We start from the raw sequence: 72089 nt of genomic DNA, 5'->3' as shown, positions 1-72089 counted from the left end.
GTTACATGCAGAAAGTGCAAGAGCTCATCCAACAGCTCGAGCACTTCTCCATACAGTAGATTCCCAGAGTCAAGAACATCTAGGCTGATGCACTGCCAAAGCTTGCCCACTCACCGTGTGCCGACATCAGCACGATAGTTAGAATGGACACTAGTGCAGCCCAACATTTTAGAAGTAGCTTTGATATTCCTCCTAGTCCAGCAAGAGCCATCGTGGATGGATCCCATCATATTATACCCCCAGGATGGCACCCTTTCAAAGGACCGAACTGAAGCAAGAAGGTGTTAGATAGTTTTTGTATGCCCTTAGCTTCAATCAATTAAATATGTACTTTATGAGTTTATTGTAAATGAATAAAAGTGCATATTTGATTCATGTTCCCTTGGTATGTTTCTGTGTAATACCCTTAAACTGGACACTTAATGAGACTCGTGTTAGTTTAGAATGTTCACAGCCAGTGGGTCGGTCTGGGGAGACCTACCCTGACAAGGCTGACACTGTGGTGCCACCAAGTCGGTTAGGGTGGCTTGTCTCAGCTACCAGGGTGAGACCTTAGGCACATATAGTGTCGGATTATTTGAATCTTTGAACTAGACCAGATTTCCAGTATTGCCCTGGACCTGGGAGATTGATGGGAAAAACTGGAAAGTTACACCCGACCCCTAGACTCGATTATGATACTGCACTAGGTGTCGGATTGGGCTGTCTTTGATGTACCAATCAGTGAGATCCTTAGCGAGGGTCAAAACCTGGGTATGTTGGGATAGTCTGAGAATTCATCTGAGTGGGTGATCATAGTGACAGGATCAACCCCTTTGTCGGGCAAAGGTAATGATCGGGGATTGCACTCTCACTGATGGAAACCAAGACTGCCGGTAGCCGATTTCAATCGTTGAAATTTGTTTTGCAAAATATATTTTATATGAGATATAAAAGTATATATATTATGGTTTCGAAATGTCTGCAAATAGGTTTTAATTCCCGGGATCCATACTTGAGAGAGTGCAACACTGTTCCTTGCAGCCAAGGGAGAGGTCCTCTCTTGTCAGGCAGTGTATGATCATTATGGGCTGAGAGATTAAGTGTAAGGTCATTGAGGATAATATCTGATGGGCTAATCTTGCATCTACCCACAGTCCCTGGGTGTTACAAGGTGGTTTGGCCCAGGGACCACTTAGGGTAAGTGTTGGGTCCATAGAGCCCATCTGATGGGTTTCAGGGGGTGCACTGTCCATAACAATGTATTCGGCCAGGCCTTGTAACAAAGGCTGGGCTGAACCCATGTGGCTGATGTGTAGATCAATGTTTGGGTCCCAGCCATACAAGGAAGCCCAACTGGGCAGCAGTTTGGAAGGCTTAATGAATACATAACCCTAAATGGACCTTAAGCCCATTTCGAACTGGGGCTAATTTGATTAGTCTTTAAGGGGCGAATTCTGAGATAAGATCAGCTGATAGGATTGGGCCCACACCCTATCCACTCAGAAAGTCCATGATCAAAATGAGATTTAGATTTGGAATCTTCCTAATTAGATTAGGAGCTGGCTGATCTAATCCACAGATAAGATAAGGATTATCCCTTATCTTAAAGGGATTTCTAATCTAGATATGATTTGGGTTAGCAACTCCTAATGGGATTAGGAGCTGATCCCTTTAAGTCTTTAAAAGGAAGAGGGGGCGGCAGCCTTTAGACATCCAACAATCACTAGCAGCAGTCTTGTCTTCAGAGCTGAGATCATAGAAGAGAGAATTCTACACCCTAAAAATTCTCTTTAGCCGCCTCCTTCCTGCAGCCGCCGCCTATAGCAGTTCGATCTCCATTCCTTGGGAGAAATCAAGATTGGATCTTGATTCCAATCTTTTGGAGAAAAGATTGGTAGGAGTTGTATTCACAAGCCGTCCAGGTGATTCTTGGAAAGAATCAGGTTCTTAGGAAGGACACTGTTGATTTTGCTCCACTTGCACTGCGCCATCTTCAGTGGGAGTAGATTTTGGTTTCTACCTTGGGCGTGAACACCTCCATTGAGAGATATTGTTTCTCTGTATTAGGTATTATCTCTCTCCTCCTTTTGGTTCAGATCTGGTTCAGTTTATGGTTCAAAGAATGATCCTTGAAAATATGATTTTCTAAATAGGGAATTCGATTCCCAGTTGAAGGGAAAGAAAAATTTTTGAAATTTGCCCCCTTTATTCTACAATCTTGGGCATCCATGTGATGGATTTCCTATCCCTTCAGAAGGCTCGCCTATAGGTTGGCCCGATATTGCCTCATCCAAGGCCATCTCTACTGTCGGTCACACACTCTCCCCTACTTAAGGTGTCTCCCTCCAACAGAGGCCAACTACGTCCTTAGGGAGATACATGAGGGTATTTGCAGAGACCATAGCGCATGGACCCTGGCTTACAAGGCACTCCAACAGGGCTGCTTTTGGCCCACCATGAAGCAAGATGCAACCTAGCTCATCTGAAGGCGTGACTACTATTAGAGGCACTCAAATCTCCCCCACCAGCCAACAGCTCCCTTTACACCCATTCCTAGTCCATGGCCTTTTGCCCAATAGGGAGCAGACATGTTCAGAGCATCGCCCACTGCGACCGAACAAAAAAAATACCTCCTCATCGTGGTAGACTATCTCACAAGATGTGTATAGGCCAAGCTCCTAGCATGCATCACTACGTAGAACACCCAGGGGTTCCTATGAAGGAACACATCATCTATCATTTTGGCATCCCTCGAGTCCTCATCACCAACAATGGCTATCAGTTCATCGACCAGAAATTCAACACCTTCTACATGGAACTGAAGATGGATCACCAAACCACGACCGTTCATCGATAACAGAGCAATGGACAGACCAAGGTGACCAACCAAAACCTGCTCCACAGCCTAAAGACTAGACTTGACAAAGCCAAGGTAGGTGGGTCATAGAACTACTGAGCATCCTTTAGGCCTATAGAACCACACCATGCATGGCTACTATAGAGACCACATTTAGCCTAGCATAAAACTGAGGCCACGAAGTCGAAGACCTCGATGCGCCCTATTGGACCCTAAAGACCAACCTCACTCGAAAGCGAAACAACATAAAAAAAAGGAGAGAAGGGAAAAACAAGATAAAACATGCTTGGCAAAAAGGTCAAGCTTCCATTAATTAAAAGGTTGATACAGTGATTATAAGCTTGGAATACCGAGTTGTGTACAACAAAGAAAAGAAAAAGAAAATCAATCCAGGCTGGCCGTGCTATCTGCAAGGTTCACCTCCTTGAGGGTGGCCACACTGTCATTAGGGGAAGACTACTCAGCTAGCGGTGCCTTGGCATCAAAGGGCCCATACCACTCCACAACCACGACAATTTTAGGGTGATCGCGCATGACCCTCCTCTAGAAGCGAGCAAAGGAGGTCTACTAGTAGTCTATAGAAAAGTTGTCGAGGGCAATCTAGAACTCCTTGAACTCCTTGTACCTAGAGACCACTTCCTTCTCGGTCGCCTTCCTCACCTTGTTGCAATCCTCCTTGAGCTCACGAGCACAACTCTTCAGAAGCTATAACTCATCATCCTTGGCGGCCTCCACTTGTCTTAGCTTAGCCATCTCTACTTACAGATGGGAGAACTTGACCTCCTGAGCCTTGGCCATTTGATGATGGGTGTGCATCCTATCGACCAATGTCGTCACCGCATAGGTAGCATGAGAAACACAAAGTCAATTAGCATGACCAAATAAACCAAAGAATAGAGGAGACAATATAGAAATCTTACTGCAATGGACTTCTGAATGGATGTGCACTCCAGCACCCCACTCGTGCAATCATTGGCCTCTCTATGGATGTCAGGCAATAGAATGCCTGCCCCTAGACAATTGCCCAAGCAAGCCCTCAGTCTCTAGAGTGTCCTCCAGTCAAACACTCCAGCTTGCCCTATACACCTCAACCGCCAGCTCTACTAGACCTGGAGATAGGACTTCAAAACCTCTCCATTGCACGTACCTTGGTGGAGACCCATTGGATCCAACGTCCACCATGCCTCCCTCATACATCATCGATCTCTTGCATGGCCGAGGGTTTGCAACCTCAAGACTGTGTTGCTACTAAGCCGCCACCCTTCTCTACATGGCAACCTACATATGTCTTGTTCTCTCCTCCTTGTCAATGACATCCATATCTACCAAAGAAAATGAGTCAATCAAATCTAAGGAAATGAAACAAAAAGAATGATGTGTACTCTTGCATGTTGACCCACTCTATCTGCCTATTGGCTGCAAACTCCTCCCTAGATAGCTCGGTCTCAACCAGTACCTTTTCCTTGGTCCTCGGGATTGATAGCTCGGTAGGAAACAACCTGACCCTCGGGTGGTGCACAAAGAAGAACCCTTCCTTCTAGTGTTTATTTGAGGAGGGGGCTCCGAATAGCACCTTATTATGTTGTCAAGTCAAGAAGTAATAATAGCCCTATAGGTGCTTCTTTAGGTGCAGAAAGCATGCGAACATCGGTAGGGTGATGTCCACATCATGAACTGAGCAATAGCAGAGGAGGCTAACCAAGTACCTAAAGGAATTAGGCATTAGCTGGATTGGCTAGATGTAGTAGCACCTCAGCACCATTGTGATACCTCACTCCCTGGGAACCTTAGCCCGACTATTAGGCTATGCTCATATATGCAAAGCCCTCTTGACCGAGCCGAGGCACCTCAACTTATACTCCTCGGGAATACAATAAAGGGCCTTGATTTGGGCCAGGTCCCTAGGATTCAATCTACAAGGTGAAGACATGAAGTGGCTACTGAACCACACAAGAGCGTTGGACCCCTCTTTTAACACAATCTCTACTTTGGCCTCATCGGTTTCCCTGACCTTGGCCTCTTAAAAGGCCATGACCTCATCCGCCACGACACCCTCACCCTTAGGTCCATAAACCTCGGCCCCCTGGGCATTGGTCTCATGGATCATGAGCACAACGGCCTTGGGATGAGACCCCGGCTTGGATTCACTACTCGACATACAAGAGCTAGATGAAGAGGAGGAACAAGAAGACGAGGAAGATGAACACATCTTATTGAAGAGATTACACCATAGAACACCTAAAGCACCAGCTAATGACTATTTCATGATGAGCTAATAAGATCACTTACTCAAAATGACAAAGTAAAATGGCTCGTTGCCTCCAATTTTATAAAGGGAACCAACGGTCCAGATCAGCCCAAATCAATGACACCAATTCGATGCCACCCTTCACACACATGTGACCTGGGGAAAACAAAATGATACATCTGATGACCCATATTGGAAACAACAAGAGCATTAAACTAACAAGTCCACTTGAAAAAATGACCTTACTCTGGGCCAGTCAATTCGAAGAAATTAAAGTTTCTCAATCAAGGACTATAGAACTCTTCCACGTCTAGTCACGGACGTGCACAACACTCCTTGACTTCGGAACTGGGGGAGTGGTGTTAAAGTGATGGTTGAGCTGGCCAAGGATGCCACATGGCAATCTCTGCGGCCACTCTCTCTCTTAAGCCATGTTCACACCATGTGTAACGAAGAGCACGAGTAAGAAGGAGTGTCCAGCACAAACAAGGAAGCGAACTCCATCAGGGAAGAGGAAACCTCCCGAAGACCTCGGTGGACGCCCTCATCTCGACAACTCTGGATGCCCTATCAACTTTGTTCTTGGTTAGTACAATGGGTCAACTCTGATAAATCATCAATTTTATTCAGTCGTAATGTTCGATCATTACTAATTTTTTGGGTGCTATAATGATTATAGGACATGAAATATATTTGGATTGTCATTTCCATGAATTAAGGGGTTGCAAAGATGGTGATAGATAAATACAAAGGGAGACTAGAGAATTGGAAAAGTTGATTTTTATCCCATGAAGGCAGATTGTTGTTGATCCAAAGTACTATGAAGTCTCTCCCAACTTATGCAAATGTTATCTAAATTGTTCTCACAATCCAACTGTAATCAATTAGCAATACTCACTCACAAATTTTGGTGGGGCTATTTAGATGATCAACACTACATTTCTTACCCATTTATAAAAATGAAAAAGGGATGAATCATCAACACACCCTGATTTTTTATTTCTAGGATTACCCTTTTAAAACACCCCTGATTCCTTTTTAACATGTCCTCGTTATTTGTCTGTTCCTTTTAAATAGACATTCCAGCATATGGTAGGAAAAGATCTGAACTGCATGAACATGTTAGCACTTTTTTGACACTTGGTAAAAATGAAATGCAAAATGTTATTTGCTTTGAATTCGATTGCAGTGAGCATTTGAGAGGTTGAGCCATGGCAAGAGGAGTCAAACAATTTTGGTTTTCTACATCATAGTCTTGTTTTGTACTACATTGGTGGTTGATTAACACAAATCAAAAGCCATTAACATTGTCACAGCACACTTCAACAATTGTTGGTTGGGTAAGATGAGCCAAACCCATTGGCTTCAAGCATTACCTAGTAAGTTCACATTTTATTTATCATGTATATTCTTATAAAGCTTCTCAAACATTGATGCAAATCTATTATAAGAGAATATCATCCAATAATTTATTTGATCAATGATGTGTGCACAATTTACATATAAACTTTGGTGTTTATGCATGGTTTTGATACTGATTTGTGTGAATTTTTACCCCAATTTAGCTTGATTTCAGGAAATTGTCAAAGGGGACAAGTCTAGGGAAAAAGAGCATAAAATCATGCTAAAGGAGGCCAAATAGAAGGTGATACAACTCAGTTGGGAGCAAGGCCCATCCAAGAGGTCAAAGGAGGGCCATTCGGCCCATGCAGCCCATGTTGCACTGTTTGGGAAAGCCCAAAGAGAGAGCACAACCGAAGATCTCCAATGGAGCCTATTCGGCCCAGCAATGAGGAGGCCCATTTGTAGATCAAGAGCAGCTCAAAAGTAACCCAAAGTGCAGCCCAAGGAGCCTAAAGGCGGGAAACTTTCTAGAAGAGAGAAAGGAGGCGTCAAGTGAAAAACAAGGCTAATTGGGTAATTCTGGATAATTTCGGCACTAAATAGTAATTTGGGCATAACTCTCTCATCCAGACTCCGATTGAACTGATTCAAAGTAAGTTGGAAAGATAAAGAAAAGTTCTAGAACTTTTATGTTTTAAGTTTTAATAGAAACAGAGTGAATTGGGGTCAAAATCGAGCCCAAATTATTTGGAACCGCATTGTAGAACTTTCTAGATGAGAGAACTTCTAGAGGAGAGAACTTTCTAGATGGGAGAACTTTCTAAAGGAGGAAAGGGGCTGAGGAGAAGGCTATAAAAGGGGAAGAGAGTCAGGGGAAAAGGGGTCTAACATCTGATTTCAAACTCTCCTTGAGCTCTTGTTCTAAGAGAGAAGAAGAGAGGGAAATAGGCGCAAGAGCGGAGAAGGGAGGAGAAACAAGCAGCTTCAAGAGAAGAAGAAGTTGAATTCGAAGGGGGAGAAAGCAATTGGAGATCAAGGTTTCATCCTCACTTGATTTTTGCACAATTTGGTAATCGAATTCAGTTAAGATTTATGTAATTTCTCCATCAAATTTTCCTTTCTTGCTGTAATCAAAGCTTATTTTATGTAAATTCAATTCTGTAATTTGTTTCCTAAGTTCATTCGAGTAAAGTAGATTCAATTTTGAAGTTTCTTGTTTGGAATTTTAATTGTGGATTGTTGGCTGAACTGCTAGTCTGAAATCTCAGATCTGAAATTTCAGATCATGAATTTACAAGGTCTGAATTGCTATTTTCCAATCTCAGATCTGTAAATTCAGATCATGAAATAGTGAGATCTGAACTGCTATTCTATAAAATCAGATCTGTGATTTCAGATTTTGAACTTGTAATACCTGAATTAATTGAGAAAGAATTCTGGTAGCTTTAATTCAGTTTGGCCGAATTGCTCATCTTTCTTGGAATTCCTAGAGTGCTTGAGAAAGACTCTAAAACTTCAAATCTGCCAATCAAGAGCCGAATTGAGTGCAAGGTTAGAGATAACTTGCACAATTTGGTTGGTGTTCCTTCATCTGAGTTGATGATCATCCAGTTGAAATGAAGCCCTAGAATTGCTAAAATTTGAATGCATGCATGGTGATTAGATCCTTGATAGAGATATAAGGACCATCACTCATGCATAGATTGAATTGCCTAGAAAACTAGTTGCTGAATTTATTTTTCTATGCATCTTTAGCTTGTCTCCTTACTTGCATACAAGGTGTTTGGTCCAATGTGTTAAAAATAACTTTGTAGTTAGAATTTCAGTTTTTCATTAGTTTTACATTTTGGCTGATCAGATAACAGTAAACTGATTTATTACTAGTAGTTGTACATAAGTCCTTGTGGGAATGATACTCTACTCACTGCTCTATTACTTGAACGGCTAGTGCACTTGCTAGTGTCGCAATGAGCCACACATCAAATTTTTGGCACTGTTGCCAGGTATTTATTGTAGCAATATTAGAAACCATTGGCCACTGTTAATCTGATTTGTTGCTTTGCATTCATTGCTGGTTTCCAATTGTGCATCTTAGATTTTAGATTTGAATGCAATAGCTTTCATTGATGGAACCGGTTTTCTTTCTTAATGCTTGATTGCTTCATCTTTGAGTTCAGTTTCAGTTTAGATAATGTAGTAAAATTCTAGTTCTATTATCTAAAAAAAAAATGTATAAACATCAAAAGAGTGCAGATCTGATTACTTATATTTGACATTTCTCAATTCAGCAAACAGATCTGAACTCACACACAAAAAAAAAAGATTTTGTTATAGTTTAGTAGTATAGTTGCATTACTTCTTTGTGTTCTAGTTTTATTTCATCTCAAAAAAAATATATATATTTTATCAATATATGGCTGAATGATGCATAGATGGTTAGTATAGTTCCATTGCAGTGACTGTGATTTATAGAATTCAGACCAGAACTTATTGCTATTATTGCTTGCATATTTTGTGGTTCAGATCTGATCACACTGCTTATCAATTTTGCAATCCGATCTGAACTCATAATGAAGCATTTTTGTTCTAACTCGGTGCTTTCAATTCTGAGTTTCAAATCTGAAATCAGACCTATATTCACCATGATTTCATATCTGAAACCCACATCAATTCGGAGATCTAGCAGGTCTTATGGAAAGCAAGTTAGAACAGACCTAAAACTTTGCTACCATACATAACCACTGATTTCAGATCTGTATACACTTGCACTCCTTGCTGATTTCAGATTTGTATGCCCTTAGCTTCAATCCGATTTGATGTACTTTGGACATTTAGTGTAAATAAATAAAGTGCATGTTTGATTCATGTTGATTGGTATAATTCTGTGTAAGACCCTAAAACTGGACACTTATAGAGACTCGTGTTAGTTTTAAATGTTTACAGCCATTGGATAAGTCTGGGGAGATTTATCCTGCCAAGGCTAATACTGGTGTGCCACTAAGTGTTGGGATGGCCTGTCTCGGCCACCAGGGTAACACCCAAGGCACATGCAGTATGAGATTACTTGAATCCTTAAACCGGACCACTTTTTTAGTATTGCCGTGGATCTTCAAGATAGATGGGCAAAACTGAAAAGTTACACCTGACCCCTAGACTCGATTATGACACTTCACTAGGTGTCGGATCAGGCTGCCTTTGATATGCCAATCAGTGAGATCCTTAGATGGGGATCAAAACCTGGGTATGTTGGGACAGTCTGAGAACTCATCTGAGTGGGTGATCATAGTGATAGGATCAGCCCCTTTCTCAGACAAAGGGTAACGATCGTGAATGCACTCTCTCTGATGGAAACCAAACTATCGGCAGTTGATTTCAATCGTTGGAATTTTTGTTCTTGCAAAATTAGTATATACATATATATATTTGTACGATTTTGAAATGTTTGCAAATGGTTTTAATTCCCGGGATCCATGTGAGTGGAGAGTGCGGCACTGTTCCTTGCAACCGAGGGAGAGGTCTTCTCTTGTCGGGCAGTGCTTGATCATTAAGGGCTAAGAGGTTAAGTGTAAGACCATTTAGGATAATACCTGATGGGCTAATCTTGCATCTACCCACAGTCCTTGGGTTTTTATAAGATGGCTTGGCCCAGGGACCACTTAATGTAAGTGTTGGGCCCATAGGGTCTGATGAAGGAAGATTTGGCCTGACCTCATAATTATGCAACATGTGGCAAAGGCAACAACTCAGCACAACAACGCGCCCAAGGCGCGAGCACAAAAGAGAGGAACCAGCAGACCGAAATCCCTACCAGCAGTCCTAACTCCCTACTAGGAGCCCGAACACCCTACAAGGAGTCCGAACTCTCCCTTAGGCCCCGAGCCTCACACAAGGCAATGACCCAAATTGGCCTACCCCACGACAATTCAGGACACTCCCTTATCCGAACTCAAGACTTCACCTCGCCCACCACTCCAGTACTTCGCCTCCAGGATGCCAAACTGAACAACTATACCTCGCATGACACAGAGGAAGTCTGGACCTAGGGGTGGCGCACCTGACTGACCTGGGATCTGACGCTTGACAGCCGCACTCAAACGGCCACCTGCCACCGCCACCTGCTACTGCCATTGAAGGGATAGGAAATCCATCACATGGACACCCAAAGATTGCGGAATAAGAGGGCGAATTTCAAAATTTTTTTTCTCCCTTCAACTGGGAATTGAATTCCCTATTTAGAAAATCATATTTTCAAGAATCATTCTTGAACCATAAACTGAACCAGATCTGAACCAAAAAGAGTAGGGAGAGATAATACCTGATACAGAGAAGTAGTATCTCCCAGTGGAGGTGTTCACGCCCAAGGAAGGATACAAAATCTGCTCCCACTGAAGGTGGCGCAGTGCAGGGTGGAGCAGAATCAGCAGTGTTCTTCCAAAAGAACTTGACCCTCCTCAAGAATCACTTGGACGGCTTGTGAATACAACTCCCAACAATCTTTTCTCCAAAAGATTGGAATCAAGATCCAATCTTGATTTCTCCCAAGAATTGGAGATCGAACTGCTGTAGGCGGTGGCTGCAGGAAGGAGGCGGCAAGAGAGTATTTGCAGGGAGCAAATTCTCCCTTCTGTGATTTCAGCTATGAAGACAAGACTATGTATTGCTTGCTTGTGATGTCTAAAGGCTGCCGCTCCCACTTCCTTTTATAGAATCAAAAAGGGATTAGCTCCTAATCTCATTAGGAGTTGCTAACCCAAATCAAATTTGGATTAGAAGTCCCTTTAAGTGATAAGGGATAATCCTTATCTTATCTGCAAATTAGATCAGCCATCTCCTAATCTAATTAGGAGATTTCCAAATCTAAATCTTCTTTAGATCTTGGACTCTCTAAGTGGATAGGGTATGGGCCCAATCCTATCAGTTGATCCATCTCAGAATTCGCCCCTTAAGTGACTAATCAAATTAGCCTAATTCAAAATGGACTTAAGGCCCATTTAAGGTTATGTATTCTTTTAGCCTTCCAAACTACTGCCCAATTGGGCTTCCTTGTATGGCGTGGGAACCAAACATTGATATACACATCAGCCACATGGGTTCAGCCCAGCCTTTGTTACAAGGCCTGGCCGAATACACTGTTATGGACAGTGCACCCCCTAAAACCCATCAGATGGGCTCTATGGGCCCAACAATTACCCTAAGTGGTCCCTGGGCCAAGCCACCATGTAACACCTAGGGACTATGGGCAGATGCAAGATTAGCCCATCAGGTATTATCCTCAATGGTCTTACACTTAACCTCTCAGCCCATAATGATCATACACTGCTCGACAAGAGAGGACCTCTCCCTCGGCTACAAGGAACAGTGTTGCACTCTCAACTTATATGGATCCCGGGAATTAAAACCTTTTGCAAATCATTTCGAAACCATAATGTATATACTTTTATATCTCACATAAAATATATTTTGCAAAACAAATCTCAATGATTGAAATCGGATGCCGGTAGTCTTGGTTTCCATCAGTGAGAGTGCACCCCCGATCATTACCTTTGTCCGACAAAGGGGCTGATCCTGTCACTATGATCACCAACTTAGATGAATTCTCAAACTGTCCCAACATACCCAGGTTTTGACCCCCGCTAAGCATCTCAGTAATTGGTACATCAAAGACAGCCCAATCCGACACCTACTGCAGTATCATAATCAAGTCTAGGGGTCGGGTGTAATTTTCCAGTTTTGCCCATCGATCTCCAAGGTCCAGGGCAATACTGGAAATCTAGTCTAGTTCAAAGATTCAATTAATCCTACACTATATGTGCCTAGGGTCTCACCCCGTTAGCTGAGACAAGCCACCCCAACCGACTTGGTGGCTCCATAGTGTTAGCCTTGTTAGGATAGGTCTCCCCAGACCGACCCACTAGCTGCGAACATTCTAAACTAACACGAGTCTCATTAAGTGTCCAGTTTAAGTGTATTACACAGAAACATACCAAGGGAAAATGAATCAAATATGCACTTTTATTCATTTACAATAAACTCATAAAGTACATCATTTTGATTGAAGCTAAGGGCATAAAAAACTGTCTAACAACTCCCACTTGCACTTAGGTCCAATCAGGTACTAGCCAGAGTCTCATGCTTTCCACGTGTTTCTCAAACACTTTCTATGATAGTGGCTTTGTCAATGGGTCTGCTACATTTTCCGTTGATGCTACCTTTAGAATCAGGACATCCCCTCTACCAACAATCTCCCTTAGTACATGGTACTTCCTCTCGATGTGCTTCGAATTCGAGTGGGCTTGTGGCTCCTTAGCCTGAGCAATAGCTCCATTGTTGTTACACAACAATGGGATGGGTGATGTGCTGGACGGAACTACTCCCAACTCATGAATGAACTTCTTCATCCACACGGCTTCTTCGGCAGCCTCACTTGTGGCAATGTACTCGGCCTCGGTCGTGGAGTCTGTAGTGGACCCCTGTTTGCGGCTTTTCCAGCAAACAGCATACGATCCTATCGTGAAAACGAATCCAGATGTAGACTTTCTATCATCTGGATCCGACTGGAAATTGGTATCTGTATACCCGGATCTATAGTGAGCTACCATCGAATACTAGACAAAACTCTTTTGTCCTTCGAAGGTACTTAAGTATGTTTTTCACAGCAGTCCAGCGTTCCTGCCCTGGGTTGGCCTGAAATTTGCTTACTACGCTCACTGCCTGAGCAACGTTAGGACGAGTGCACAGCATGGCATACATGATGCTCCCTTTGGCAGAGGCATAGGGAACATCTTTCATGCCATCAATCTCCTCAGAATTCATGGGAGACATCTTGGAGAGAGTGACTCCGTGCCTAAAAGGAACATTTTCTTTCTTGGAGTTTTCCATGCTGTATCTTTTGACTATTTTGTCAATGTAAGCAGATTGGGATAATCCTATTATCCACTTTGATCTATCTCTATAGAGTCGAAGACCCAGTATATAGGAGGCTTCTCCAAGATCTTTCATGGAGAATTGCTGTGAAAGCCATCTTTCACCGTAGTCAACATTCCTACATCATTCCCAATGAGTAGAACATTATCGACATACAGAACCAAGAAGGTAACCTTATCTCCACTGTACTTCCTGTAAACATAGGGTTCATTCGGATTCTGCTCAAAGTCAAATGAGTTGACAACAGAGTCAAAACGGATGTTCCAACTTCTAGAAGCTTACTTAAGTCCATAAATGGATCTATTTAGTTTACATACCATGTTTTCCTAACCTGCAACTATGAAGCCTTGCGGCTACTACATATAGATATCTTTAGTAAGATCTCCATTCAGGAATGCAGTTTTGACATCCCTCTGCTAAATCTCATAATCATGGTATGCTGCTACAGCTAGCATGATCCTAATGGATTTAAGCATGGCCATAGGCGAAAAGGTTTCCTCATAATCGATGCCCTCTTTCTGAGTGTACCCTTTTGCCACCAAACGAGCTTTGAAGGTCTCAACCCTACCATCGGGGCCCTTCTTCCTCTTGTAAATCCATTTTCAACCAATTTCTTTTACCCCGGATGGTGGATCTACGAGAGTCTAGACTCCATTGGTCTCCATTGAGTCCATCTCTACTCTCATGGCCTCCACCCACTTCTAGGAATCTATGTCCAACATAGCTTCCGCTTAAGTCACGGGATCCTAATCACTAGTCAAGGTTTCCACCAGGTAACTATCCTGGTCATAACCGTAACGGACTGGTAGCCTGGATACCCGAGTGGATCTTCTAGGTTGGTCACTTCCTGGAACTTGTGGGACATCTCCCACTGCTCCTGAGCTCTCTTCATCAAGAACAATTTCTTGACGATGGATGTCCAGGATGTAATCAGTCTCTAAGAATTGGGCATTTCGACTGTAGAACACTTTCTGCTCACTTGGGTCATAGAATAGGTAACCTACAGAGCCTTTGGGGTAGACTACAAATAGGCAACAACTGGTCTTGGATTCCAACTTGTCTGCACTCATTTTTTTAACGTGTGCTGGACAACCCCAAATCTTCAAGTGTCTGACACTTGGTTTCTTTCCTGTCCAAAGTTCATATGGAGTGCTCAGAACCGATTTAGTTGGAACTCGATTCAGCACGTAAATCACAGTCTCTAATGCGTAACCCAAAAAGGATGTGGGTAACTCTGAGTGTATGAGATGTGACTGGACCATATCGAATAAGGTCCTATTCCTCCTCTCTGAAACACCGTTAAGTTGTGGTGTAGCAAGAGGAGCTAATTGTGATACTATCCCATTGTCCTTTAAGTAGTCCCTGAATTTGTCAGAGAGATACTCGCCACTTCGATCAGATCGAAGGGCTCTAATTTCTCTCCCCAACTGTTTCTCGACCTCTTGTCTAAACTCTTTGAACTTTTCAAAGGATTCAGACTTGTGTCTCATTAGGTACATGTAACCATATCGTGAGAAATCATCCGTGAAGGTGATGAAATACACGTGTTGATTTCGTGTCCTAACACTCAGGGGACCACATGCATCAGTAAGTATTAGGTCAAGTGTGCTTGTACATCTTTCAGGCTTACCGTTAAATGGTCGTTTCGTCATCTTGCCTTGTAGGCAAGGCTCACAGATGAGAAGATCTTCTATAGTTAGAAAATCCAAAGGACCATCCCTTACCAACCTTGTGATTCGGTCAACACCGATGTGGCCAAGTCGGTAATGCCACAGACACGTGGGATTAATTGTATCACAGGCTCTCTTCTTGGGGATTTCAGCTAATGTAGTTTTAGTTATGTTAGTTTCTAGAGAAGGATGTAGAACATAGAGACCGTTCTCCGGTTCCCCGTATGTGATAAATCTGTTATTTCTTTTGATAGTAATCATATTACTAAAGAAGATAGAATAACCATCTGCACACAGTTTTGAAACAGAAATCAAAGTTCTTCTTAAATTTTGTACATAAAGACAATTTTTCAGTACAATTTTCCTTCTCTAAAAATTAATTCCACGATTCCTATTGCCACGGCTGCAATAGTTGCAGTAGTCCCCAAATAGAGTGTAACTTCTCCTTCACTCAGCCTTCTGCTTACCTAGAACCCTTACAGTGAGTTAAACGCATGAATTGAAGCCCCGGAGTCAATACACCAGGACGTAGAAGATACCAATAAATTGGTTTCTATAACACAAGATTCGAAATTACCTTTCTTGGATTCCAGGTAGGTAGGACAATTCCTTTTCCAGTGGCCGGTCTTCTTGCAGAAGTGACAAGCATCCTATGCTTTGTCTTTCTTCTGCTTCTTACCCTTAGTGGCTTTCTTCTGAGGCTTCTTTGCCTTCCTCTTTTTCTTGCCCATCTTGCTAGCTTCAACAAGCATAGCTACAAGTTCATCCTTTCTAATCAGTTCTTCGGTTCTTTGCAACATATTGCTGAGCTCTTGCAAGCTGACATTTAGCTTGTTCATGTTAGAGTTCACGATGAATGGATTAAAGGAAGGAGGCAAAGAATTAAGGATAGCATCTATTTGGGTTGCAAGGTCCAGCCAGGATCCAAGAGCCTCCAGTTCGTTGATGTATCCCATCATCCGAAGACAATGGTCGTGAACTTGTTGGCCCTTGGACATTTGTGTGGTCATGAACTGTTTCAAGACCTTTTGTCGAGTAGAACAATTCTGCTCTTCATACATTGTCCTGAGACTATCTAATATGTCCTTGGCAAGTTTGATCTAATCAAATTGCCTCTGTATTGGGTTGTCCAAGGAGGTAATGATGTAACACCGGGCAAGGGAGTTTTTCTCCTCCCATTCCTGATAGTCTCTCCTTCGTGCCTCAGAAGCCCTATCACCCAGACGTTCCGGGGCAGGATTCTTTGCCACTTTGTCCAGCTTTTCAGAAGCTAGGACCAGCATAAGTTCCTGTACCAATTGGCATAGTTTGGGCCCTTAAGTTCGTTGTCATCAAGAAGCTTTGCAAAAGATCCATCAGCCATGGTGTGTGCAAGAGCCACTATTGAATGAGCATGGGTCAAGCACTTATGGCCCATGTACGGAGAACATCACACATCCAAACATCTCATGCAAGGATAAATTGATCCAATCAATTAATTATCTGTAAGGCCCATTGGAAGCCCATTAAAACACCATAATATTAATTATTAATATTATCTAGGTATATGGGCAGAATTAGGGTTACCCAGTTCGGCCCATATAGCTTTATCATTTTCAGTTGGCTTTTAGCAGTTTTAACTATTTAAAATTGGGCCTTTACAGGTTGGGCCAAATTAACCATTTAATTAAATATCAATCCTCAAGCCCATTAGTGGGAAAAATTAGGGCTGACTTTCAGCCTTGATTAAACCCTAGATTTGGTCCAAACAGTTTGAACCAATCTTGGTTCGAATGGGTCTAGTGTTTGATCTTTAATTAAATCTTTAATTCAAGAAAATAATCTGAAATTAAATAACTGATAAAAGAAAATCAAGAATTATTTAATCAGGGCTGTTCGCAGACTCCATCCTGCAAAACAGAGGTTAGATCACAGATTGCAGTTTCTCAAACTGCAAATCGCAGATAGCGAATGTCTCATCTGCGAAATCTCCTTCTCTACGCCGCCATCTTCAATCCAAAATAAAATTAAATAGAAATATTATTTCTATAAATAATTACATCAGATCGAATGCCTATACATTGAGTCTAAAGATAAAACAAAAAATTATTTACAGACCAAATGTAATAAATAAATTCAAGAAACTACAAATCTTGCAGTTCTCCCTACGCAAACCAAGAATTCGATCTCCTCTTGTACGAGCAGCCCATAAATCAAGAAAATCATATAGAACTATTCTAAATAATAATCAGATTTATATAAAATTAATTTTAGATTATTTTCCCATCTATTTTGGAAACAAATTTCCCAAAACCCATATCTGCGCAAATTGGGTAGAACGCCTTCTCCCTAGTTGCGCAGGTTCAGACCTGAAACAAAATGGTTCAAGATTTGAACCATGGCTCTGTTACCACCGAAGGGATAGGAAATCCATCACATGGATGCCCAAAGATTGCGGAATAAGGGGGCGAATTTCAAAAATTTTTTTCTCCCTTCAACTAGGAATCAATTCCCTATTTAGAAAATCATATTTTCAAGGATCATTCTTGAACCATAAACTGAACTAGATCTGAACCAAAAGGAATAGGGAGAGATAATACCTAAAACTGAGAAATAGTATCTCCCAATGGAGGTGTTCACGCCCAAGGAAGGATCCAAAATCTACTCCCACTGAAGATGGCGCAGGGCAAGGTGGAGTAGAATCAGCAGTGTTCCTCCAAAAGAACTTGACCCTTCTCAAGAATCACCTGGACGGCTTGTGAATACAACTCCCACCAATCTTTTCTCCAAAAGATTGGAATCAAGATCCAATCTTGATTTCTCCCAAGAACTGGAGATCGAACTGCTGTAGGTGGCGGCTGCAGGTAGGAGGTGGCAAGAGAGTATTTGCAGGGTGCAGATTCTCTCTTCTGTGATTTCAGCTCTAAAGACAAGACTATGTATTGCTTGCTTGTGATGTCTAAAGGCTGTCGCCCCGTCTTCTTTTTATAGACGTGAAAAGGTATTAGCTCCTAATCTCATAAGGAGTTGCTAACCCAAATCATATTTGTATTAGAAGTCCCTTTAAGTGATAAGGGATAATCCTTATCTTATCTACAGATTAGATCAACCATCTCCTAATCTAATTAGGAGGTTTCCAGATCTAAATATTGTTTAGATCTTGGACTCTCTAAGTGGATAGGGTGTGGGCCAAATCCTATCAGCTAACCCATCTCAGAATTTGCCTCTTAAGTGACTAATCAAATTAGCCCAGTTCAAAATGGGCTTAAGGCCCATTCAAGGTTATGTATTCTTTTAGCATTCCAAACTACTGCCCAGTTGGGCTTCCTTGTATGGCGTGGGACCCAAACATTGATCTACACGTCAGCCACATGGGTTCGGCCCAGCCTTTGTTACAAAGCCTAGCCGAATACACTGTTATGGACAGTGCACCCCCTGAAACCCATCAGATGGGCTCTATGGGCCCAACACTTACCCTAAGTGGTCCCTGGGCCAAGCCACCTTGTAACACCTGGGGACTGTGGACAAATGCAAGATTAGCCCATCAGGTATTATCCTCAATGGTCTTACACTTAACCTCTCAGCCCATAATGATCATACACTTCCTGACAAGAGAGGATTAAAACTTTTTGCAAATCATTTCAAAACCATAATGTTTATACTTTTATATCTCATATAAAATATATTTTGCAATACAAATCTCAACGACTGAAATCGGCTGCCGACAGTCTTGGATTCCATTAGTGAGAGAGCATCCCCGATCATTACCTTTGTCCGACAAAGGGGCTGATCCTGTCACTATGATCACCCACTCAGATGAGTTCTCAGACTGTCCCAACATACCCAGGTTTTGACCCTTGCTAAGGATCTCACTGATTGGTACATCAAAGACATCCCAATCTGACACCTAGTGCATTATCATAATCGAGTTTAGGGGTCGGGTGTAACTTTCCAGTTTTGCCCATCAATCTCCAAGGTCTAGGGCAATACTGGAAATCTGGTCTAGTTCAAAGATTCAACTAATCCTACCCTGTATGTGCCTAGGGTCTCACCCCGGTAGCTGAGACAAGCCACCCCAACTGACTTGGTGGCACCACAGTGTTAGCCTTGTCAGGATAGGTCGTCTTAGACCGACCCACTGGCTGTAAACATTCTAAACTAACACGAATCTCATTAAGTGTCCAGTTTAAGGGTATTACACAAAAACATACCAAGGGAACATGAATCAAATATGCACTTTTATTCATTTACAATAAACTCATAAAGTACATCATTTTGATTGAAGCTAAGGGCATACAAAACTGTCTAACAGCTCCCACTTGCACTTAGGACCAATGGGTCTGCTACATTTTCCGCTAACACTACCTTCAGAATCAGGACGTCCCCTCTACCAACAATCTCCTTTAGTACATGGTACTTCCTTTCAATGTGCTTCGACTTCGAGTGGGCTTGTGGCTCCTTAGCCTGAGCAATAGCTCCATTGTTGTTACACAACAATGGGATGGGTGATGTGCTGGATTGAACTACTCCCAACTCGTGAATGAACTTCTTCATCCACATGGCTTCTTTGGTAGCCTCACTTGTGGCAATGTACTCGGCCTCGGTCGTGGAGTCTGCAGTGGACCCATATTTGCTACTTTTCCAGCAAACAGCACACGATCCTATCGTGAAAACATATCCAGATGTAGACTTTCTATCATCTAGATCCGACTGGAAATCAGCATCTGTATACCCTTGGATCTGTAGTGAGCTACCATCGAATACTAGACAAAACTCTTTTGTCCTTCGAAGGTACTTAAGTATGTTTTTCACAGCAGTCTAGTGCTCGTGCCCTGTGTTGGCCTGAAATCTGCTTACTACACTCACTACCTGAGCAATGTCAGGAAGAGTGCACAGCATAGCATACATGATGCTCCCTACGGCAAAGGCATAGGAAACGTCTTTCATGCCATCAATCTCCTTAGAAGTCTTGGAAGACATCTTCTTGGAGAGAGTGACTCCGTGCCTGAAAGGAACATTTCCTTTCTTGGAGTTTTCCATGCTGTATCTTTTGACTATTTTGTCAATGTAGGCAGATTGGGATAATCTTATTATCCGCTTCGATCTATCTCTATAGAGTCAAAGACCCAGTATATAGGAGGCTTCTCCAAGATCTTTCATGGAGAATTGTTGTGAAAGCCATACTTTCACCGTAGTCAACATTCCTACATCATTCCCAATGAGTAGAATGTCATCTACATACAGAACCAAGAAAGTAATCTTATCTCCACTGTACTTCCTGTAAACATAGGGTTCATCTGGATTTTGCTTGAAGTCAAACGATTTGACAGCAGAGTCAAAACAGATATTCCAACTTCTAGAAGCTTGCTTAAGTTCATAAATGGATCTATTGAGTTTACATACCATGTTTTCCTAACCCACAGCTATGAATCCTTGTGGCTGCTGCATATAGATATTTTCAGTAAGATCTCCATTCAGGAATGTAGTTTTGACATCCCTTTGCCAAATCTCATAATTATGGTATGCTGCTACAGCTAGCAGGATCCTAATGGATTTAAGCATGGCCACAAGAGAAAAGGTTTCATCATAATCGATGCCCTCTTTCTGCCTAATGAGACAGCTCGACGAGAGGTGGACGCCAAACTGCCTGAGGCAGCTCGGCCTATAGGCTCAAACTCTTCCTGAAGTTCTACCTCAGGTTCGCTAAGGCCATCGGGGGATGCAACTTGGTCCTTTGGATTTTCTAACCGTAGAAAATCTTCTCACTTGTGAGCCTTGCCTTCAAGGTAAGATGACTAAGCAGCCATTTGACGGTAAGCCTGAAAGATCTGTAGGCACACTTGACTTAATACATACTGATGTATGTGATCCCCTAAGTGTTAGGATACAAAATCAACACGTGTATTTCATCACCTTTACAAATGATTTTTAGCGATATGGTTACGTGTACCTAATGAGACACAAGTCTGAGTCCTTTGAAAAGTTCAAAGAGTTCAGACAAGAAGTCGAGAAATAGTTAGGGAGAGAAATTAAGGCCCTTTGATCAGATTGAGGTGGCGAGTATCTCTCTAACGAATTCAAGGACTACTTAAAGTTCAAAAGGATAGTGTCACAATTAGCTCCTCCTACTACACCTCAACTCAACGGTGTTTCAGAGATGAGGAATAGGACTTTGTTGGACATGGTCCAATCACTTCTCGTACACTCAGAATTACTCACATCCTTTTGGGGGTACGCATTAGAAACTGCTATCTACATGCTGAATCGAGTTCCAACCAAATCAGTTCCGAAAACTCCATATGAACTATGGACCGAAAGGAAGTCAAGTGTAAGACACTTAAAGATTTGGGGTTGTCCTGCACACGTTAAAAGAACAAGTGCAGACAAGTTGGAGTCGAAAACCAGCCATTGCCTATTTATAGGCTACCCAAAAGATTCGGTGGGTTATCTATTCTATGACCCAAGCGAGCAGAAAGTGTTTTGTAGTCAAAACGCCCAATTCTTAGAAACCGAATACATCCTGGACACCCATCATCAGGAAATAGTTCTTGATGAGGAGAGCTCAGGTGTAGTGGGAGATGTCCCATAGGCTCCAGGTAATGACCAACCTAGAAGATCCACTCAGGTATCCAGGCCACCAGTCCGATATGGTTATGACCAGGATAGTTACCTGGTGGAAGCCTTGACTAGTGAAGAGAATCTCGTGACTTACATGGAAGCTATGTTAGACATAGATTCCCAAAAGAGAGTGGAGGCCATGAGAGATGAGATGGACTCAATGGAGACCAATGGAGTCTGGACTCTAGTAGATTCGCCCTCCGGGGTAAAAGCAATTGGTTGTAAATGGATCTACAAGAGAAAGAAGGGCCCCGATGGCAGGATTGAAACCTATAAAGCTCGTTTGGTGGTGAAAGGGTACACTCAGAAAGAAGGTATCGATTATGAGGAAACCGTGGCCATGCTCAAATCCATTAGAATCCTGCTAGCTATAGCAGCATACCAAGACTACGAGATTAGATGGATGTCAAAACCGCGTTCCTAAATGGAGATCTTAATGAAGATATCTACATGCAGCAGCCGCAAGGCTTCATTGCTATTGGTCAGGAACACATGGTATGTAAACTTAATAGATCCATATATGGACTTAAGCAGGCTTCTAGGAGTTCTAAAATTCATTTTGATTTTGCTATCAAAACGTTTGACTTTGAGTAGAATCTGGATGAGCCCTCTGTTTACTAGAAGTCCAATGGGGATAAGATCACCTTTTTGGTCTTGTACATGAACGATATCCTACTCATTGGGAATGATGTAGGAATGCTGACTTCGGTCAAAGTATGGCTATCACAACAGTTCTTCATGAAAGATCTTGGAGAAGCTTCATATATACTGGGTCTTCGACTCTATAGAGATAGATCGAAGCGGATAATTGGATTATCCCAGGCTTCTTACATTGACAAAATTGTCAAAAGATATAGCATGGAGAACTCTAAAAAAGGAAATGTTCCTTTCAGGCATGGAGTCACTCTCTCCTAGAAGATGTATCCTAAGACTTCTGAGGAGATTGAGGGCATGAGAGACGTTCCCTATGCCTGAGGCATAGGGAGCATCATATATGCCATGCTGTGCACTCGCCCGGACATAGCTCAGGCGGTGAGTGTGGTAAGCAGATTCCATGCCAACCCAGGGCAGGAGCATTGGACTGCTGTGAAGAACATACTTAAATACCTTTGAAGGACAAAAGAGTTTTGTCTGGTATTCGATGGTAGTTCACTACAAGTTCTAGGGTATACCGATGCCGATTTCCAGTTGGATCCAAATGATAGAAAGTCTACATCTGGGTATGTTTTCATGATAGGATCATGTGTTGTTTGCTGGAAAAGCAGCAAACAAAGGTCCACTGTAGATTCCACAACCAAGACTGAGTACATTGTTGCAAGTGAAGCTGTCAAGGAAGCCTTGTGGATGAAGAAATTCATAGACGAATTGGAAGTGATTCTGTCCAGCACATCAACCATCCCGTTGTTGTGCGACAACAATGGAGCCATCGCCCAGGCTAAAGAGCCTCGGGCCGACTCGAAGTTAAAGCACATCGAGAGGAAGTACCATGTGCTGCAGGAGATCGTTGGTAGAGGGGACATCCTAATTCAGAAGGTAGCATCAAATGATAATGTGGTAGACCCATTAGCTTCAATCCGATTGAAGCTGTTAGACAGTCTTGTATGCCCTTAGCTTCAATCCGATTTGATGTACTTTGGACATTGAGGGCATGAGAGACGTACCATGTGCTCCGGCTTGTACCAGTTGGACCTAAGTGCAAGTGGGAGCTGTTAGACAGTCTTGTATGCCCTTAGCTTCAATCCGATTTGATGTACTTTGGACATTTAGTCTAAATAAATAAAGTGCATGTTTGATTCATGTTGATTGGTATAATTCTGTGTAAGACCCTAAAACTGGACACTTATAGAGACTCGTATTATTTTTGAATGTTCACAACCATTGGATAAGTCCAGGGAGATTTATCATGCCAAGGCTGATACTGGTGTGCCACCAAGTGTTGGAATGGCCTGTCTCAGCCACCAGGGTAAGACCCAAAGCACATGCAGTATGGGATTACTTGAATCCATAAACCAGAAAAGTTTTCCAGTATTGCCTTGGACCTTGGAGATAGATGGGCAAAACTAGAAAGTTACACCTGACCCCTAGACTCGATTATGACACTTCACTAGGTGTCGGATCAGGCTAGCTTTGATATGCCAATCAGTGAGATCCTTAGATGGGGATCAAAACCTGGGTATGTTGGGACAGTCTGAGAATTCATTTGAGTGGGTGATCATAGTGATAGGATCAGCCCCTTTGTCGGGCAAAGGTTAATGATTGGGAATGCACTCTCTCTGATGGAAACCAAATTGCCGCCAGTTGATTTCAATCGTTGGAATTTTTGTTTTTGCAAAATTAGTATATATGTATATTTGTACAGTTTTGAAATGTTTGCAAATGGTTTTAATTCTCGGGATCCATGTGAGTAGAGAGTGTGGCACTGTTCTTTGCAGCCAAGGGAGAGGTCCTCTCTTATCGGTCAGTGCTTGATCATTAAGGGCTGAGAGGTTAAGTGTAAGACCATTTAGGATAATACCTGATGGGCTAATCTTGCATCTGCCCACAGTCCCTGGGTTTTTATAAGATGGCCTGGCGCAGGGACCACTTAATGTAAGTGTTGGGCCCATAGGGTCCATGTGATGGGCTCAAGGGTTCACTGAGCTTTTCAGTGAATTTTGTTGGGCCTAGTAACAAAGGCTAGGCCGAACCCATGTGGTTGGTGTGTAGATCAATGCTTGGGTCCCACGCCATACAAAGAAGCCCAACTATGCAGCAGATTGGAAACTAGTTAATCATTGAACACTTAATGGGCCAAAAGCCCATTTCGAACTGGGCTGATATGATCACCCATTTATGGGGCGGATCTGAGATTATGTTAGCAAAAGGATAGGGCCTTTTAACCTTATCCACTCTGGGAGACCAAATTCAAATCAGATCTGGATCTGGTAACCTCCTGATAAGAATAGGAGTAAGCTAACTTAATCTGCAGATAGGATTAAGATGATCCCCTATCCAAATACTGATTTGGATTGGGATAACTCCTAATTAGGAGGTTTCCTAATCAAGAAGAAAGGAGGAGAAACCCAAGAGAAACATATCAGATTTTGAACCAGGGGTTTAGAGTAGAAAAATCATCCTGAAAACTGAGATTAGATCTCACAAAAACTCTTGAGAGAAGAGAAGCAGTTCAGCTATCTTCGTCCCAGGAGTTCTCCTCCAGCCGCCGCCATTCCCTCTTGCAGGAAAGACTAAAAAAGATTTGGTGTTTAGAGTTTTCAGAGGGTTTTTGCGAAGGATCCAGTGTGTAGGATCCACCCTGCTGGTTTTGTTCCACCCACAGCTGTGTCATCTACAGCAGGAGTGGATCTTGGTTTCTTCTTTGGGCGTGAACACCAATTTTGGGAGATACTGCTTCTCCGGATCAGGTATATTCCTCCCTTTGACCTTTTGGTTCAGATCTAGTTCGATTATGGTTCAAGTAGGATCCCTGAATCTTGTATTCTAAATTTAGGGAATATGATTCCCAGTTGGAAGAAGGTAGGAAAATTTTTGAAATTCGCCCACCCATTCCGCAACCTTATTGGCGTCCATTAGATGGATCCTATTATTCTTCAAACCACTGATTTCAGATCTGTATACACTTGCACTCCTTGCTGAATTTCCATATCACCCCTGACCTAGCATCAAGTAGCTGTTGTATTTGATTAATCAAGTAGCTGTTGTAATTTCAGCTGCTGTAAAACCTCACAATAACCACTAATTTCAGATTGAGTAGCTGCTACTCAAAAGAGTGCAGTTCAGATCTGATTAATTTTCTTGTTACTTCTGAAATCAAAACTCATTATTGCTATAGCTTCTGCTCTTTTTGGTCTGCGTATCTTATGAAAATAATGTGGTTCAAATCTGATTACCTTACCTATCACTTCTGCAATCAGATCTGAATAAATATCTAATCATATCTGTATGACTTGCTGCTATAACTTTCAATTCGGAGTTTCAGATTTGTATATGATTTTCTAAATAGGGAATGTGATTCCCAGTTGAAGGGAGAGAAAAATTTTTGAAATTCACCCCTTATTCCACAATCTTTGGGCATCCATGTGATGGATCTCTCATCCCCTTCACTCTACACTCCCTCTTCAATCCATCAACTCTTGGAACCAATTTGCAAACCTGATGAACTTACAATTTATCTATAATTTTTGAGGACTTTAGCATGGATTTTTATGCCGGTTTTATTAATTTTTGCCTTAATTTAGCTTAATGCTAAGAATAAGTTCAGGGATAATCAATCCAAGAAAAGGAAGGAAAAAGGCAAGAAAAGAAGGTTCAAAAAGACCAATTTCAGTCCAGCCCGGTCATGGAAGCAAGAGAGAGCACTTCGGCCCAAAAAGAGCAAGTGAATTCCTTGAGAAAACCCAAGAAATAAAGCCTAGCTATGAGGAGAATTCGGCCCAGCAAGGAAGGCCCATTTTTAGCCCAAATAACAGCCTAGAGTGTATCCCACATGAGCTCAAAAGCAAGCTAAGTTGTAGCCCAAATAGCAGCCCAAAGGGAGCTAGGGGCGGCAACTTCTAGGAGTTTCTTGAAGAGAAGGAGGGAGCACTCTAGAAGGTTCATGAGGGGTGTAATACACCCCATTCTAGAGGCTTCAAGAAGGGGCAAGAGCCCCCTTGAAAAACTATATAAGGAGGCCTCTAGGAGGGGAGAAAGTGGTTCAATTGCTTGAGAGGAAGGCTCTCCCACTCTTAGAGGTTCGGCCACCTTGAGAGAAGAGAAGAGAAGAAGGCTAGGCGCAAGGAAGAAGAAGAAGAAGGGCTGAAGGAAGTTCAAGACAAGCAAGCTAGAAGAAGAAGGTGAGTTCGAATTGAGAGTTTGTGATTCAAAGATCTTCTGTAATAAATCATTTGTAGTTTCATTCTCTTTTGATTTGAATTCAGTTTCTTAGTTATATGTTCTTTCTTCTTTCTCCTTGTTTCCATTCTTCCTTGATGTATTTCAGCTTGTAAAATTTCAGTTCAGCAATCTAATTCTTTTTTATTCATTCAAATGGTCATGCATTGTATTTGAAGTTTCTTGAATAAGGGTGTGATTGTAGATTAATTCGGCCAACTAACCTTCAAAACTCAGATCTGAATTCTCAGATCTGAGATTGCAAGATCTGAATTGCTTGAAAGAGAATTCAGATCTGCAATTTTCAGATTGGGCGAATTAATCTACAGCTTGGAATTCCTAGAGTGCTTGAGAGAGACTCTAGGAATTCAGATCTACTATTCAAGAACTGAATTGAGTGCAAGGTTAGAGATAACTTGCACAATTCAGTTGGTGATCAATTCAGATTTGAATTGATGCCTTAAAAGTGTTTGAAGAAATGCATGCATGGGGATTAGATTCTTGCTAGAGATAGAAGAACCATCACTCATGCATAGGATGAACATGCACTTGAGAGAGGCTGTTCATGACCTTGGGGTTTCACCAAACCAAGGCTCAATCATGATTCATTCGAATGATCCAAATTGATAGATTGCTGAATTCTGAGATTGACATTTACTGCTTACTCTTCTAACTTGAATTGAAGGCAATTGGACCAATGATTTAGATAGATTTTAATTTAGGATTTCTTAAGCTTTAGAGTTTTGATTTATTTGTTGATCAGATAAGAAATGTTCAATTTAGTATTGGTAATTGTTTCCTAAATCCTCGTGGGAACGATACTTCACTCACTACTTTATTACTTGAACGGCTAGTGCACTTGCTAGTGTCACAATGAGCCACACACCAAAACCTTTTCCTAGCCTACTTTATGAGCAGTCAACGGTGCTAGAAGATCATCATCTCCTTGATGTCCATCAAGAAAAAGCCCGAGGAAAGCCTTTGTGCTTATATGAAGAGATTAAACTAGGAGGAACTCGAGGTTAAAGACCTTGACACCTTAGTATCTATGGCTGCCACCATCAGTGGCCTCTGCTTATGACCCCTCAGCTGGTGTATTTCCAAGAGACCGCTTAAGAACAAGGTGGAATTTCTCAAAAAAGTACAAAAATATTTAGCAGTTGAGGAAACTGAGGCCAATAAGCACCTGCAAAACATAGTGGCTAGCCCAAGTAAAAAGAAAAGGAAGGACAAGGACAGACTAGACAATGGCCCAAATAGTAAGAACAATGAGAAGAAGTTGTTGGTACCATCCTATGACAGGTATACTCCATTGAACTCTTCCGAACCCATTTTCTCATGCAAGTAGGGAAGTAGGAGTACATGAAGTGGTTTGCCAACTTGACAAGGCACCCTAGAAGGGGAAATTGTTAGACAGTTTTGTATGCCCTTAGCTTCAATCAAATTGATGTACTTTATGAGTTTATTGTAAATGAATAAAAGTGCATATTTGATTCATGTTCCCTTGGTATTTTCTGTGTAATACCCTTAAACTGGACACTTAATGAGATTCGTGTTAGTTTAGAATGTTCACAGCCAGTGGGTCGGTTTGGGGAGACCTATCCTGACAAGGTTGATACTGTGGTGCCACCAAGTCGGTTGGGGTGGCTTGTCTCAGCTATCGGGGTGAGACCCTAGGCACATACAGTGTGGGATTAATTGAATCTTTGAACTGGACCAGATTTCCAGTATTGCCCTGGACCTTGGAGATTGATGGGCAAAACTGGAAAGTTACACCCGACCCCTAGACTCGATTATGATACTGCACTAGGTGTCGAATTGGGCTGTCTTTGATATACCAATCAGTGAGATCCTTAGCGGGGGTCAAAACCTGGGTATGTTGGGACAGTCTGAGAATTCATCTGAGTGGGTGATCATAGTGACAGGATCAGCCCCTTTGTCGGACAAAGGTAATGATTGGGGATGCACTCTCACTGATGGAAACCAAGACTACCAGCAGCCGATTTCCATCGTTGAGATTTGTTTTGCAAAATATATTTTATATGAGATATAAAAATTATATATATATATATATATATATATATTATGGTTTTGAAATGTTTGCAAAAGGTTTTAATTCTCAGGATCCATATTTGAGAGAGTGCAACACTGTTCCTTGCAGCCGAGGGAGAGGTCCTCTCTTGTCGGGTAGTGTATGATCATTATGGGCTGAGAGGTTAAGTGTAAGGCCATTGAGGATAATACCTGATGGGCTAATCTTGCATCTGCCCACAATCCCTGGGTGTTACAAGGTGGCTTGGACCAGGGACCACTTAGGGTAAGTGTTGGGCCCATAGAGCCCATCTAATGGGTTTCAGGGGGTGCACTGTCCATAACAGTGTATTCGGCCAGGCCTTGTAACAAAGGCTGGGCTGAACCCATGTGGCTGATGTGTAGATCAATGTTTGGGTCCCACGCCATACAAGGAAGCCCAACTGGGCAGCAGTTTGGAAGGTTTAATGAATACATAACCCTAAATGGGCCTTAAGCCCATTTCGAACTGGGCTAATTTGATTAGTCTTTAAGGGGCGAATTCTGATATAAGATCAGCTGATAGGATTGGGCCCACACCCTATCCACTCAGAGAGTCCAAGATCTAAATGAGATTTAGATTTGGAAACTTCCTAATTAGATTAGGAACTGGATGATCTAATCTGCAGATAAGATAAGGTTTATCCCTTATCTTAAAGGGACTTCTAATCTAGATATGATTTGGGTTAGCAACTCCTAATGGGATTAGGAGTTGATCCCTTTAAGTCTATAAAAGGAAGAGGGGGTGGCAGCCTTTAGACACACAGTCACCAGCAACAGTCTTGTCTTTAGAGCTGAGATCACAGAGGAGAGAATTCTGCACCCTGCAAATTCTCTCTAGCCCCCTCTTTCCTGCAGCCGCCACCTATAGCAGTTCGATCTCCATTGCTTGGGAGAAATCAAGATCAGATCTTGATTCCAATTTTTTGGAGAAAAGATTGGTAGGAGTTGTATTCACTAGCCGCCTAGGTGATTCTTGGGAAGAATCAAGTTCTTAGGAAGGACATTGTTGATTCTACTCCACCCTGCACTGCATCATCTTCAGTGGGAGCAGATTTTGGTTTCTACCTTGGGCGTGAACACCTCCGTTGAGAGATATTATCTCTCCTCCTCCTTCTGGTTCAGATCTGGTTCAGTTTATGGTTCAAGAATGATCCTTGAAAATATGATTTTCTAAATAGGGAATCCGATTCCTAGTTGAAGGGAAAGAATTTTTTTTGAAATTTGCCCCCCTTTATTCCACAATCTTGGGCATCCATATGATGGTTTCCTATCCCTTCAGAAATCCCAAGAAATACTACAAGTTTCACTGTAGCACGAGCCATGATACTGAAGATTGCTACAATCTCAATAATGAGATTGAGTCCCTCATTTGATAGGGACAATTGAAAGACTACATTGGCGATGAAATTCCAACATTGTCCTTTGCACCATCACTAGCTGATCCCTAGCCTAATCATACTCTGACCAGAGTCATTGAAGTTATTGCTGGTGGATCGGCTTCTGGGGGAGAGACTACCTTGGCTAGAAAAGCCTATGCTCGACAGTTGAACGTTGATTGTAGGGTACAAAAGAAGCAGAGGCTGGAGGAGCTCATCTCCTTTTCCAATGATGACCTCGGAGGTGTGTCTATACCCCACAGCGATGCATTGGTGGTTTTGATGATAATTGTCAACTATGAAGTGAGAAGAATCCTCATAGACAACGTTTCTTTAGTTGATGTCTTATTCTATGAGGCGTTTGAGAATATGCAATTGATGCCAGACCAACTACAACCCATTGATGTGCCTCTAGTCGGATTCTTTGGAGTAGCTATGAGACCAGAAGGAAGAATAGCCCTACCCATCACTACAGGGACAGAACCTCAACACGTCACATGGATGAGGTCGAGCCCGAAAAGATAGTGCTAGTTGGGTCTCTCTTTCCTCAAGACACACTTTCCAAACTAGTAAGCTTCATCAAAGCTAATGTTGACGTATTTGCTTGATCTGCTGTCGATATGCTAGGAATTGACCCCTCGATCATTACTCACAGGTTGAGCGTGGACCCATACTGTAAGCTAATTCAGCAAAAGAAGAGGAACTTTGCATCGGAGCATTGAAAATCTATTGGAGAGGAAGTGGACAAGTTATTCAATACCGACTTCATTAGAGAGGTACACTATCCTAAATGGCTATCTAGCGCGATCATTGTTAAGAAAGCTAATGGGAAATGGTGGATATGTATTGACTTCACAAAGATGAACAAGGCATGCCCCAAATACAGCTTTCCATTATGAAGAATAGATCACCTGGTCAACGCCATTACAAGATATGAACTATTCCATTTTGTGAATTCTAAGGGCTCTTTCCATACACCATTTCATTCAGTATATTTATATATGTGTGTGTGTGTGTGTGTATTATTTGATTAACCATTTTGTTTAATATAAGAAATATATAATATTAGAGAAATGTCAACTTTTTGTACAAATTTTTTACATTTTTATTATCTTTCATGTATATATCTATTATTTTAAAATCTTTTATTATTTAATTATGGCATCAAAGGTTAAACCATTAGTGGTGAAAGCCAAAAGTATAATATTAGATTTAATGTGAGAAATTGGAGTTAATGCATGAAATATAGAACTTAATGAGGTAGATTAGAATGAAATTGTGGTAGCTCAAATAATTATGATTTCTGCCCCCACATAGAGAGGGATTATATTCTAAAATAAGGTTATTCAGTATAGATTATCACTAATTTTTTAATATATGTTTCATCTTTTTGGTGGTTAGAAGTGCTTTTGCAAACGCCCAAGGCACTTTAGGAAGAAATAAACATTATAACAGCTATATATTAAAGAGAACATTATAACAGCTGAGTTTACATTTTTGCCCAGTTAACCAAGGATAACTTGAAAACATGGACACTTTATGCTAAAAGATTTCTAAGTAAGTGCTATAGTTGATCAAATTGTCATTATTGCCCTCATCTTCAAATGAAGGCAACTTAAAAACAGATGGGCAATTTCTGTAATTAAGAAATCCAAAAATCATTTATACTAGTATAAATATAATTAAATGTGTCCATATTAATTGGATTGTTTACAGGGGAGGTTGGGCTTTAAAGGAGGAATCTTCCATGCTAAAAGGATCTGCTATCCACGAGATGTTCCCACATCTCTTTCCACGAGACATGACAACTGCACATTGGGAATATTTCCCTTGTCATTCATGGGGAGATGTTCTGAATACATTGTGGTGGTGCTCTGTGGGTACGGATGTGGGTACAAATTGTGAGAAGCAGATCCAGAATTTGCTAAAAGTTGGTGTGTAACATAAAAAATTAATTTATCCTGCCAGTCATTATCTCTATGTAGGTTTTTGACCCTTATTTGGGAGATCTCATACCAAACCAGTAAATTACAGTTTGAGAAATTTTTAAACCTAGTCAAACCATTTTGGTATAGAAACCAAACTAAACCAAACCGTTTTATTTCGGTTTGGTGCGGTTTCTAATATGGTTTAGGGACTTTGGAACATTCTATGGTTCTTTTGGACTTAACCCAATTAGAAAGCCCAAATAGATCCTTTAAAAATTAAAACATAAAACTTTTATTATTATTTTATTATAAAATAAAGAGTTTATTATATATTTATAATTTTACGTCTTTCATTTAGATATATTATGTATAATGTTTATATATCAAATATTCATATTATATTATATATATGTATATAAAATTTTGGTTTACTGTTTAGTTCGATTATAAAATTAAATAAACCAAACCAAAACTATAAACCACAATTTAGAAAATTCTCAAACCGAATCAAACCATTTATAGGTATAAACCGAACCAAACTATAAATTCAGTTTGATTCAATTCGGTTTTACAGTTTGAACCATATAGTGAACACGCTTAGGAACCTGTTACCTCATTTGGTATCACACAATCCATAACTGAATGGGCGCTACCCGGAAAATCAGCTTGCCCAAAAATCAGCTCGTTGGGATTATAGGACCTTATGATAATATTGTACTTGAACTTAATTTTTTTTTTTTTGGTATTGATTACTGCCCTTTCCGCCCTACTGCACTTTTTATCTGGCAACATTATACTCTTCTCAAAGATGGATTTGGAGTCCAAAAATCAGCTCGAAACCGCATGTCTTCTGGGGCTTACCCACTTACGTGTCAACCAATCCACCACTCGGTTGGTGTATTTGCACTTAATTATGGCTTGAAAATTTTCCTTTATTTGGTTAGAAAATAATCATAAAATAATACTAGGGAAAGATGCTTAAAAGCAGTTCTGATTAGGTAGCACAAAGTTGTAAGTATAATCAATGAACACTTAGAATTTTTTTTGACACTTGTCCCTTAAAATAATCCCAGCCTACCCTTGAAAAAAATTAATACCCACTTTTGACAGTTGTCAAAATATTTATCAAGTACTAATTTAATGTGGTTACTTTTTTGTGCATAATAGACCCGATCCCTTTAAAAGTCCTATTTACTGTAAATTATAAAGATTTAGATGGGAGTTATTCAATGTTGTGTCTTTATTCTCGAGACGTTGTCAGTCGAAATTGTAAACTTGAATTTTACACTAATTGTGACCTTAAATGATGAACCTAACGAAAAAAAAAAAGCAATGATTACTATTTTACATTTTTAAAACAAAAAAATTGGAGAAACATGGAAACTTGCTGACATATACCATCCAATATATATATATATATCAGATTTAGATTATTTGTTCCTCGTTAGATTTATTGGAAAGAAAGGAACTGGATTGATAAACTTTACCACGAAATGATGAACCTAAAAGGCTAAAAGCTCTACCTACCTAAAGCAATTCAGTTTTTGGTTTTTCATAAACCCTAAGGCCAAAACAGTACTGCACAAATATGGAAATAGATCTCTCTTTCTTTTTGATAGGCATGCAACATAGAGATACATCACATGCATCATATCCATATTTTATTATTTGAGCTACATTTCACTTTCACCAGTAAAGCGGTGAATTATTTAAGAGCTAGAGTAAATAAAAGCAACAGTTTAGGATCTAGGAACGAAGGTAGATCCCTTCAGCGGCTGATCCTCTGAAAGGTGGAAACCTAATGATCGAAGGACAGGTGGGCTCAGGGTAGACGGGGCAATCCATGAATTCTGATCCAGATTTATCCACGCAAAACATAACTTGGTAGAGCTGATATTTGCCAAACTTATCAACAGTGCAGTCAAGTGCAGGAGTTACTCCAGTTGCTATCTGAAGGACTCGTGTGATTCTCTCCGAGCTGTAGTACTGCCCATCGGGGTTAATCCCTGCATCATTATTATTGCTTACATATATAAGTGATAATTAAGAAACTTGAATTTATCTTCATGTCTGCAACAATATAATATTACCTTCCTGTTTGAGGATCCGGAGGATATTCACTTTGTCCTTCAAGTCGAGACCTGCTTTAAAGTAATCGTATTGACCATCGAAGACAGAGAGTGAGCAGGTGCCATGCTTGGACCACTCGTGAGCCCAGAACGGTGTGCTGTCGCTGCTTGGACATGAATACGACGGCCATTTGCGTTGCATTGTGTGAAGCAAGCCTGTTATCTACACCATGAAAAGGCGATATCGATCGATATCATTATATATATAGCAGGTAAATTAATAAACAAGTTTGTACGACGTAGCTCTTGATGAGAAGATAGGAAGAAGAAAATACATACCTGCGACAGATCTAAAGAGTTGCCTCGATCACAGTTCATCAGTCTGGTCCCACTACTGGAGCATGGAAAGAGGCCATGCACAGTGAATTCCTGCGAAACCATTCCTGTTTTTGGGAAGCAACAACCTTTTTCTGACGCACAAAACGACCCTGCCCACTAATAATTAACAAAACAAATATCAATACGCAACTGTCACAATTAGTGTAAACAATTAAAGAAACGAATTAACGAATGATTAATTCTGGGTCGTCTTCTCTACTCACCACTTGCGCATGAAGGAAGAAATGGACACTGGTAGCATGTGAAACACTCAGAGCTGCTAAACATTGTATGACAAGAATCATAAGTTGAAATGTAGAAGCGGATGCCATGGTTTCCCTACTCTTACTTCACTTCACTTCGCTCAAGCTCAATCCTTTCTCTAGATTTTCTCAGTTTGGCGATGGTGCATGGTGTTCGGATAGCCGCATTTATAGGCAAAAATAGTATGAACATTTGGTAGAAAATTGTAGAGAATACACCCAGTTTAGGATGTTAAAGCACGTGGGTTTTGTATTTGTAGTTTTGGTTTTTTTTTTTTCTTTTGATTGATGGAGAATAATTTGGGTCCGTTCATGGCACAATGTTGTTGGATGGGTGGGAGTGTTGAAAGGACCTAAAATTATGATTCTGGTTTAATGGTTGTCCAGAATTTCATCCCGTCCAATATTGCACCCCGCCCAATATTAAATATTACTGGGGGCCATGACCATGAGATATAGACTTATAAAATTGACGTGCCGCATTGCATCCCGTCCAATATTAAATATTACTAGGAGGCAAAAGTGGATAAAGCAATGTTTTCTCATTAATGCCTAAAAGGACAAAACAATTATTTTCTTTCAATCCTATCATCTGACGTAAAATGTAAAACATGTTATCTTATTTCCTCCACAAGTTTATATCCTCTTTTATCTTCATCTCTTTCATCTTTGTCTATATCCCAAGATATTATTCAGCTAAAAAAGAAAATGTTGCCTTGAATCATCAATTTGACGCGTGTAAGTAATATCAAAACCCACCATTGAATGGTTTCCATTTTAAAATTGTCATGCTTTCAAATTTGGAGCCAGGGGAGCGGAGCAATTGTTAAAAAAAATGGGGTCACACAATCTTGAGGAGAAGCGTTCTGAGGTTTGTCTAAAGGCATTATTTTTAAAATGTTATTTATCTCACTCACTTATACTGAGTTTGCTATTGGGATATAGGCAAATTCATTCACATGATACAACAGTCTTCGGCGAGAATCTGTAACTAAAAAAATTGAAGAGTCTCTAAAAAAACCTTATGTGAGATAGTAGCAGATTGAATTGAGAAAGACAAGAGAAATTTTTCGAAAACTTGTGTTCAATTGCTTGATTCACACTCCTTAAATAGTTTCTGAAGAGCCATGGAGAAGAGGAAGGTGATAGTTTAGAAAAGGCTCTTTGAATAGTCACAATTTCAAACATTGTGACAGTTAAAAGTTAGTTAATAGTTAATGACTATTAACTTTGAATAGTGCCTCTTGATCACACCCGATCGGATTGTGACCATTGAAGTCATCAAAGTGTGCCTCTAAAGCACATTATTGCATCACACACGTGCACATGTTGCACGGTAGCAAGCCTGCATACTCTGTTCTTTATATTTCTAAGGAGTGTAAATAAGCTCCTATTTAAAAACTTAAAACAAGTTTCGTAATTTTCCAATGTAGGACAAATTGAAAACTGATTTTAATAAGGGAAACCATTATTTTCCTAGATATTTTGTGCATGTGTATTTCTTCATGTAATTCATCAATCAAACCCCATCAGATTTAATCTCTAATGACATTAAAGTCCAATAATAATTTTGAAGGTCCGAGGGCTGTAGGTCTCACCTACTAAGAGTGAAAAGACATTAGAGGCCTTGGGAGTGTTCCTAGTGTCAAGGACTCTGACAGTCAAGTTAGCCGAGGGCTCAAAAGAAGCTAAGGTCACCGCAAGAGTGTAAGTGATAGCTCAACTATGTGTGTGCATCTTTAGTTGTAGTATCCCTTTTATCGTAGGAGTTGCCCAGGTGGGGAGTAATGCACGACATGTAACCATCCCGGAGATTTTGGTCATGTAGGGGGACTCAAGCAGAAGTTGGCCGACCATGACCCTTTAATTAGTGACTCAAGAGTAAATGATCCCAGAATATATGCCCACATTAAGTGCTCTATAATCGATAAAGGCGGGAATTACCCAATTGCCCTTATGAGATTTGCCTATGTTAAAAATACCACTGGCCAATGCCACGTGTCAAGGGCTGGCAGGCCTACCAAATATACCTACATCACTTAACCCCCACTCTCGAGGCTAAGGTTGAGGGTTGCGAGTGACTAATGCTAAGCCCTCAGCCTCGGCCAATGAGATTTGCCAATAGCTTTGTCGACCTTTTCACTGTTTGAGGATTGCGAGCGGAATTGATCAACGTGGTTGTGGTTGAGTCACCGTGTCTCATAAGGGTTCTTGTTTCTAGTGCCTAGTCACCGTGTCTCAGGAGCTATGTTTGGGACAGATGGCTGAATGGTCACATCGGTTTGGCATATGTTGAACCGGGGACGATGGGCGAACCAACTTTGGGCCTTTACATCATTTCATCTCTCAAGGTCAATGCCATGTGGAGGCTGTCGGCATGGTTGGGTGAGGCGGTTCACTTATGACCATCGAATAGAGTGAATCTTTGTCGTCCATTTCCCTTTAGAAACAGGGGGAGATGGGAGAGGCTTCACCATTTGTCCATAATACACTTGCTTGGAGTTTCTCAAACCACCTCGTCTCCTAATAAATTTTTCTTCAGTCCTTTTCTTCGTAGAAATCTTTTCTTGGTAAGGTTTCATGTTCCATTGTGTAGACTTTTGATTCCAGTCCTGAGGCCTACACCCTTCCAGATTGGAGTGATCCCAATAGTACTCCTAGCACAAACAACGAGAGTGATAGTACTAATAGTAGTTCCAAGGGATCCTCTCGAATGTATAGTGTGGAAGGTTTGCGAGAGAGGGTTGCATCTCGATGTGCCGAGCATGACCATCAAAGCACGGACTCCGTTAATGAGAACAATGGGTACACCAGGCCAAGGGGTGATGCCCTTGAGTGTCCTTTTGCTGGGCCTTCGAGGGTGGACTCGCCAGGGAATACTCTAGTGCTTCTCGTTGTGGTAGATGTTGAAGAGGTTGAGGGGCCGACGGGTGAGGAGAAGGCTAAAGCCGAGGTTCGAGGCATGACCCTAGAGCATTATCCTTGCTCAAACTTAGATAGTATACTTGACAAGGAGCATATTTAGGCCCTGTCCGAGAAGTACTTTATTCTAAGGGACTATAGGGTTAGAGTCCCCTATGTTGGTGATAGGCCGTGGCTCTACCCTGAAGGGGAAGTTTGCATCTATGAGCATTATCTTCATTTTGGTGTGTGCTTTCCTCTGCACCCTTTAATCCTCGAGTTGTTGAACCATTACAAGTTTACCCTTAACCAACTTGCTACCAACAATGTCAGGACGATAGTGGTTGTCTTGGTGATGGCTCATCTTCGAGGGGTCTCTATAACAGTGAATATATTTTGAAGCATATTTTCCTTAAGAAAATGCCTTGATGGTGAAGGATTGTGGTACTTCTAGGGCCGACAAGGAAAAGTGGTGGACAACCCATTGTTTGTGCATAATTGGAAGAAGAAAAATTCCTTCGTATTTTGTCCCAAAGGCTGGTCTTTCCAAACTATTTGAGGAAGCCCAGATACACTGGTTGAGAGGATCATGCCACATAGTAGTGACGAGGAGAAGGCCACGATGAATCAGCTTTGACTAAGCGGGATGGTTCATGTCAGACCCTTGGTGAGGGAGGAAGCCTTGGTGATAGCCTACCTTAGTCTTGCCCCCCTTGGTATTGACACTCCTATCACTTGCTAATTATGGCTTTGGCCAAGCTTTGGTGCAGTTTTCTAATAGGTTGCTACTTCATTGTTGCAGAGATGGAGGGCGGCATGAAGGCTATACTGTTACTTTCTAATTATGGCTATGTTGAAGAAGACCGCAAAAAAGAGTGTGGCCAAGTGTATGCCTTGGAGGCAGCCAAAGGAAGGTATGAATAACACAAGGACCGAGACCAAGGCATCCAAGAAGAAGGCACTTGTGCAGAAGCAGCCGGTCAAAGGCGTCTGTGATCCATTGTCTACTAAGAAGCTGCAAGTGAGGGCGCGTTGAGCTGAGGGGACTTCGAGTGGATCCCGTCAAGTTATTTCGTACTCCTTTGATACTCAGGATCATGAGCCCCTGAATGCTCGTCTGGTCTACCAGCCAACTTGGAATGTCAGAGAGGGAGAGTCCTTGTGCACATTTGAGATTAGCTAATAGTTCATCATAGGGATGGTGCTTCCCAGTGATTGTCAGTCTAGAATCCAACACTCCATTAACTCGGTTTGGAATGCCTTGTTGGATAAGATGGTCAAGCTATGATTTTGGACTTCATCGATTGTTATAGTATCTTGACTGGTTTGAACTAACTTATAGTTCTTTCTATAGATGGTCTCCTACTCCGTTGGCCTCTACGACAAGGTGGGGGTCTTGATTCAGTTGTGTCTATCACAGGAGGTCGAGTGACTCAAGCATCAAGTGGCTAAAGTGTAGGCAGGATGAGAGATAGATGAGAGTAAAGCTCATGAGGAGTACGAGCACCGTAAGAAGGCTGAGGCCATGGTTTTAGCGAATGAGGAGTTGGTGAAGGGGTTGAAATCTTCCCTTAGCTCGATGGAGCACTAACTTGAAGAATTATCTTTACAAAAGGGACTTGGCCTACTTTACTTCCCGTGCTTATAGGGTTTCATGGATTGTATGGTCCAAGTGTCAAAGGTTTTCTCAAACTTTGACATTAATCAATTGGATTCATTCCCTGACGCCCAACAATCAGTTGAGGTTGTGGAGATGGCCAAGGACCAAGGTGGTGACGATTCATTGCAGGTTGACGGACAAGAAGTGGCTAGTAAGGGAAACACTGGGGCCAATGGCCAGACTAGGGATGCCCACTAAATACTTCATCTACACAGTTGTTTGGGCCTGCATGCCCTTTGAAGAAATGTTACTTCTGCTTTTTTTTTTAACTACGGGGCTGATACCCCCTTAGAAACTTTTTGTCAAAGAACAAGTCTGAATAGAAGTTTCTTCCTTTGTAAAGGGTGTTCGAGTGTTGGGTGCTGAATGAATTTCAATACGGGGAGGAATTACAGGAAGAAGCTTCTACACAAGGCTGAAGAACTTACCTTGGAGCAAATTCAGCAACACCTTCGTATTGAAAAAGAGTCTCGAATTATAGACAATAGGGATAAGACCCTGACCGGTATGCTGAACTCTAAGGTAAATTTTGTGGAAAACGGATCATAGAAGACTAACCCTGCATTACAAGTAAAGAAGAAGGATGGGAACTTCAAAAAGAGCAACAATAAGAAAGGATCCTGCTATGTTTGTGGAAAGAAGGGGCATTATGCTCGAGTCTACCGATATCGGAAAGGCGGAACCAAGTCTGCAAACATGGTAGAAGACAATCTCGTGGCCATGATTACTGAAGTCAACATGGCAGAATCGTCTTCTGGATGGTGGTTTGATTCAGGCGCCACAATCCATGTTTGTAAGGACAAGTCCTTATTCAAGACATATGAAGAAGTGACTGATGGCCAGCAGGTATAGATGGGAAACCAAACATGTGCCAAAGTTGCTGGAAGAGGCAACGTAGAGTTGAACTTTACCTCTGGAAAGACACTGACTCTCCTGAATGTTCTCCATGTTCCCGACATTAGAAAGAACTTGGTCTCAGTAAATCTTGTTTGTAAGAGGGGATTCAAAGTTGTCTTTGAATCCGATAAACTAATCATATCCAAGAATGAGATATTTGTTGGAAAGGGATATGGTTGTAATGGTATGTTCAAATTAAGTATTAATGAAGGAAAAGTTTCTACTTATATTGTTGATTCTTTCTCTTCATGGCATGATAGATTAGCACACTTGAATTTTAAATCCATAAAGAACATGAGCAAACTAGGTATAATTGCTTATAGTAATGAATCAATTGGAAAATGTGAAATATGTGTAAAATCTAAAATGGCTAAGAAACCTTTCCCTAGTGTTGAGAGAAATTCTCAACTTCTAGAACTAATCCATTCTGACATCTGTGAACTCAATGGTGTATTAACTAGAGGAGGCAAGAGATACTTCATAACATTTATAGATGACTTTTCTAGGTACACCTATGTCTACCTTATGAGAATTAAGGACAAAGCCTTTGACATGTTTAAACTATATAAGACTGAAGTTGAAAATCAACTAGAAAAGAAAATTAAAATCCTTAGAAGTGATAGGGGTGTTGAACACTTTAAAAATGAGTTTAATTCTTTCTGTGAATAATTTGGAATAATACATCAGTGTTCTGCTCCCTATACCCCTCAGCAGAATGGCCTGGCTGAAAGGAAAAATAGAACACTTACAGAAATGATAAACTGCATGTTGTTAAAAGCTAATGCACCCTTAAACCTGTGGGGAGAAGCACTCCTAATAGCCTGCCATTTACATAACAGAATTGTTTCTAGAGTTAATAACAAATGCCCATATGAATTATGGACAGGAAGAAAACCTAATTTAGCATATCTAAAAATGTGGGGGTGCTTAGCATATTATAGAGTTCTAGATCCTAAAAAACCAAATTAGGACTCAGAGCTAAGAAAAATATGTTTGTTGGATATGCAGAACATAGCAAGGCCTATAGGCTTCTAGACTTGGAGTCCAACATAATAATTGAAACTAGAGATGTTGAATTCTTTGAAAATAAACTGTGTTCTGAACCTGTAGAAAATGAATCCATAGAAAATGACAGAGAAACTCAGATCTCAATACCTATTGATAATAATGAGATTGAAAGAAGAAATGACACAACTATAACACCTATAATAGGACTTAGAAGAAGTCAAAGACAAAGAACAGAGAAACACTTATGTTCAGATTTTATCTCTACTCAGTCAATTGTATTTTTGGTTGAGACTGATAGAGAAAAGATTTTAAATAAAATACCCATTGTCCTAAACATTGAAAATGATCCAAAAACCTATAGTGAGACCATGACCTCTAGAGATGCTGCCTTTTGGAAGGAAGCTATAAATGATGAAATGGATTCAATAACGTCAAATAACACATGGGTACTAGTAGATCTGCCTCCAGGATCAAAACCAATAAAATGTAAAAGGGTGTTTAGAAGAAAATACAACATTGATGAAACTGTGCAAACTTTTAAGGCTAGATTGGTAGCCAAAGGATTTAGTCAAAAGGAAGGGATTGATTACTTTGACACCTATGCACTAGTGGCTAGAACAACTTCTATTAGAACACTTATAGCATTAGAATCCATTTATCACTTATCTGTTCACCAAATGGATGTTAAAACTGCTTTATTAAATGGTGATTTAAATGAAGAGGTTTACATGGAACAACCAAAAGGATTTGTTCTTCTTAGAAATGAGACGAAAGTCTATAAACTGGTTAAATCGCTATATGGATTAAAACAAGCACCTAAACAGTGGCATGAGAAATTTGATTCTTGCACTCCAGTTTTGGTTTTAAACATAATAGTGATGATAGATGCATCTACTCAAAATTCACTGAAAATTATGGAGTAATTGTGTGTCTTTATGTGGATGATATGCTTATTGTGGGTACAAATATGGTTGGCATAAGTGAAACTAAAAACTACTTATCATCTATTTTCAAGATGAAAGATTTAGGAGAAGTAGATACCATCTTGGGAATAAAAGTTAAAAAGCATAGTAGGGGCTATGTACTAAGCCAATCACATTATATTGAGAAAGTACTTGAGAAATTTAAGCATTTAGGTTTTAAAGAATATAGCACCCCATATGATTCTAGTATAAAACTAGTAGAAAATACTGGTAGAGCAATTGTACAACTTGAGTATGCTAGTGCAGTAGGGAGCTTGATGTATGCTATGCTTTGTACCAGACCTGATATTGCATTTGCAGTAAGTAAACTCAGTTGGTTTACAAGCAATCCAGGTGCAGAGCACTGGAAGGCAATTGGGAGAGTTCTTTGGTATCTCAAGAGAACCCTGGAACTTGGCTTGTTTTATTGTGATTATCCAGCTGTACTAGAAGGGTACACTGATGCAAGTTGGATTATCGATAATGGAGATAACAAGTTCACATCTGGATGGATTTTTGTCCTTGGTGGGGGTGCGATCTCTTGGGCATCCAAGAGACAAACTTGTATATCTCACTCAACTATGGAATCCGAATTCATAGCCTTAGCGGCTGTTGGAAAAGAGGCTGAATGGATTAGAAATTAATTATTGGATATAAAACTTTGGCCTAGTCCTATACCTCCAATTTCCATTTACTGTGATGGTGAGGCAACTCTGTCAAGGGCCTACAGTAGTACATACAATGGTAAGTCCAGATATATAAGTCTAAGACATGAATTTGTTAGGCAACTGATTCAAGATGGAGTCATCACTATAACCTATGTGAGGTCAAGTAAAAACTTGGCTGATCCTCTTACCAAGGGTTTAGCCAGAGAATTGGTAAGAATGACAACCAAAGAGATGAGATTAAAACCATTTACTTAGTCACCTATAATGTTAACCCAAGCTGAACTGAAAAGCCATCAGTATTGGGTTTAATGGGTAACAACAAGTTACGGCAATGTGACTGTTAGCACTGACATTGAGAAATTTCCCATCACAACATAAACAGTGCTGTCTGTTATGATGAAAGGTTGAGATAAACTCTTAATGAAGTTTTGAAATGTGTCAAATAACGGAGCACATAGTGGAACTTCACCCATGTGAACATAGAAGTGGTGCCGCTTCTCATGAGGGTTTGGGTTTGCTCTCGGGATTGTTCATGAAACCAGGAAAGAAGCACATGACCATAACAGTGCTGAGCAAAATTTGAAACTCTTGCAGAGACTGAACATTTTTATGTGTATAGGTGTCTCCGGTCTGTCTTGAGAGTAGTTGGTTTAAGGTCTTACCACCAATAACTTTGACAAGGCTCTGAGATAACTATTCTAACAAGAGGTTTAAGTTGATAAACACCTTTTGTATGCATAATTGTGTCATAGTAGTTTGGATTGAGAGAGAACTATGTAATTGATCAATCAATGTGAGGGATTGTTGGATTTTAATGTCATAAGAGATTAAATCCAATGGGTTTGATTGGTCAATTACATGAGAAATTGCACCTGCACACTTGTTTGAAAAAATCAGTTTTTCTCTTACAAAACCCAATTTTGAACTTGTCCCACATTGGAAAATTATAAGTTTTATTTTCAATATTTCAATAGGAGCTGATTTACACTCCTTAGAATTAGTAGAGGAGAGTATGGGGATTCGATACCGCGCAACGTGCACGCGCGTGTGTGTGGCGCAATGAGGCGCTTTAGAGGTGCAATTTGCTCGCACTTCGTGTGCACCCGCGTGGCTTGCGATGGGCAGCTCTGGTTTTGGTACGTTGATGACCGTTGATCATCATTGATGAGATCAACGGTCACGATTCGATCGGGTGTGATTAAGAGGCACAATTCAAAGTTAACAGTCACCAACTGTTAACAACTTTTTAAACAGTCACAATGGTTGAAATTGTGACTGTTCAATGTGCCTTCTCTAAACTAGCACCTACCTTTTCCTCATACCTCTTTACAAGTTATTTAAGGAGCATGAATCAGACTCCAAAAACATAGTTTCAAAATTCACTATCTCTCTCTCTCTTAGTCCGGTCTGCTACAGTCTCACAGAATGTCTCTTTGGAGACTCTTCAACTTTGCTGGTTGTAGATTCTCACCCAAGGCTCTGTTGTATCCTGGGAACGAATTTGCCTATAACCCAACAGCAAACTCAGTAAAACTAAGTGGGGGCAAATAACAATCTAAAGGCAGTGTCTTCAGATGCGCCTCAGAACTTCTCCTCCTAAGTTACAGTGACCCCATCTTCCCCAACAGACTCTACCCACTAATAATTAACAAAACAAATATCAATACACAACTGTCACAATTATTGCAAACAATTAATGAAACGAATTAACGAATGATTAATTCTAGGTCGTCTTCTCTACTCACCACTTGCGCATGAAGGAAGAAATGGACACTGGTAGCATGTGAAACATTCAGAGCTGCTAAACATTGTATGACAAGAATCATAAGTTGAAATGAAGAAGCCGATGCCATGGTTTCCCTACTCTTATTTCACTTCACTTCACTCAAACTCAATCCTTTCTCTAGATTTTCTCAGTTTGGCGATGGTGCATGGTGTTCGGATAGCCACATTTATAGGCAAAAATCGTATGAACATTTGGTAGAAAATTGTAGAGAATACACCAAGCATACAACCATAGATCGATACAGTATGTTAAAGCACGTGGGTATTGTAATGGTGGTCCAGCGGACAAAGAACAGAAGAAGTAGCTAGAACTAAAACACGTGGCGACTTCCTTCAGCTGAAATTCATGAAATTCTATCCTTTTTAACGGTTGCTTTCCTGTTCGTTATCACTTAGCCTCTGTTTGTTTTGTGGGAAGATTTGGGTGGGATGGGAAAAGATGAGATGGGATGGGATGGAAAAGTGTAAAATTTTAACTTTCCAGTGTTTGGTTTTACATGAGAAAGTAGAAGAAAAATATCCAAGACAAAATAGAGGTCTCAAAGGTTCAATCCACAGAGGGAGGATGAAGACGAAATAGAGATCTTGGAGGTTCAATCCGCCCTCATCGTTGGTGAATGCAAACCATCATCAACAACGGTGTTACCAGCAATGGCAGATCTGTTTCATCTTCTACCTTTTGCAACTGCTGGTTTCTATCTGGTGCCAATAAGGACAGCATCTGAAAGACTGACTAACTGAGACAAATTTAAATCTAAAGATATCTATCTATCTTATCCATCTGTCTATATTCAGCTCCACTAAATTTCTTCCTTTTTATCTCCTAGGCTGCCTTCATCACTCTCTAGTTTAAGTTGTTATGATCTGTGAGGTCGTTCTCGTCATCTGGGACTGTTTTTATTGGGATATGGAGGAGAGTAGAGTTGTTAGGACTTGGGATGTGAGAGAGAGTAGACTAGGTAAGATAGGATTGTAGCAAATGATAAAGGCTTGAGTTGTTGGGAAAATGGGAACTTGTATTGGGTTGTTCTCAAATGTACAAGCTTAGCCCTATTTATAGTAGAGCTAAATAGGTGGAGCACTGCCAATCAAAATTCTAGACATCTCTCTCTAGAATTTTACGTTTTCTAGAAATTATCATCTTCTAGACCCAAATACATTCTACAAGTTATGACTTCTAGAAAGTGTATTACTTTTTCTAGAGGCTTAGAGATTTAATTTCTAGAGTGCTAATTAATTCTAGAAGTTTGAACTTCTAGAAACCTCTGGAAAGTGAATTATTTTTTAACACTCCTCCTTAATGCACTTTCTTGTAACTCCTAGTTGCTCCCATAACAACTCAAACTTTGAACACGGTAATGCCTTTATGAAAATGTCTACTAATTGTTCTTCGGACTTGTAGTGCTTGAGCTCAATTTCTCCTTTGCTAGTTGCCTCTCGTAAAAAGTAATACTTGATTACAATGTGTTTCGTCCTAATGTGGTATATTGGATTCTTTTCCATTTCTATAGCAAACTTGTTGTCACAATAGATCATTGTCGGTTCCTTTTGCCGCTCACTCATGTCTTCAAGTATTCTTCTTAGCCATATAGCTTGACTTGTTGTTGTTGTTGTTGCCGCTACTATGTACTCAACTTCTGTTGATAATTGTGCTACTGTGGCTTACTTTTTTGATGCCCAAGAGAATATTCCAAATCCTTGTAAGAAGGCATAGCCTAAGGTTCTTCATGTCATCCACTGATCTTGCCCAATCACTATCAGTATAGCCAATCAATGTTGAGTTAGTAGTGGATTTGTACCAAATGCCATATTCTTTTGTGCCTTGCAAGTATCTTATTATCCTTTTTGCTGCTCCATAGTGAACTTGACTTGGGCTTTGCCTGAACCTTGAGAGTAAACTTGTTGCATACATAATGTCTAGCTGTGTAGCTATGAGATAGAGTAAACTCCCAATAAGATTTCTGTAGATTGAGGCATCAGCCTTCTTTGGACCATCTTCTTTCTTGAACCTCTCATTTGTAACGAGTGGTGTAACGGCCGTCTTGCATCCTTCCATCTTAAACTTCTTCAGTAGATTCTCTATATACTTCTTCTATGATATAAAGGTACCTTCTTCTTCTTGATTGATCTCGATGCCAAGAAAGTAATGCATTAATCCAAGATCACTCATCTTGAACGTTTTCATCATATCTTCTTTGAACTCCTTGGTCATTGTTTTATTGTTTCCTGTATAAATGAGATCATCTACGTATAGAGAAATAATGAGAGTGTTAGAGTTACCTTGGGTCTTGATGTATAGAGTAGGCTCACTTTCACTCCTCCTGAATTCTTGATTGATGAAGTAACCATCAATCCGACTATACCATGCTCGTGGTGCTTGCTTTAGGCCATAGAGAGCTTTCTTCAATCTTAGTACCTTGTCTTCTCGTCTTTTTGCTATGAACCCTTGAGGTTGCTCTACATATATTTCTTCCTCGAGCACTCCATTCAGAAACGCCAACTTGACATTAAGTTGATAGATCTTCCACTTATTCTATGCTACTAACTCTACGAGTGCTCTTATAGTGTCTAAATGTGCCACCAGAGCAAAGGTTTCACTGTAATCTATTCCAGACAATTGTGCATAGCCTTTAGCAAATAGCTTCGCCCTGTTCTTTTGTATTGAGCCATCAAAGTTGAGCTTTGTCTTGTAGACCCACTTGACTTCGATTACTTCTTTGTCTTGAAGACGATCCACTAAATCCCATGTCTTGTTTTTCTCAATCATTGTGATTTCTTCTTTCATCGCCTTTACCCATACTTCTTGTTTTGCTGTTGCTTCAAAGCTTTCAGGCTCCATAGTTACAAAGTTGCATGTTTCATATATGTCACTAAGTGATCTCATCCTTCTTAGTGGCGATTCTAGAAATGACTATTCTTGTTCTTCTTCTTCTATTGTGGCTGATGATGGAGTTGATGGTGATGTTGTAGGTTTAGGACTTTTTGGTCATTTTTCTCCATTATTGAGAGGCCTTAGTCTTTGTACTTTTGGTATCATGATGCTATGTTTCTCCACTTTTTCTTCTTTCCAGTTCCATGTAGCATTCTCGTCAAACTCCACATCTTGACTACTAATTAGCTTCTTTCTCTTTAGGCTATAAATTCTATAGCCTTTTGATTGCGTACTGTATCCTAGGAATATTCCCTTCTTTGTCTTCTCTTCTAGCTTGTGCCTTTTTTCTACTAGAATGTGAACATAGCAAATGCATCCAAAAACTCCCAAGTGTTGTGTTGATGGCTTCCTTCCACTCCAAGCTTCTATAGGAGTCTTGTTTTCTACTACTCTTGTTGGACATCTATTAAGTAGATAGATTGCAGTATATACTGCTTCTGCCCAAAACATCTTAGGCATGCCTTGTTCCAATAGCATTGATTTTGCAATCTCCATCACTATTCTGTTCTTTCTTTCTAAAACTCCATTCTGCTCTGGGGCATAGCTGATGGTCAATTGATGCTCTAAGCCTTCATCTTTGCAAAACTTGTCAAACTCATTTGAAGTATATTCTTTTCCTCTATCACTTCTGGTCACTTTTATGCTTTGGCCGCTTTGTTTTTCAACGAGATTCTTAAATCTTTTAAAAATCTTAATGACTCCTGACCTTTCACGCATAAAATAAACCCAAGGCATTCTTGTAAAATCATCAATGAAGAGAATGAAGTATTTGCTTTGTTCGAAGGATGTCGTTCTCATTGGTCCACAAATATATGTATGTACGAGCTCTAGGATTTCCTTGGTTCTCCATGCACCACTTGATGGGAATGATTTCCAATGTTGCTTACCAAGCAAGAATCCTTCACATATGTCGTTCATCACTTGAATGGATGGCAGATCCTTCATCATGTCTTTTCGATGGAGTACTTTTAGCTCATGCAAATTGAAGTGGCCAAATCTTTGATGCCAAAGCCTTGATTCATCTTCCTAAGCCTTCATTGCTGTCTCAGTGTATTGCCATATGATTGGAAAATTCCTTTGGTGCTGGATATTTACCTAAGCAATCTCTAAGCTTTTATTTTTGTTGTCATATATCGTGTATGAGTCTCCTTTGAAGAATACAAGATTAGCCCTATTTATACTAGAGCCAAATAGGTGGAGCAAAGCCAACCAACATTCTAGACATCTCTCTCTAGAATTTTACCTTTTCTAGAAATCATCATCTTCTAGACCCAAATACATTCTACAAGTTAGAACTTCTAGAAAGTGTATTACTTTTTTTAAAGGCTTAGAGATTTAATTTCTAGAGTGCTAATTAATTCTAGAAGTTTGAACTTCTAGAAACCCTTGGAAAGTGGATTATATTTAACAATTTTGATCATTGTATTGAATCATGTGGAAGAGGGAGAGAGAGAACCCATGTGGGGTTTGTGGGCATTATTACAAATACGAAGTAGGGGAAGTTTGTGGGGTTTGTGGCCATTGGATTCTTGCTTCATCTGAAAAATTGGGCATTCAAACAAGTGCTTTTCCATCGAAGGTCTTGCCTGAGTTTCTTTACTTGGGCAGCTACGATAATGCGCCTCAAGCCGAAAGTAGAAGACGAAACTAGCAGCAGTAGATCTATTACTAGCAGTGGCGATTACCAGCATATGCATGAGGGAGGATGAAGACGATATGTTACCAGAACTGGTGGTAATGGTGGTGCTTACTAGCAGTGATGATGAGGATGAAGACGATCTCGAGTTTTCTCGAGTTTTTCCACTGGGTTCATGCAGTTTTGATGCGACCCCGAATGCTTGATTTTGGGATCTGGCATCCCACATTTTTTTCACCCCATCCCATTCTTTCCCTCAAAACAAATATGAGAAAAGAGAATATTTTTAGAATATTCCATTTTTCTCATCCCTATCCCACAAACCAAACAGAGCCTTAGGCATTGTTTGTTTTTCCGTATCTAGATAATGTGTTTGTCCGTATAAATGATTTCTGGGTAAGAATTATTTGTGTTCTGCTACATCGACACTTATACAGATACAGATTTTGATGAGAGATTTTAACTTTTTAGGTAGATGTATAAGCAATTTACCCATCCCCCATCAGCAAACGATACTCTCCCAAAAGTAATCCTTTTGTGAGATCCAATATTTGTCACTGGAATGCAGCAAAGTTGATTAATTACCCTCACCGAGATACCAACAAATGAATGAAGCCTTAGTATGTTTGCCTACTGTGAATGTGAAATTAAATATATCTGGGAATGAATACAGGACCCTTTTCTTTGGTTTCTCTAGTGGCTTGACCAATCTATAGAGTATAATATAATAAACAAATGATTTCAGTAATCAGTACCTTTTTTGTGTAGAAAATTTCAGTACCACAAATATATATACATATATATATATATATTGCAGTAACAAATGATTTAAGTAATCATTAATTTAATAAATATCTATTTTTTGGATTAATTTAATAAATATATGTATTTATTTTAATAATTACTGATTATTACAGTAATTTAATAAATATATAGATAGTGATTATAATTAATAATTACTGTTATTATAAATATTGTTAATAGCTAGATATTTACTTTAAAATTATAAATACTGTTATTAAAAAATACTATTAATAAATTATTGATTATAACAGTAATTTAATAAATATATAATTAGTGATTATAATTAATAATTACTGTTATTAAAAATATTGTTAATAAATAAATACTTACTTTAATTTTATTTAAATTAAAATTATAAATATTGTTATTAATAAATTTAGTAATTATTGTTATATTAAAAATAATTAAAAATGTTAGTAAAAGTATTGTTATTGATTATTTAATAAAATATTATAATTACTGACTAGTACTGATAAATACTGTTAATTTAATTTAATTTTGGTAATTATTAATTTAATAAATATTATTAATAAATTTTATTCATAAATTTAATATTTATTGTTATATTAAAAATAACTAAATAATATTATTAAAGCTATCATTAATGATTATTTATTTAAATAGAATAATTACTTACTATTATTGATAAATGTTGTTAATAACGCTCTAACAACCGATGGTTCAACCATCCTGTTCAAACGGATGGCCCGTTTTGACAACAAAAACAAGCAAAAAATTACAGAATTGTTCTGGCCACCAGTTTTTGGCTCGACGGTTCAATAATCCAAATGGATGGCCCATTCTAACAACAAAAATTATAGGCAAAAAATTGAGTTTGTAAGGTCCATTAAATAGTATCATATGTGTTATATCATACGAGCATATGCCTCATATGACCCAAAAACGAAACCATTTTGGTCACCGATTTTTGGGCCAACAGTTCGACCATTCAGTTCGAACGAATGGCTCGTTCTAACAACAAAAAATTACAAGAAAAAAATTATGGAACCGTTCTAGTCACCGATTTTCGGGTTAATGGTTCGATCGTCCGATTCGAATGGACAAGCCATTTTGACAACAAAAATTATAGGCAAAATATTGAGTGTTTGAGGTCTATTAAACAGTATCATACATGTTATGTCATTCGAGCGTGTGACTCATACGACCCAAAAATGGAATTGTTATAGTCACCAGTTTTTGGGTTGATGGTTTGACCGTCTGATTCGAATGGGCGGCCCATTCTAACAACAAAAATTATAAAAATAAAAAAAGGCCAAAAACCATTCATGAACGAGTCAAACGGATTAATGATTCGACCACTCGGGTCAATGGGCCATTGACCGATTCAATGGCTTTTGGCTAGGGGCCAAGATTGGGGTAAAACGGAATTGGTTGCCTAAATGGTTCCCAATTAAAAAGATAAAAAAAACGGATGACCCGTTCTGGCAAAAAAAATTACAAGCAAAAAATTGAGTGTGTGAGGTCCATTAAGCAGTTCCATACATGTTATGTCATTCGAGCGTGTGAGTCATACGACCTGAAAACTGAACCGTTCTGGCCACCGGTTTTCTTTGTCGATGGTTCGACTGTTCAGTTCGAACGGATGGCCCATACTGACAACAAAAATTAAAAAATAAAAAAAATAAAAAATGGGTCAACGGTTTGACTGCTCGGGTCAATGGATCATTGACCGATTCAATGGTTTTTCGCTAGGGACTGGGTCAACGGACTGATGGTTCCATTCCAGCCCCTACGAAGTAGGGCCCCTCCACTAGTATATCTATTAAAGAGATAGGGGTGGTCACCCCTTTTGCCAAATGGCAACCCTTTAATATATATATATATATATATATATGCCACTGGTTTTAATCCATTCGGTTCGAATGAATGGCCCGTTCTGACTACAAAAATTATAAGCAAAAAATTACAAAATCGTTTTGGCCACCAGTTTTTGGGTTGATAGTTCGACCATTCGGTTCGAATGGATGGCCCATTCTGACAAGAAAGATTATAGGGAAAAAATTGAGTGTGTGAGGTCCATTAAGCAGTATCATACATGCTATGTCATTCGAATGCGTGACTCTTACGACCCAAAAACGGAACTGTTCTACCCACCAGTTTTTTGGTCAACAATTCGGTTGTTCGGTTCGAATGGGTCAATAGTTCGACTACTTGGGACAATGGGTCATTGACCGATTCAACTATTTTTGTCCAAGGACTAGGATTGGGATAAAACAAAACTAGTTGCTTGGATGATTCCCAATTATAAAAATAAAAAAAAATGGTAGTTCGACCATCCAATTCAAATAGATGACCCATTTTGACAACAAAAATTACAAGCAAAAAATTGAGAGTGTGAGGTCCATTAAGAAGTATCATACGTGTTATGTCATTCGAGCGTGTGACTCATACGACCGAAAATGAAACCGTTCAGTCCATCGATTTTCGGGTCGACGATTCGATCGTCTAGTTCAAATGGACGAGCCGTTCTAACAACAAAAATTAAAAAAATAAAAAAATGGCCAAAAACCATTGAACGAGTCAACGGGTCAATGATTTGGCCACTTGGGTCAATGGGTCGTTGATCGATTCAACGGTTTTTGGCCAGGGACCAGGGTTGGGATAAAACAGAATTGGTTGCCTAGACGGTTCCCAATTAAAAAATAAAACAATGGTCAAAACCATTGAATGGGCCAATGGATTGGTAGTTCGACCGCTCGGGTCAATGGGTCATTGATCAATTCAACGTTTTTGTTTACGAACTAAGATTGGGGTAAAATGGAATTAGTTGACTGGACGGTTCCCATGCCGAAATGTCCGTCCATCTGGGTCAACGGCGGATAAAAAATCATGGTCTTTATGCTTTTGGATTTTTACTATTCAAATGTTTCTTCTACTGTTGGCTTTATTAAAGCGTGTGCGGTATGTTCTTTTTTTTTTCTTTTTTTTTTTTGTATTTGGTCGTCTTCTTCAAGATCCTCCAAAATGGGGGTTTACCACCATTTATTTCTTCTCTTTTGTTTTTTCTTTGGGTTTTTCCTTGTGCAATGCTTTTTTTTTTTTTCTTACAAGATGAATCTTTCTTTGATTGCATGTATGTTTAGCTCTGCTTCAAAGCAGAACTTTGGACTCAACTTTCTGATTTTTTTCCTTGGTTTTTTGAGTTTGGTAGATTTACCGCCAATTTTTGTTGTGTTTAAGGTCACTTTGAATTTAACTTTCAAGGTTTTGGAATCCCTTGCAATGTCCACCCTTCCCATGACTATGACTATAAAGTTATTTCGTCTAATTATTGACATCTAGAAAAAATGACTTGGAAATGAAACTATTATGGCCATCGGTTTCCAGGTCAACGGTTCAACTGTCGTTAACTGATTCAACGATTTTTGGCCAGTGATCAAGTTTAGGGTAAAACGGAACCGGTTGCCTGGATTGTTCCTGTGTCGAACGGTCCTACTGTCCGGGTCAGCTACGAGTTCTCGATGTGAAACAAATGATAGCTATAAAGTAAAACTTAGAACTATCATTGTATAATCATATTATTTTATGAGATACTTTATTGAAGCAATATTTAAAAAAAAAAAAAACTCAAGATGATCCCTTTTAAGTTTTTATATGAGTTTCAAGACCTAGTACTTATAATTGTAAATTTCTTATTAAAAAACCATTATCTTTTTTAATGTAGCAAATAAGAATGTTGTAATTCCATTTCAGCCCCAGAGAAGCAAGAACCCCTCAGCTAGTTCCTTTTAATCTCAAACCCCCTCACTATCTGTTGGTAGAAACAAAAATTGAATTCATTGATTAACAACAATCTCGAATCGCATATGTAGCTATTATCAGAGAAATATTAATTTAAGTTATTTACCGAAAAAGCATTATTTTGAATTTATTAGACCAACCGTGATGACATTCAACAGTAGATGTTATGTTTCCATAGAGTTCACATCTGCGCCTTACATCATGCATATCTCACATCTCATCGTGCATGAGGAACATCTTCCGAAATTGATAATGTTATGTTTCCATAGAGTTCACATCTGCGCCTTACATCATGCATATCTCACATCTCATCGTGCATGAGGAACATCTTCCAAAATTGTTATTGGAAGATGTTCCCAATACACAGTTGGGATGAGGCAAACAGATGTGAATTCCTCGTAATGACAGAAGCAACCGAAACTAGGGGCCATGACAATCAGATATAGACTTATAGAGTTGACGTGGCGCATTGCATCACGTCCAATATTACGAGCATCATTATTTCCTAGAGGACAAAACAATTAATTTCTTTCAACTTATCATTGTCTATCCTCGTTTATATTCATCTCTTTCATTTTTGTCTATATCCCAAGATATTATTCAGCTAAACGCGTGTAAGTAAGATTAGAACCCACCATTGAATAGTTTCCACCTTAGAAATTGTCGTTGACGCGTTGGAAAATGAGGTCACACAATTTAGAGGAATAGCGCTCTAAGACATGTTTAAAGATAATGTCTTTGGAATATTATTTGTCCCAACTCAATTTTATTGATTTTATTGTTGGAATATAAGCAAATTTATTCCTAAGATACAATAAAGCCTTGGACGAGAATTTGTAATTAAAGAAGTTGAAGAGTTTCCGAGATCCATGGTTTTCCATGAAGCTACAATTGAGGGAACACCAAACCAAGGGGACTTCTAGTGCATCCTGTCAAGTTGTTCCCTACTCCTCTGACGCTCAGGATCATGAGCCCCCGAGTGCTTGTCTAGTCTACCAGCCGACGTGGAATGTTAGGGAGGGAGACTCCTTGTGCATAAGCCAGGACCGGCTAACAACTCACCATAGGGATGGTGCTTCCTGGTGATCGTCAGTCCTAGACCCAACACTCCATTAACTCGCTTTAGAATATCTTGCTGGATAAGTTGGCTGAGGTATGATTTTGGACTTCATCGATTGTTATAGTATCTTGACTAGTTCGAACTAACTTATATTTTTTTCTTTCTGCAAATGGTCTCTTGCTCTATCGGCCTCTACGAAAAGGTGGAGGTCCTGATTCAACAGTGTGCCAATCATAGGAAGAGGGTTAAGCTCGTAAGAAGTATGAATGACGTAAGAAGGCCGAGGCTGAGGTTTTGATGAAGAAGAAATTGGTCAAGGGTTTGAAGTCCTTCCTTAGCTCGATGGAAAACTAACTCGAAGAATCATCTTCACACAGGGTAACTAACTATAAGGCCTAGACGAGCACAAAAGGGACTTGGCCTGCTTCACTTCCCTCCCTACATACTATTTGTTTTCTAAGGTAACGATTTCAGTTAAACACGAATGGATCGTCTTCATTTCCCTTTTTCTTTCAATTCTTTCTCTCTGTGTTCATTAATAATTCATGATCTTACCTTCAGGTGGTGACAACGAGTAAAGTTTCAAGGCAAGATAGAATGTGTGCATGGAGTGAGCTCCAAAGAGCTGCTAAAGAGGAGAACAAGGCCATTTTACGGGAAGGTTGACAAGCATAGTCTAATGTACGCAGGTAATATATGAAAGTTTAATCAGCAATACATTAAGAAGTGAGAAACATTGTACACAAAGAAATTCATTGAAAAAATCCCAATGTAAATACTGTTGGCTTGTTGAAAGTCTAATCAGCAAAACAATTAAGAAAGCAGGAATGAGAAATTCATGGAAGTAGGATACTGAGTCCATTTAGTGACTGAGGCCTATGTTCACTTTGTTTTAAATGGAAATGAACCACCATTGAATTTATTCTGCCGTAAGAGTTCTCTTTTGTATGGAAGCATGATAGGGGAATTGATAACACCACAAGAAAATAGAAAAAAAAAAAACAAATTAGATAGAAAGTAAATAAATGTTACAAAACACAAGGATTCATGTGATTCAGCGAGTATTTTAAAAGTGAAAGGCACAAAAGAAGTGCAAAGGCCATTTGTGCTTGAGGTGTAAGGCGAGATGTACACATTTTTAAAGCAAGGCGCAAAAATGCAAAAAAATAAATAAATATATATATATATATATCTAAAAAATTCCAAAAATGCATGTAAATTACGTTCTTGCTGTATGGATTCGTGCCTTAGGTGCAAGGTGAGGTGCGTGCATTTTTCTAGATAATATGTTTATAAATTACGTTGATGTGTTGCTTGGATCATGTGATTACGTTCATGGTGTACACTTTATTATACAGTTCTTGCTAGCAACCATTCCATAACACGAACCTCCCTGTTTTTCTAGATAATACGTTTATAAATTACGTTGATGTGTTGCTTGGATCATGTGATGGATATTTCTCCACAGCATCTAGCTGATATTATTTCAATGTATAGAAATTACAGCTTTTAAGTATTTTCTGGTTTCAAAATACCCATTCTTTACCTCAGGCTGAATTTACTCTTCTTTTAATAGGGAGCCTTGATAAACCCATATGGCGACCTTATATCCAACGAGACTGGCGGTTTGGGCATTATGAGATGGATGATCTACAGGACTCATTGAGCCGGTTATCGAGATTTAGGCCATGTTTGGTTTACTTATCTAGGCCTCATTCTCTTAATTCTTGCTCATTATAGGCAAGAATGGGCAAGAATGAATTGTAATAGACTGTTTGGTTACAAAATTTTTGCCAACGGCTACATTTTTTTTAGAATGAAAATCAGCCCCATAGTATAAAAATTGACTTACTTGCAGCATGAAATATAATCATGCCCCATCTTGCTCATTTCATTCTTTGAGGAAACTACCTATAAAATTGTTGTCATAGATGTTTACTTTTGCGAAAGCATTTTTACAAAAGTACTTTTACGAAAGCACTTTTGTAAAAGTACTTTTATGAAAGCACTTTTATAAAACTACTTTTACAAGAAAGCACATTTATGAAAGCACTTTTATAAAAATACTTTTATGAAAGTACTTTTACATGAAAGCATTTTAACGGAAGTACTTTTACGAAAGTACTTTTATAAATGCACTTTTATAGAAGTACTTTTACAAAAGCACTTTTATGGAAGTACTTTTATAAACACTTTTACGAAAGTATTTTTATGAAAGCACTTTTATAAAAGCACTTTATGGAAGCACTTTTATAAAAGTACTTTACTAGAGCAGTTTTACGAAAGTACTTTTATAAACACTTTTATGAAAGTACTTTTACGAAAACACTTATGAAATTATTTTATAAAAGCACTTTGTACTTTTACAAAAGCACACTTTTATAAAACCACTTTTATGAATGTACTTTTATAAAAGAAATTTTATGGAAATACTTTTATGAAAGCACTTTTACAAAGTACTTTTATAAAAGCACTTTTATAAAAGCACTTTTATGAAAGTACTTTTACAAAACGAAAGCACATTTATGGAAGTACTTTTATGAAAGTATTTTTATAAAAGCACTTTTATGAAAGTACTTTTATCGAAGTACTTCTACAAAAGCATTTTGTAAAATCAATTTTGGAAAAGTACTTTTATAAAAGCACTTTTATGGAAGTACTTTTATAAAAACACATGAAATTACTTTTACAAAAATACTTCTATAAAAGCATTTTTACAAAAGTACTTTTATGAAAGTACTTTATGGAAGTACTTTTATGAAAGCACTTTTACAAAATCACTTTTAAGAAAGCACTTTTATAAAATCACTTTTATGAAAGTACTTCTATAAAAGCACTTTTACAAAAGTACTTTTACAAAACATCTATGCCAATTGGTCAACATTGACTATTGGAGACCAAGGTTGGCGGTTTGTTCATGTAGCATCGTTTCATCATATTTAGGACATTTCCTAGGTATCAAGAACCTTTTGAATCAAGGTACATTTGCCATAAAAGAAAAGCAATGATAAAAGCAACCCAATGTGAAAACCAATTACATTTTGAAAAGTGACCCCTCCTAGGTATTAGAAACCCTATAGAATCAGGGTGCATTTGTTGTAAAGGAAAGCATCAAAAGTAAGTAAAACACAACTTTGAAAGCAATTCAAGAACATAATACTTAAGCTTATCGCAAGGCACAGTCACAAAACAAACACACATATTCTTCAAAAAATATTTTAAGAGCCTTAGGAAAACATGTTGAAAACTTGACAGAGGTCCTGTGCTTGATATAGCGCAACTGCTCTTTGGTCAAACGAGATGCATCATTCCAACCAAGAGCAATCGACGCTTAAAATTTCGACCAAACACTCGATAAATCTAATGATGGTGAAAAGTGTTGTGCTTTCAAGTGTGCGTTAGTATTCATCAAGATAATAATGCATGATTAATATGATTCCTCAAATTAGAAATTTCACTTACGCTCCTTCAGGGATGATGGGTAATCTACAAATTTTGGACACGCTACCACATTCCTTGAGAAAGGTGATGAACTTGTTATCAAGCTTCTATTATCATCATCTCCTATCTCAAAGTGACCCCTCCTCGGTATCTGAATCTTTATGGAGTCAGGGTATTAGAAAATGGCTATTTTTTTGGAAAATGACCCCTACTAGGTAAAAACCTTATGAAATTAGGGAAAATTAGTGAAAACTGCCATTTTTTTGGAAAACGACCCCTACTAGGTAAAAACCTTATGAAATTAGGGTAAATTGGTGAAAACTACCATTTTTTGGGAAAATGACCCCGCCTAGGTCAAAACCATATGGAATTAAGGCTTATTTGTGAAAACAACTATTTTTTGGGAAAATGACTCACCCTCTTGGGTAAAAACCTTACAGAATCAGGGTAAATTGATGAAAACTACCATTTTTTTCAAAAAAGACCCCTTCTAGGTAAAAACGTTAAGGACTTAGGGTTCATTTGTGAAAATGACTATGTTTTGGGAAAATGACCCCTTTTGGGTAAAAACCTTACAGAATCAGGATACATTTGTGAAAACTACAATTCTTTGGGAAAACAACCCGTCTTGGTTGAAAACCTTACGAAATTAGGGTTTATTGGTGAAAACTACTAATTTTTTGGTAAACGACCCCTCCTGGGTAAAAACCTTATGGAATTAGGGTACACTTGCCATAAAGAAAAAAGTCATGAAGAACTTTAATGCAATAATGGTCTTTGATGCCACAAGGGACTTTAATGCCATGAGGGTCTTTACTATCATGACAGTCTTTTAACAATATGGTTATCATGAAGGGATGAGAGATCCATCGTATGGACGCCCAAAACTTGCGAAATAAGGTGGGCGAATTTCAAACAAAATTTTCTCTCCCTTCAATTGGGAATCGCATTCCCTATTTTAGAAAATCATATTTTCAAGGATCAATCTTGAACCATAAACTGGACTAGATCTGAATAAAAGCAGTAGGAGAGGATTACACCTGATATGGAGAAATAATATCTCCCAACGAAGGTGTCCACGCCCAAGGAATGATCCAAAGACTGCTCCCATTGAAGATGATTCAGTGTAGGATGGAGCAGAATCAATAGTGTTCTCTCCAAGAACCTAATCCTTCGCAAGAAATAGTAGGATGGCACATGAGCACAGCTTCCTATCAGTCCCTTCACAAGGAAATGATGTCAAGATCAAATCTTGATTTCTCCCACTGAACTGGATGTCGAATTGGCAGGTGAGGTCGCAGCAAGAAGGAGGCGGCAAGAAAGAATTTGGCAGGGATGCTTAATTCTTCCTTTTGTGATTTCAGCTCTGAAGAGGATGTGAATATGTGTCTTCTAAAGACTGTCGCCCCCTCCTTTTTTTGTAACCTTAAAGGGATCAGCTCCTAATCCCACTAGGAGTTGCTGATCCAAATCATATTTGGATCAGACATCCCTTTAGGTGATAAGGGTAAACCCTTATCTTATTTGCAGATGAGATCAGCCATCTCCTAATCTCATTAGGAGGTTTCTAGATCTGAATGTGATTCAGATCTGGACTCTTTGAATGGATAGGGTTAAGACCCTATCCTATATGCTAATCCATTCCTAGAATTTGCCCCTTATATAACTACTTAAATTAGCCCAGTTCGAAATGGGCTTTAGGCCCATTAAGGTTATGTGCTCACTTAGCCTTCCTAACTGCTGCCCAGTTAGGCTTCCTTGTATGGCGTGGGACCCAAACATTGATCTACACATCAGCCACAAGGGTTCGGCCCAGCCTTTGTTACAAGGCCTGGCCCATAATGATCAAACACTGCCCGACAAGAGAGGACCTCTCCCTCAACTGCAAGGAACAGTGTTGCACTCTCTACTTATATGGATCCCAGGAATTAAAACCTTTTGCAAACATTTTGGAAACCATAATATGTTTGTACTTTTATATCTCATATAAAATATATTTCGCAAAACAAATCTCAACGATTGAAATCAGCTGCCGGCGGTCTTGGTTTCCATCAGAGATAGTGCATCCCCGATCATTACCTTTGTCCAACAAAGGGGCTGATCCTGTCACTACGTTCACCCACTTAGATGAATTCACAAACTGTGCCAACATACCCAGGTTTTGACTCCCTCTAAGGATCTCACTGATTGGTACATCAAAGACAACCTAATCCAACACCTAGTGCAGTATCATAATCAAGTCTAGGGGTCGGGTGTAACTTTCTAGTTTTGCCCATTAATCTCCAAGGTCCAGGGCAAAACTAGAAATCTAGTCCGGTTCAAAGCTTCAATTAGTCCTACACTGCATATGCCTTGGGTCTCACCCTGGTAGCTGAGACAGGCCACCCCAACCAACTTGGAGACACATCAGTGTCAGCGTTATCAAGATAGGTCTACTAGACTGACCCACTAGCTGTGAACATTCTAAACTAACACGAGTCTCATTAAGTGTCCAGTTTAAGGGTATTACACAGAAACACACCACAAGAACATGAATCAAATATGTACTTTATTCATTTACAATAAACTCATAATGTACATCATTCTGATTGAAGCTAAGGGCATACAAAAACTGTCTAACAGCTCCCACTTGCACTTAGGCCCAATCTAGTACAAGTCGGAGTCCCATGCTTTTCACGTGTTTCTCAAACACTTTTTGTGATAGTGGCTTCATCAATGGGTCTGCTACATCTTCCGCTAATGCTACCTTCTAAATTAGGATGTCCCCTCTACCAACAATCTCCCGTAGTACGTGGTACTTCCTCTCGATGTGCTTTGACTTCGAGTGGGCTCGTGGCTCCTTAGACTGAGTAATGGCTCCATTGTTGTTACAACAACGGGATGGTTGATGTGCTAGACAGAATTGCTCCCAACTTGTGAATGAACTTCTTCATCCACACAGCTTCTTTGGCAGCCTCGCTTGCGGCAATGTATTCGTCTTTGGTTGTGGAGTCTACAGTGGACCCCTATTTTCTGCTTTTCCAACAAACAGCACACAATCCTATCATGAAAACATATCCAGATGTAGACTTTCTATCATCTGGATCCGACTGGAAATCGGCATCAGTATACCCCTGGATCTGTAGTGAGCTACCATCGAATACTAGATAGAACTCTTTTGTCCTTTGAAGGTACTTAAGTAAGTTTTTCACAGTAGTCTAGTGCTCCTGCCCTAGGTTGGCCAAAAATTTTCTTACCACACTCACTGCCTGAGCAATGTCGGGCCGAGTGCACAGCATGGCATACATGATGCTCCCTACAGTAGAGGCATAGGGAACATCCTTCATACCCTCAATCTCCTCAAAGGTCTTGGGAGACATCTTCTTGGAGAGAGTGACTTCGTGCCTGAAAGGAACATTTCCTTTCTTGGAGTTCTCCATGCTATATCTTTTGATTGTTTTGTCGATGTAAGCAGATTGGGATAATTCTATTATCCGCTTCAATCTATCTCTATAGAGTCAATGACTTAGTATATAGGAGGCTTTTCCAAGATCTTTAATGGAGAATTGTTGTGAAAGTCATACTTTCACCATAGTTAACATTCTTACATAATTCCCAATTACTAGAATGTCATCAACATATAGAATTAAGAAAGTAACCTTATCCCCACTAGACTTCCTGTAAACACAGGGCTCATCCGGATTATGCTTGAAGTCAAATGATTTGACAGTAGAGTCAAAACGGATGTTCCAACTCTTAGAAGCTTGCTTAAGTCCATAAATAGATCTATTAAGTTTACACAACATGTGTTCCTGGCCAGCATCAATGAAGCCTTGTGGCTGCTGCATATAGATATCTTCAATAAGATCTCCATTCAGGAATGCAGTTTTGACATCCATTTGCCAAATCTCATAATCATGGTATGCTGCTACAGCTAGCAGGATCCTAATAGATTTAAGTATGGCCATAGGTGAAAAGGTTTCCTCATAATCGATGCCCTCTTTCTGAGTGTACCCTTTCGCCACCAGATGAGCTTTGAAGGACTCAATCCTACCATCAGGGCCCTTCTTCCTCTTGAAAATCCACTTGCAACCAATTGCTTTTACCCCGGAGGGTGGATCTACTAGAGTTCAGACTCCATTGGTCTCCATTGAGTCCATCTCCACTGTCATGGTCTCCACCCACTTCTAGGAATCTATGTCCAACATAGCTCCCGCATAAGTCATGGGATCCTCCTCACTAGTCAAGGTTTCCACTAGGTAACAATCCTGGTCATAACCATAATGGACTAGTGGCCTGGATACCCATGTGGATCTTTTAGGTGGGTCACTACTAGGAACTTGTGGGACAACTCCCACTGCTTCTAAGCTCTCTTCATCAATAACTACTTTCTGACGATGGGTGTCCAGGATGTAATCGGTTTCCAAGAATTGTGCATTTCGGTTGTAGAACACCTTCTGCTCACTTGGGTAATAGAATAGGTAGCCCATAGAGCCTTTTGGGTAGCCTAAAAATAGGCAATGGCTGGTCTTGGATTCCAACTTGTTTGCACTTGTTCTTTTGACGTGTGTTGGACAATCCCAAATCTTCAAGTGTCTAACACATGGTTTCTTTCTGGTCCAAAGTTCATTTGGAGTTGTCGGAACTGATTTGGTTTGAACCCGATTCAGCATGTAAATCGCAATCTCTGATGCGTAACCCCAAAAGGATGTGGGTAACTTTGAGTGTATGAGAAGTGACCAGACCATATCCAATAAGGTCCTATTCCTACTCTCTGAAACACCGTTAAGTTGTAGTGTAGTAGGAGGAGTCAATTGTGATACCATCCCATTGTCCTTTAAGTAGTCCATGAATTCGTCAAAGAGATACTCGCCACCTCGATCTGATCGAAGGGCTTTAATTTCTCTTTCTAACTATTTCTCGACCTCTTGTCTGAACTCTTTGAACTTTTCAAAGGATTCAGACTTGTGTCTCATTAGGTACACGTAACAATATCGTGATAAATCATCAATAAAGGTGATGAAATACACGTGTTGATTCCATGTCCTAACACTCAGGGGACCACATACATCACTATGTATAAGGTCAAGTGTGCTTGTACATCTTTCAGGCTTATCGTTAAATGGCCATTTCATCATCTTACCTTGTAGGCAAGGCTCACATGTGGGAAGATCTTCTACAGTTAGAAAATCCAAAGGACCATCCTTTACCAACCTTGTGATTCGGCCAACACCAATATGGCCAAGTCGGTAATGCCATAAGCACATGGGATTAACTATATCACAGACTCTTTTCTTGGGGATTTCATTCATTCTCTAGTTTCCCATATGCGATGAATTTATTGTTTCTTTTAATAGTAATTGTATTACTAAAGAAGATAGGATAACCATCCGGACACAATTTTGAAACAGAAATCAAATTTCTTCTTAAATTTTGTACATAAAGACAATCTTTCAGTACAATATTTCATTCTCTAAAAATTAACTCCACGGTTCCTATGGCCGCGACTGCAACACTTGTAGAAGTCCCCAAGTAGAGCATAACTTCTCCTTCACTCAGCCTTCTACTTACCTTGAACCCCTGCAGTGAGTTACATGCATGAGTTGAAGCCCCGGAGTTAATACACCAGGGCGCAGAAGCTACCAATAAATTGGTTTCTATAACACAAGTTTCAAAATTACCTTTTTTGGATTTTAGGTAGGTAGGACAATTCCTTTTCCAATGGCTGGTCTTCTTGCAGAAGTGACAGACATCCGATGCTTTGTCTTTCTTTTGCTTCTTAACCTTAGTGGCTTTCTTTTGAGGCTTCTTTGCCTTTCTCTTTCTCTTGCCTGTCTTGCAAGCTTCAACAAGCATAGCTATAGGCTCTTCCTTTTTAATCAGTTCTTCTGCTCGTTGCAACATATTGCTGAGCTCTTGTAAGCTGACATTCAGCTTGTTTATGTTATAGTTCATGATGAATGGATTAAAGGAAGGAGGCAAAGAATTAAGGATAGCGTCTATCTAGGTCACAAGGTCCAGCCCGGATCCAAGAGCTTCAAGCTCATTGATGTAACCCATCATCCGAAGACAATGGTCATGAACTTGTTGCCCTTTGGAAATTTGTGCGGTCATGAACTGTTTCAAGACCTTTTGTCGAGTAGAACGATTCTGCTCTTCATACAACATCTTGAGACTGTCCAATATATCTTTGGCAAATTTGATCTAACCGAACTGCCTCTATATTGGATTATCAAAGGAGGCAATGATGTAACGATGGGCAGGGGAGTTTTTCTCCTCCCAATCATGATAGTCTCTCCTTCGAGCCTTAGAAGTCCTATCACTCAGATGCTCCGGGGCAGGATTTTTAGCCACTTTGTCTAACTTTTTAGAAATTAGGACCAACATAAGGTTCCTATACCAGTCGGCATAGTTTGGGCCCTTCAACTTGTTGTCATCAAGAAGATTTGCAAATTGTCCATTTTCCATTTTCTGATAAAAGAACAAACATTAGTCCACAACATAATTTGATTCATGTTCATTACATAGATATGGCTTTTAATCTATGTTCCATTCCCATTTATTCATCTCTGACATTTCCCTCCCATTTCAGTGACGAAGACTATGAGTTGTCTCTGGAAATGTGGGAAATCACATAGGGTGCATGGAGCCAACGGTTTCAGCTGTATAACCCCACCACCTTTCTGTGAAAGATCATATCCACTCATCATATGAGTTTTCCCTTTGGCCTCTCTCAAACAAGGTTCAGAGCCGTTTTCAAGTAAACATTTATGTCTAGTGAGTGCTTACCTATCATATTCATGAACGCCAAGGTACCGTGAGAGAGTTCCAATTTTCTGGTGAAGCCCCTCCCACATCGGTCTATGATGCCCCTATCATCTTATGAAATACTCAGACAAGCCCAACAGCAAATGGATAGCCCATTTTCTGGTGCGTTTCCTCATTACTGAAGGACCCATCCTCATGCTAATGATGAAAAGACTTTAGAGAGTTATCATATGAATTTCCCTGTCACATGCACTCATATTAGCTAGAGGGAATAGTAAATTACGCCCTAGTTTGATCTAGGTCAAACCAAAGTGGCTCCCACTAAATTTCATAAAGCTAGATTTCGGTGAGCCTAAATTGGCTAGGGTTTTGCACATAACCTCTCCATGAGGTGTGGGGCCTACCACTGAGGGAGGTCATCCAATGACCAAAAGGGACACCATGGCAATGATGTGCATTCAGCCATGGTGTGCGCAAGAGCCACTATCGATTTAGCATGGGCCAAACACTTATGGCCCATGTACATAGCACATCACACATCCATACATCACATGCAAGGATAAATTGATCCAATCGATTAAATATTTGTAAAGCCCATTTGAAGCCCATTTTTAATCCATAGTATTAACCATTAATATTATCTAAGTATATAGAATGAATGAGGGTTGAACAGTTCGGCCCATATAGCTTTATCCGCAAAGTGGGCTTTTAGAAGTTTTAACAACTTAAAATTGGGCCTTTACAAGTTGGGCCAAATTAAACATTTAATTAATTATCAATCTTCAGGCCCATTAGTGGGAAGAAATAGGGCTGATATTCAGCCTTGATCGAACCCTAGATTCGGCCCAACCAGTTTAGACCAATCTGGTTTGAATGCATCTAGGGTTTGATCTTTAATTAAAGATTTAATTCAAGAATTAATCTGAAATTAATTATTGATAAAAGAACAAGCAAGAATCAGTCACATAGGGCTATCCGCACAATCCATCCTACAAAACAGAGGTTAGATCATAGGTTGCAGTTTCACAAACTACAAATCGAAGATAGTGATTCTCCCATCTGCGAAATCTCCTTTTCTACGCCGCCATCTTCGATCCAAAATAAAAAAAAATATAGAAAACCTAATTTCTATTAATAATTACATTATATCGAATGCCTATACATTTAGTCTAAAAAAAATTATTTTACAAACCAAATGTAATAGAATAATCATGAAACTACAAAATCGCAAGTTCCCTACGCCAATCAAGATTTCGATCTCCAAGTGTATGAATAGCCCATAAATCAAGAAAATTATAAAGAATAGTTCTAAATAATAATCAAATTTATAAAAATTAATTTCAGATTAATCTCCCATTAACTAGAAACAAATTTTCTAGAGAAACATCAAATCTGCTCAAATCGAGTAGATCACCTTCTGCCCATTTGCGCAAGTTCAGATTTGATCCAATTTGGTTCAAGGCTTGAACCATGGCTCTGATACCACTGAAGGGATGAGAGATCCATCGTATGGATGCCCAAAACTTGTGAAATAAGGTGGGCGAATTTCAAAAAAAAATTTATCTCCCTTCAATTGGGAATCGCATTCCCTATTTTAGAAAATCATATTTACAAGGATCAATCTTGAACCATAAACTGGACCAGATCTGAATAAAAGCAGTAGGAGAGGATTACACCTGATACGGAGAAACAATATCTCCCAACGAAGGTGTTCACACCCAAGGAAGGATCCAAAGACTGCTCCCATTGAAGATGGCGCAGTGTATGATGGAGCAGAATCAGTAGTGTTCTCTCTAAGAACCTAATCCTTCACAAGAAATAGCAGAATGGCACGTGAGCATAGCTTCCTATCAGTCCCTTCACAAGGAACTAATGTCAAGATCGAATCTTGATTTCTCCCACTAAACTGGAAGTCGAACTGGCAGGTGAGGCGGCAGCAGGAAGGAGGCGGCAAGAAAGAATTTCGCAGGGATGCTTAATTCTTCCTTCTGTGATTTCAGCTCTGAAGAGGATGTGAATATGTGTCTTCTAAAGGCTGCCGCCCCCTCCTTCTATTGTAACCATAAAGGGATCAGCTCCTAATCCCATTAGGTGTTGCTGATCCAAATCATATTTGGATCAAACATCCCTTTAGGTGATAAGGATAAACCCTTATCTTATCTACAGATCAGATCAGCCTTCTCCTAATCTCATTAGGAGGTTTCCAGATCTAAATCACATTTAGATTTGGACTCTCTAAATGGATAGGGTTAAGACCATATCCTATCTGCTAATCCATTCCCAGAATTTTCCCCTTATATAACTACTTAAATTAGCCCAGTTCAAAATGGGCTTTAGGTCCATTAAGGTTATGTGCTCACTTAGCCTTCCTAACTGCTGCCTAGTTGGGCTTCCTTGTATGGTGCGGGACCCAAACATTGATCTACACATCAGCCATATGGGTTCGGCCCAACCTTTGTTACAAGGCCTAGCCGAATACACTGTTATGGACAGTGCACCCCTTGAAACCCATCATATGGGCTCTATGGGCCCAACAATTACCCTAAGTGGTCCCTGGGCCAAGTCACCTTGTAACAACCAGGGACTGTGGGCAAATACAAGATTAGCCCATCAGGTATTATCCTCAATGGTCTTACACTTAACCTCTTAGCACATAATGATCAAACACTGCTTGACAAGAGAGGACATCTCCCTCGGCTGCAAGGAATAGTGTTGCACTCTCTGCTTATATGGATCACGGGAATTAAAACCTTTTGCAAATATTTTGGAAACCATAATATGTATATACTTTTATATCTCATATAAAATATATTTTGCAAAACTAATCTCAATGATTGAAATTGGTTGCCGGCAGTCTTGGTTTCCATCAGTGAGAGTGCATTCCCGATCATTACCTTTGTCCGACAAAGGGTTTGATCCTGTCACTATGATCACCCACTCAGATGAATTCTCAGACTGTCCCAATATACCCAGGTTTTGACCCCCGCTAAGGATCTCACTGATTGGTACATTAAAGACAACCCAATCCGACACCTAGTGCAATATCATAATCTAGTCTAGGGGTCGGGTGTAACTTTTCAGTTTTTCCCATTAATCTCAAAGGTCCAGGGCAATATTGAAAATCTGGTCTAGTTCAAAGATTCAATTAATCCTACACTACATGTGCCTTGGGTCTCACCCTGGTGGCTGAGTCAAGCCACCCCAACCGACTTGGTGGCACATCAATGTCAGCCTTATCAGGATAGGTCTCCCCAGACCGATTCCACTGGCTGTGAACATTCTAAACTAACACGAGTCTCATTAAGTGTCCAGTTTAAGGGTATTACACAGAAACACACCACGGGAACATGAATCAAATATGTACTTTATTCATTTACAATAAACTCATAATGTACATTCTTTTGATTGAAGCTAAGGGAATATAAAAACTGTCTAACATATCTTGATCAAATAATGATTTCTATGCCATAGGCGGGAAATGATATGGTTATCTGGAAGCTGGATGATTTTAAAAAGCATGATATGATTAACTAAAAAACACAATTCATCATATAATGATTAACTTTCATATGAAATTTTTAACTTATCAACACAATGCAAAATTCCATATTCAAATATTGCAAAGCAATGGATGTTCTTTTTTTTTTTTGAAATAAAAAGAAGTGTACTACACACAATGGGGGGTAGTACGTCTCCGAAAATCTGCAAAACAAATAAGAAGAAGGGAAGGGGGAGGTGAGTTGACACAATAGTCTAGGTAAGGGGAAGAAGAAGAAAGAGCTTCATGAGGAAGCTAATCTACCGCTTGGTTAGCTTCTCTGAAAATATGCTAGTATCGAAGACCACCCTCGAATAGACCTCTCCTCTTCAAGTAGCAAGAGATGATGCCTTTCAAATTCCAAGGAACATCTGCCTTTTTTTAGGGATGACATAACCAATAATGAATCACCCTTGATTATAATAGGATGCTCCCTATGGATATTCAAAGATAGAGTTCCATCGGGAATTTTTTTCCAGACTTGAATAAGAGATAAAACCAACCACTTCATTCTTGGAAAATAATTATCAATATATTTCAAATCTCAAAGACATAAACATTGGATATGCAATGATCGTCGATCAAAGATCCACTTCACGAAACACCCATTGAAAGGGGGTTTTCCCCAATTTGAATCAATTAAGAAGGATTGCTCATGAAACACCCATTGCGCTTTTAATAAGAAGATCCTCTCTTTCTTTACCATTTTGCCCCTAGCTTTAGAGAACAATCAGGCTTGATTTCTTCTTTCCATTTTTTTTCTCTTTTTTTGCCAACCCATTCAGTTCTATCTAGTGTCAATTACCAACTTTTCAATGATCGGGGAGGACTTTTGACTAGGACAAAATGTGGCATAGGACAAGGGATAAAAGGTTCAAGAAACTTAAACTATAATGGATATCGGATGCTTGAATCCATATTTAGAGATTTATTCAAAATTATGCTCTTATACTCTTGTTTTTCCTCAATCAAGCACATCGCAATCATAAATGACACAAAGTGCTCTTCATGTCTTTCAATACTATGGATTATGCTCTCGGGTGATCAAGGAGGACTTTATTAAAGGACGAAATGGAAATAAGTGAAGCTAAAATAAAAAACTAAGAACAGAAGTCACTGTTGGATCCTATCAATCAAGTCTACCCCAGTTGTTCTCACTTGTTCTTTTCTTCTTCTTCTCACAACAATTGGTTGCTCCAATCTATCTTTGCAACCTCCCTTCTTTTTACCTCTTTTCTTTTCTTTTTCTTTCTTTTTCTTTAATTTGCACATTGCCCCAATTTTTATATTCATTTCTTTCTTTCTGTTTTTTCTCAATTGATTGAGGTTCATATGCAGAATTGAACATCTGACATCTGCCTCTTAGGAGGGTTTATTTGAAGGAATGGTTTCTACAAAGTCTCAAAGGGATAACTAGTGAAATGAATAATAAAGAGGGTTTAGCGAAAAGGGATAAAGCAATCAGCCAAAAGAGGGCCTCCCATCATTTCTCCATTAAATGTATAACACGTATGGGAGAAAAACATGTTGAGTACACATTCCGAGTTCAACTAACTTAAGGGTATTTATGTCATTTGATAACTTTAAGACTTGAATGTTCTAAGATTACTCAAATGAGAGTATTTTTTTTTCTTTTTTCTTCTTTCTTTTTTTTTTTCTCTTTTCTTTTCTTTTTCTATTTCCCCTTTTCTCCTTTTTTTTTTTCTAACTTCTTTTAGTCCCTTGGAAAGAAGCACATTAGGAATTTTATTGGTTTAATCAAAGAAGAGGATCTAACAAATCAGCTCAATGGGCTAAGTAGCGATATTGACAGTGGCAAGGGATTTAGGGGAATAAAAATGACTGATAAGAGCCTCCAGTCCTTTCCATGATTAATAAGCAAAGTAGTAGGTTGTTATGACACAATCATTCTATGTTGGCTCATGAAACGGACCCAAAGGAGTGCATATCTCATCATAGTGGTTTCAACATCATGCTTACCCCAGTTTGAGCTATCAATGGTGGGCTTATCTGCAGACATGCTTGGGAATGGATATCACTACTTTGGATTGATGGGATTACCCCTCCCTAGGGTGTTTCTAGCCATGACCCTTCAATCAACAATCATTATTTCGCACAGTTATGCCTTGCTTATCCTAAGCTTGCTATCCAAGATAGTCATGCTTGCACAATCCTTCTAAGGGAAATAGTAACTTTATCTCTTTCTGAATTTAGGAAGTCCCCTTGTTACTGAAACTTATTACTTTATCGAAAGCGCAGAAGGCAGAACAATAAAATGAAATGACTAACTAAAAACTTTGATTAATGCAAAAGATGATGTGTTCAATGATTACAAAGCAAAATGGAATAGAAGAGTCATAATTAATGCAACCAAACAAAAACTGACGAGATCTTCTAATGAATCAGCTTGTTGGGCATTGGCGGCATCACATTTGGAACTTTCCTAGTGGAATCGAATACAGCCTCGTCAATGAGATCTTGAATAGAAAACTTTAGTTGCCAGCAATAACTAGTTGTGCACCCTAGTCCACGATGAAAGTCACAATGAACATTTTCATCATAATTCCTAGGCTTGGGTAGCATTTGATCATGAGAGCACGGTAAATGGATGAGGATCCTTTTCTCCTTCTAAGTTGGTTGGCCATTTTGAATCATTTGGGCTTGAGCGGGGGCTAATATGTGTGATTTCGGCTTGGAAGATGATGCATAGTGCGGAGTTGTTTAGGGTGGGGCCAAAATGACAAGAGAGTTCTTAGTCATTACAAGTGCACCAGATGAACATCTATGAACTAATGGTTGATGGGATGGGGATACTGGTTGAGGTGGTGGTCTAAAGACTGGGAGTGGATGCAAATGTTGCCAGGGCAGATAGGGACAAAGTACTTCTGATGGGGGTGTGTGAAGTGGGTTTTCCATGATTTAAGATATCAACCAATCCACATTGGAACCTAAGACAATCATCATTTGCTTAAGCTCGTCAAACTCTTGGCGGATTACGAACCAGTGAAAAGAAGCCGAACTTATTATGAAAAATGCAAAAAGGATGGAAAGAAGAGATGGTGAAAAGAAGATTTCTTTGAAAGAATGGTAGGATCCATCTAATGGACACCATGAAGTGTGCGGAATGGGTGGGCAAATTTCAAAAATTTTCCTACCTTCTCCCGACTGGGAATCATATTCCCTAAATTTAGAATACAATATTCAAAGATTCTACTTAAAACATAATCGAACCAGATCTGAACCAAAAGAGAAAGGGAGGATTATACCTGATCCAGAGAAACAATATCTCCCAAAGTTGGTGTTCATGCCCAAAGAAGACACCAAGATCCGCTCCTGCTGAAGATGACACAGCTGTGGATGGAACGAAACCAACAGGGTGCGTCTTACACACTGGATCCTTTGCAAGAACCCACTGGAAACTCTGAACACCGAATCTTTTTCATTCTTTTCTGCAAGACTGATGTCAAGAACTGATTTCTTGACTTCTTTCTTCTGCAAAGATCGAATCTTGCAAGAGGGGATAGTGGCGGCTGGAGAAGAACTCCTGGGAGGCTGAACAACTTTTCTTCTCTCTGGAGTTTTGTGAGATCTAATCTTTGTACGCAGAAAGATTTCTTCCTTACTATAAAACCCTTGGTTCGAAATCTGATATTTTTTGAATTGGTTTTCTCCTCCTTTCTTCTTGATTAAGAAAACCTCCTAATTAG

The 72089-nt window shown here is 39.6% G+C and overlaps 2 protein-coding genes and 1 long non-coding RNA gene across 3 annotated transcripts; 1 reads left to right on the top strand and 2 right to left on the bottom strand.

The window, feature by feature from the left end:
- Positions 1 to 33458: 33458 nt before the first annotated feature.
- On the bottom strand, positions 33459 to 34723 carry LOC148861195 (extracellular ribonuclease LE-like). The gene is made up of 4 exons (XM_088982023.1): positions 34543 to 34723; positions 34280 to 34435; positions 33962 to 34163; positions 33459 to 33877 (listed from the first exon to the last, which is right to left on the bottom strand). The coding sequence occupies exons 1-4, from the start codon at positions 34648 to 34650 to the stop codon at positions 33618 to 33620; spliced, it is 726 nt and encodes a 241-aa protein (XP_088838149.1). The 5' UTR covers positions 34651 to 34723; the 3' UTR covers positions 33459 to 33617.
- Positions 34724 to 46092: 11369 nt separating this feature from the next.
- On the bottom strand, positions 46093 to 46518 carry LOC148861194 (secreted RxLR effector protein 161-like). Its single transcript, XM_088985019.1, has one exon. The coding sequence runs from the start codon at positions 46516 to 46518 to the stop codon at positions 46093 to 46095; it is 426 nt and encodes a 141-aa protein (XP_088841145.1).
- Positions 46519 to 54465: 7947 nt separating this feature from the next.
- On the top strand, positions 54466 to 55586 carry LOC148861193 (uncharacterized). Its single transcript, XR_016112563.1, has 3 exons — positions 54466 to 54749; positions 54859 to 55117; positions 55218 to 55586. It is a non-coding gene; the product is annotated as an uncharacterized LOC148861193 (long non-coding RNA).
- Positions 55587 to 72089: the final 16503 nt, after the last annotated feature.

This window comes from Nelumbo lutea, chromosome 4 (assembly GCF_056320005.1).
Source record: "Nelumbo lutea isolate HS-2025 chromosome 4, American lotus-T2T, whole genome shotgun sequence".
Classification (NCBI taxonomy): Eukaryota; Viridiplantae; Streptophyta; class Magnoliopsida; order Proteales; family Nelumbonaceae; genus Nelumbo; species Nelumbo lutea.
This window is presented reverse-complemented; position numbering and strand designations above follow the sequence as displayed.

Coding starts and splice junctions, on each gene's coding strand:
- LOC148861195 (XM_088982023.1), bottom strand. CDS start 34,650: ATGGCATCCGCTTCTACATTTCAACTTATGATTCTTGTCATACAATGT. Junction 34,436..34,542: donor TCTTCCTTCATGCGCAAGTG/GTGAGTAGAGAA, acceptor GTTAATTATTAG/TGGGCAGGGTCGTTTTGTGC. Junction 34,164..34,279: donor ACTCTTTAGATCTGTCGCAG/GTATGTATTTTC, acceptor TTCATGGTGTAG/ATAACAGGCTTGCTTCACAC.
- LOC148861194 (XM_088985019.1), bottom strand. CDS start 46,518: ATGGAAGGATGCAAGACGGCCGTTACACCACTCGTTACAAATGAGAGG.